Genomic DNA, 69,699 nt, shown 5'->3' with positions numbered 1-69,699 from the left:
TTAAATTACCACAGAGAATAAATATGCAAAAACCTATGATAAATAATATTTTTAAATAAAAATAAAAACACATTACTTCAATATACCAACATATCTTGCAATATCAAGGATATTAAATTCAAGGTTATTTTAATACGTGTGAAGATTGATGCCAGAAACTGTTGCATTGTGGGTAGTCAAATGCTACAAAATACAAATTTCTGTGCAATAAACCAAAGTGTGGTTGAAATTTAGCTTATGATATTTGTCAGAACCAAAATTAACTCTGGTCTACACTGATCACCTTGTGAAGTCAGAGCAAGCACTAACACGGCAGGAATTAAAAAACTTTTATTCCTGAGCTTTTTTTAGGTGTAATGACAATTGGCATGCTAAATTTGTTTTCGTTTACTGAACCTACCACATCGGCTTTGCTTTTTGTCGGTTTTCTTTCTGCATGATTGTTATTGTATCGTTTGTTTTTATGCATTCCGAAAAGGAAAATAAATTTCATTGAGGTAGCCTATATTTTGGATCTCAAAATATGTGGTTACGAGGTTACTTTTACAAGTTTTTTTTTTTAATTGATAAGTAGCCTGTGGCGATCTAGCTACTAACAGAAGTGCGACTGAAGCAATTTCATTCATTTTTATTTTTCCTTTCTGGCGCGAATATGTAGAAAACGACAATATGAACGCATGAATTTGGCACAAACAAAAGAAAAGTTGGCAGAAGGTTTAAAATGTGTAGGCTATCAGTAAAACAGTGTTTAAAAATTAGGCTAATATCGGCATATCGCTAAACGGTCAACGTCTGCAGACGTTGAAGCAATGTAAAAATGACGGACTGTGCTGTCTAGTTCAGGCCCATGGGTGGGGGACTGCCTGGTGTCATCGTCAATGGAGACTAAGCTTTCCATGCCATGAGGTGGTCTGTTGGTCTGTACAGCGGGAAATCCTTGATTGTGTGTGCTGCCGTCTGCATTTCTTCACACCACAGACAACACTCTCTGCCTGGTCCCAACGCAACATGTCTACAGCACCATATCACTCAGTGAGCAAACGGCTACGCCTTGATGAGACAAGTAGGCAGAGATGTGGGACCAATGACCATTGACCATAGGCTCGATTTCGCCACCCTGTAGGCGTTTTGCTCATTTATTTGTTGTTTTAGTGTCGAGATTTCTTCTTTGTCAAGCACATGCGTTTTGGTCAACTCAGACTTGCTAGTTTGATTTTAAGAGGCAGAAGTTGTTTTTAGAGAATAAAAATAAGATTTGTCGGTGGCATTCATTTTTTGTTTTCGAATAGGAAGAAACCATTTTTAAATACTTTTTTTTAGTTTAGGCTATGCACCATGGATTGGGTAGGCTAGTAGGCTACGGTAATAGAACTGCATTGGTTTCAGGTTAAAATTCGGAACCAGTTTTTTAACCATTGCATGAATGCCAAGAAGGAAAAGATGTGGGACCTTTGACCCATGCTTGCCATCAGGTGGGTCAAAGGTCCCCCAATGTTATTTTATTTGTTTTTAGCTTCAATATGCCTATGGTAGCCTACTTTTAAGCTGTGCAAAAATAAATACTCCTTGTTGACACAAAAAAGTTGAACAATTCTTTGCAGGAAGTATTAGAACATAATGTCAGTTTAAGAAAGACTGCCAAAGAAAACAATATTGATAGAAACACTTTGTGCAGTTAGTCAGAAAAGTGTTACCTCATGACACGACGACTTCGCCAAAACAGAGTGATGACTGATGAAGCTGGTTGCTATGCGCTTGTGAAAGTGTATTCCAGTGAAGGAAGATGTAAGAGATTTGCTGGCCTGTTGCTGAATGGTCCTGATGAGGATGGAGATTTTGAGATTTCTTTTTTGAAGAAGAGTGTAAAAATTAAAAATGCTTTTGTGTTTCCGGATATTGAGGACCTTGCGTCTGTAAATTAAGCGCTCAGAAATTGTATGCATTTTTGACAAACCTACACAGGTAGCAGCTACCAAAAGGCTTTCTGGAGTTATGCGGTTTAACGAAGATTTATCCCGCCATGACATTTAATGATGCATTGTGACTTTGTTTTGACAGTGCATAAATGAACACTTTTCTGATGTTAAACTTGAAATTTTACTTTTCTTATTTTGATTGTATTTTTGTGCAAAATCAAAAACAACATTTAAAACCTGAAAGTATTGTGTAGTTTTCGACTCGATTGTAAGGGTGGGTCAAAGGTCCCACAATGAAATCATTGAGTAAAGCCATGATGATAAGCAAGAAAATTAAAAAAAATTAAATACCGGTATCAAGATCAATAAGAAGATTTTTACACCCAAATCCTCCCCTTGCGTACATCACTGGCAGCCCGTACAAATGGCTTTCTTGATTTTAACTTTTGCTTGCATTGGCCTAGGTCGTTTTTGACAGCCACTGTGCGTAAGTTCGTTTCAGGAAACTTGGGTAATTCCCAACTCGCTAGTTGGCGCTAAAGATTTATGTAACTTTGCACTTGCAGGGTCTTCGGTTTTATTTTTGAGAAATATTTGATAGACGGCTGAATGGATGATTGATCTTGATAACAACGGACTGCTGCTGAGCGTGACTGAGCGTGACGTGACGTCATTTGATTACTTCAATGACGGGAGGCTTATAAATCTCAATTACTTTTATTTTCGTGAGTTTGGGACTCGGGTTGTTGATAGATGATAAACGAACAGAAGAACGTGACCCTTGAAGACACAGACTTAAGATTCAGAAGTCAAACGAGACAGAAGTCAAAATGGCCAATGGTGTGACCAGGGGCGCCGGAAGCGGGGGGCAGGGGGGCGGATGCCCCCCTGCCCCCCCTGCCCTCAATGTTTCTGTGGATGGGGGGCAGGAGGGCAATGATGCCCTTTTAAGGTTATGTAAGCTACTGCACATTTTGCAATACGATATAACAATTTCAGCTATTCGCTTTCAGTCTAATTATAATCTTTCATTTCTGCCTTAAAATAATATTCACGACAAAAAATTCTGTATCACAGTAGGTAATTAGTAGGGCCATTTAAAGTCATTAAAGTCATATTTTTTTCTATGCATCAGTAAGTCGTGAAATCAATTTTAACGCAAAAACCGCATCCCTATGAGGTATATTAAGAAAGTTATAAAGTCATATAAAGTCATATTTTCCTGGTTAGGTCATAAATCAGCTTTTTAAGTTATATAGTCATATTTTTGAGTTATAAAGTCATACCGTTGTATACTTTAAATAAAAAATACCAATTTAAGCGGTGAAGCAATTAAGCACTAAGAAAGTAAGGCAATTTCTGATTGAAGGAAGGCAAACTGTAGGATTAGCCTGCATAACACTTACAGTCACAGGCCTATATTTTATGAGGTCACACATTGAGGTCAGCTTAATACTCAAAATGGAAAGTTGTACCTACACCATCAAAGAGGCCCATGCTGATCTAAATGCCCTTGATTTCGGAAAAGATCCGCTTGCGCTCAAAAATTACATTAAGAAGCGATTGGACAAAAATGATGTGAAACAAATTATGGAGCTACAATGACAAGACATTTCACCAGCGCTTTATGCAAAACTGTCAACCCACATCAGCGTCTGTGGAGCGCTCATTTTCCTTACTAAAGTCATTTTTACGTCCAAATCGTAACTTAAAAGACTCTAACATTCCACACTACGTGAAACTGTACTACAACAGTGGTTTAAAATAAAAATGGATGTGTATTACTGTTATGTTGCGTATGTTTTACTCTTTAGTTCCGTGAGTGACGTTGTTCGTATGTAAAAATAAACGGTTTTCACATAAAGTCATATAAAGTCATATTTTCCAAAAAATAAAGTCATATTATTGATTTTTTTAGGTCATATAAAAATGGCCCTAGTAATTAGCCTACATCATCATAACATAACATGATGTCCTCCGTGGCATTGTTCTTTGTATACCGAACACTTGTATCATTACTCGATGATGAGCTGATGGATGAGCATTATTGCTATATCTTATCTTAAAACTTTTAAAAAATTGGCCTTTCAGCAACAAAAGTGCCCTTTTTTCATAATCCTGCCCCCCAGTCAAAAACCGTTCCGGCGCCTCTGGATGTGACCGAATGTCAGAACATAATCGGTGTCTGATCGGAAAGATGATCCGAATGACTGAAAGTCTGAATGCTGAATTACTTTTTATAGCCTACTTTCTTTGTGCTGTTTCTTTTGTAATTCAAATATGGGCATTCTTGTCTGAGACTGATACAAATAAATAAATAAACCAATGTAAAAAATGATAATCTGGAATGACCAACACTATGGAGTATTTATAGTACCTTCAAATTAGAAAAAGGCCATGCAGCTGTAGCAAAAAATGTGTATAGCCTACCTGGAAACTGCAGCAGAGTTCTACAGGTGGGCAAGACAACTTGTTCAAAACAAATTTAACGTGCTTCAAAAAAAAGCCAAGCGTTAGGCTATATTGATATTCACATGAATTGTAAGCTTGGTATTCACATGAATTGTAAGCTATGCATACAACAAATTGTGCAATGTGCAGTCTGATTTCATATGTAACCTTTCAAAGTTTCAACATATCTTTCTTTCAAAGTCTACTCGAAAAATTTTGCTAACTGCCCAGCCTAACTAGTTTTTTTTTTAAATGAAGCGAGCTGCGTTGAAACGACGGTGTAGGTCACCAACGTAGTATAAAAATTTTATGAGGCCTGCAAGATAGCCTGCTAGCCAGTAAATTAAGAAGTTAGGCTACTTGCAAAACTGTTGGTTGTTTTAAATGACTTGTTAATACAACTGAACATTTAGAGATTTAATGTTTAGTAGCTTCTGTTCAACAGCAGGGAAATAATTGCATCAAACAAATTAGCGGCAACAAAACGTTTTTTTAGATTGGCTTTGCTTAATTCACTTTCACCTACAGTAGCTCCGAATCTGCATCGCATGCACGTCTTAAACTTTTGTGGTTTTGCCACGTTTTACTTTTGTTAGTTTTGTTTCCGTGCACTATTTGTAACTTCATTATTGCTGTTGTTTTCCGACAAAGAAAAATAAATTGAATTTGTTTCTCGGCAGCCGATTTGTAGCAAGAATTGACAGCGATAGACACGTGTTTCGCCCATGAGGCTGGGCTCATCAGTATCTCACCGTATTGTGTTAAACTGTTCTATTCGCATCAACAGCGCACGTGTACAAAGGATTGACACGGCGAGAGAGCACAAACAAACATAGCCAGGTCGAAGACTTTCAGAAACCGGCCTGCCACACCCGCGGCGGCGGGGAGCGGCGTGATTTAGGGGTGACGATGCACCCGGAGGGGTAAGTCCACCAGCTTAGGTCGCGGGGGCCAGGCTGGGGAGTCGAGGTACCTGTGGAGGGAGAGTGTGGATCGAAAACGTTACATGACCCGTCCGCAAATTTAGAATGGGGGAGCGGGCCAGGGAGACAGGCTCTTTCTGCATTGCCCAGAAAGATGGCCTGCGACGGGCCGGGCGACCCGTCGCGTGTGGACGCTGGAACAGGAAAGTTTATTCGACCACCGCTTTAGCAGTCAGTTTAACTCTTATCTTTGTCGAAAGAAAAGAGCCAACAAAACCAGCAGGCGCCAGGGCAGAGGACATTGTGAAGAAAGGGGCGTTCTTCCCGGCTATCAGCACAAGGCTGAGCACTCACTAGTACAGCGAGCAGTTGCGATTCGCTAACTTAACGGTGTAGCTTCCACGCTAGCCATTCAGACCATCCAATTTACAATATGTTTCTCGGCAGCCGATTTGTAGCAAGAATTGACAGCGATAGACACGTGTTTCGCCCATGAGGCTGGGCTCATCAGTATCGCACCGTATTCTAACCACAAATTTATTCGACCACCGCTTTACCAGATTGACATTTTTCAGTTAAAGCTTTCAGCACATTCTGAAGTATTTTTAGCTATGACGTGTTGATTCAGCAAATCGCTCCCTTTGGAAATGAGCACGTAGGTTTACACGATACTAAATTTATTTAAATTCAGCTTGCTATTATTTAAAAAGTTGATTAGTAGAACAAAACTTCAGTGCTGTACGCGCATACAAAAAATATTGACGCCGTCAGCGTAAACGCAAACGTTCGAAAAACCATACGCCGTATGCGTCAACGTAACTTGTAAAAAATGTTGGCGGCGTCAGCGTCAGCGCATACACTAGCGTAAACTAATTTTGTTTACTAGGTGCCAAACATTCACACGGTATAAACCACTCGAAACAAACAAGTTTTATTTTGAATTTCCACGAAGAAACACAAGCATCTGAAAGTGTTCATCTGACATTTTGCTGTGTTTTGGTTCCAATATGTCTTTACGCATTGAAAACATTCTTACAACTGCAGCGCTGGAAGGTATTGGCGTGTTGTAGCGAAAAAAAATACACTAAAAAGTATGCGTTGACGCTATGCGCTAAAAAACCGCGAAAAGTTTACGGCGTAGTCCTCAAGCTCAAACTACCCAAAAAAATGTGGCCGCAAGCGTTAGCGTAAACAAAAAGTCTACGCCGCAAGTCTGCGGCGTAGAATTTGCGGCGTATACGTACATCTCTGCAAAACTTGAAAATTACGAGTACAAGGTAGCACATAGCAGGTCGAAAACTTGCAGCTTCGAATTATGTGCAACCTTCTACTCGCAACTTGATATTATTGTAGCCTAATTGCTAATTTCCAATTTTTGTTTTCAGTTGTTCTTTTGGTCAGGAAGCAAAATCAGGGAACAAAATCCGTCATTTTTACATAGGCTAAAAGAAAATCAACGTGAAGTCTATAAAGGACTGATTTTGATAACTGGAATCTTTCTTGGGGAGATTCATACCAACAGCTACAATGCTCTTTTAGCAACAATTTCTTGGAAACAATGTATAGGCCTAGGTGATATTTGGAGCTATTCAAGGAAAAACTTAAACAAACTGAAATTAGCCATTTGGAACCAAAATTTCTTGTTTTCTTTTTTGTTTTTTTATTGAGAAAACCTCTTTGAGAGCTTAATCCTGGCAGTTGCGCATACTTGTAGAGGCTTTGAATCACTGTCGCAAAACTGGCCACCGAGTTTGACAGAGTGAAGTTTCCGTTTATTGAAGTGTTGTTATCTGTGAGTTATTCCATCGACTAGGTGCCGTTGAATGGAGAGTTGTCCCAGATATGCGTTGTTACAAACCATGCGACAATTTTGTTTCGCTTCGTATTAAGCACAGAACAAAAATAAAATGCACGAAACATGAAAATAGCGTAATATTTAAGATGCGCGTGGCGTTGTGTTTTTCCTATTTAATTAATTTATTTATATGAATTATTTTATTTTTATATTTTTTTTATGCATTGTTCAATGTTTCATTATATTTTATTGTTTCTTTATCTATTATATATATTATATTTATTTATTATAATAAACCAAAGAAGACCAGCGCAAAGGTTCGATCCTTCACAGAGAACAGCCCGGAAGAACTGCGACAGTTGGCTGGAAATCGCCAATTATGGAGATTGTTCATTAACGATATTTTGCACTCAACTGGTAGGAAATAAATTATTATTATTATTATGATAATTAGCAGTGAATCGACATTATAGCCAAAAATAATTCAAAACAAAAAATAATTCAAAACAAACTAAAGTTTTACTTCGTAATTTGTTCAAAAAACAACTCACAATGAGTTGCACGTACAATCGTACATTTATAGGCTAGGCTAGATTCTTCTTCTTCATCGTATGAGATTCATTAGCTGTTGTTTCACAAGCTTCGTTTCGCATACGATGATTTGCTGCAAGAAGGCACCACGTCCAATACAAAACTGGAAAGCAACTGATCGCTCTCTTTGGTTAAAGTGTCCGAATCAATAAAACATATTCAAAAAAAGTGAAGCACACAAATAAAAAATAAGCACGTTTTCCAGAAATAATCACAAGTCTTAAAAATATGCACAAAATGGCAAGCCTGCCATTATGATACTAACAGAAACAATATCATCCTCTCTTCTGTGTGGGCCTTACATTTAACATAATTTTTTTCTGACATAAATCTTGACATACATGTACATCGCGTGCTGTTACGGTCCATTATAGCGATGTAAAAAGGTCGCCAGATTACAGTCATTTCAAGAAAAGATCCCAAGCTTTGAAAACAGCACAGTGAAGAAACTATAAATTGGAACACACGCTGCCATGGCTACCATTCTTGGTAGTATCATCAAATACATTGTCATCAGAGTCTGACTTGATCATTGTTGCTACCGATGACACCGAAATCTGCATATAGTTGCTGATTAGTTGTCGATCAGCTATAGTTGATGTCCGCTAATCTTAGTATAGTCAAAATTTTTTCAAGTCTGTAAGACATTTAAACATGGAGGTTTATTTCAATTGGTCTGGATTTAAGTTTTATAAATTAACATTATTTGGTTATTTCCAGTTCAATGACGCATTTTTATTATGATAATGTGATTGTTTTTTTCAGAATTTTGGATAAAAAAAAAAGACTTTTCTAAAACGCGAATATGCAAAACTACAAAATGTTTACAATATTTGAATATTTTTAATTGTACAAAATGCAAAAAAATTAGTTCTTTTGCGAACAATTTTCATAAAACAGCATTTTAACTTTTGTTTATTTGAAATATTTGCTTCACTTTGACCTATAAAACCTGTTCATAAGAGTTCTAAATTGGTGAAACGAGCCCCGGATAATTTTCACTCTGTTAACTTCAGCGGACCTAATCAGTCTCATCTGGGTTATTAGGTTGCACTTTGTTAGTCTATTTTGCCAGCATTCAATTCAAAACAAAGCTCTAAAAACTCAAAACAAAGATACTACCAGTACAGCAAATATTAATGATTTTTGACAAGTAGCCTATGAAGAGTTTTTAAGTGACGTTGGTTTAAATTCAATCGCGTAAATTGCCAAAAATTGAAAAATCCATATCAAGCAATTCGGATAATTGTAGTAGTTTAAAAATAAACATCCTACTATTCTCAATGCTTTCTCTGGCTGAACGACAACGCAGCCTTTCTCCGACCGTCTGAACATGAACCACACCAAAATGGAGACAAGGAAGATCTCCGACACAAGCAAATGCATGTGAAGAACTGAAAAGATGGAAAAGATTTGTTTTGAGTAGGTAAACATGCCGGTTTAGCTTTGTAGGAATCTTTATTTCGCATTAATTCACACTTGCCTACTTAGAATAAATATTGCGTTGGCTTAATAATGTGGTCTCATTGTCAATAGGCTATAGGCTATGGTCTTTTCTAAAGATGGAATCGAGTGAAAAATTTCATGCTTGAAGTGGAAAAGAAATTATTTCGTTCTTACCTTCAAACTTATTTCTAAAATCGTTTATATAAATTGCCTTTGTATCAGGCCTATAGTGTTATGCAAAAATTAGGCCGAACTCCACTTACGAAACTAAAATTTGTTGTGCAGCAGTAGGCTATTATGGCAGGGCTACTCAACTGGCGGACCGCGGTCCGAATCCGGACCTTCTGGATGTTGAAGGTGGACCTCGGGCTTCTGGAAGAATAACCTCATGGCCACATTTTAGGGCCTCTTTAAATAGATTTCCATTAGAAATTTTTGTGATTATCCAAGGTGCTGGGGGCTTTGCCCCCAGACCCCCCAGCGCTTTGCTGTTTTCTCTGATGTGCGATCCACACAGCTACACTACAAAGAAACACAATACATTTTTTTCCTTTTTTATTTCTTTGTTTGCGTCAAGTGTTTCGGTGCTCATAGGCTACTGGTTGTTTAATTTTCGTGGTTGCATATGAAATATTCACCGGACCGCAAAAATATTCAACTTGTCAAAACGGACCTTTGCTAACATTAGTTGAGTAGCCCTGCTATATGGGATGATATGTCTTGTCGTCTAACTCTGTAGCAGCCTACCAGTCACTAAATTACTGATTTCTTAGTAGCCTACCAAATATTTCAATGTTGGGTTTTAAAGCGGTTTCAGATTGCTTGCTTGTTGGGCCAGTTTTGTGGACTAATTATACCTTAAAATAATTCAAACCCCCTTGAAAACACTTTATTTTAGCGAGTAACAAATAAATAATTTTGTAACCATTATCACGTACAGCGGCCACGCCTAGTAAACCCTATTATTGTCATTATACAGTTCACGTTTGAAAGGATAGGCTTATAAGAAAAAATTATAGAAAATGAAACAAACTACTTCTATCGTGTATACTGGAATGAAATATTTAACAAGGTAAAAAAAAGTAAAGGTAAAGGTGGTCCAATACTCGATTCAAGTATCGGGTATGAAAACATACGGTTCTCATTGTACTAAGCCTTCGGCACTACACTGCCTTTTGCCCTTTTGCCCACTATCTTTTCCATCACAGACTGGGCCTCCAAAGCTACATACGACATCACCATCCAAAACCAAATTCAATTTGAAGACGAAACCAATGCTCGGACACGAGCTGGAGCCGACGACGACGAAGCCTTCGGCACTAAGGAGAGTAGAGTGGCCAGTTCCTTTCTCTCGGCCGCCTTTCCTGCAGCAATTATGCCCACCCAATTTATTACACCCTAGGTAGAGGTGAGCGGTGTTTTCAACAACCAGCTGAAGCCGGGAGTCGAACCAGGTTTGCATAATTGGAAAGCCAACGTCTTATCCGTTGCGTCATCCCACCGCATAACAAGGCAAGGATTATAAAAATGTTTCCTTTCATCTATCTATTCCACAAAATGTCTGTTAAATTTTAAATGCTAATGCTAACACGTTCCGAAAAGTAGTTAAACATGCTAAAGTTTAAACGTAAATTTTTTATGTTGCAAAATCGACATTTTATTACCGAAACTGCGAGAACGATTTGGATAAGGAAATCCACATGGGATGACATTCAGCGCATCCAATAGATCCAAGAAGACATCTTGTAGAGTGAGGATAGCAATCAATAGTTGAAAGCATACGTACTTTCCTGCAGAATCATTATAACTACTGGTGAAAGTTATTTAAAATAACTTTAAAAAAAACACTTTCAAACTTTAGAGATTAAACTACAGAACTATTCTAGTTCAATGCTAAAATTTAATGGTAAACATGTCGCCTAATTAGTATGGAAGATAGGTGGCCTACTGTTTAGTTTCTGCAGCGTTTACTGGGGAATGAGATTGTTTTCTAATTTGGGATTTCAGAGTATAGGCTGGTTGTTTTACTCGGGTCAAAGGAACGTTTGAGCCATGTTTGCATGTATATCTATTGTCTTATTTCCATTCATACTTATTGTAGCCCTACCTCTTATGTTGAACTGCTGCAGAGGTTCAAAAGACGCCTTTCCTAGCACAACATATCCGTACATGCAAGTTAGGCTTGAAGTTGCAACGATGCACTCGAAGGTTAAGAAGAGAACCCCCTGAATTAAAAATTAATACAAAGATAAATAAAAAGATACTTTTACAATGACAAAAATTGTCTGATTCAATTTTCAGTTTGGTCAATCCCTGATCATCACAAAGATCAGAGTGGTGCATTTTATCAACAAAAAATTCTATTTAATATCCGGATATAATTTTGGCTGTTAAAGAATAATGAAAACGTTGTTAATAAACAAGCCAAACTTCTTTAGCCGAAACAGAATGATTTACAAATATATTTCGAAACTAAATCAAGAGAAAAGAATTTTGGACTTGTTTGAGAAATACGTTTACCGTATTTTCTTCCTTTGCTGGCATGTAGTTTGTTAGCATCGCTTTGCTGATCAAAACAAATTGAATAGAATGTTAATTGTCTGCAGGTTCTAAGTTAATTAGCGACTTTTCCTGAACAATGGCACTTTTCTTGCAGCGAGTAATGAAGCACAGTTGCTTTAAATTTTAAGTGAGGGGTAATCATGCATAAAACCAGTTTGTTGTTGAGTAGCCTATAGGCTAAAAAAATGTTGTTATTACCAATTCCAATTGAGTGAGGAACCTCTCGGAAAGCAGGAGAGTTTGGATGAAGTACGAGACTGGATAGATGAATATTACTTGGTAGGTGGTTGCTTGCAGAATGTGAATGCGACGCCTAATAAGTGATTTGTACATACAAATTCACACGGCTTGTTTTCAGGTTTATCGATTTGCGATACAAAAAGATTTGATTATCTCTTCATAATTGTTACATCACCACCAGCTTATTGATTTATATATTTAATATAAACATACCGATTGGCTGAAACGATTATTTGCTATAAAACGTGCTTGAAATTTCTCGACCCGAAACTTGCTGTTGCAAACTGTAGGCTACCAATAAACTTTCAAAATTAGCCTACTTATGTGTTGGTGCTGAGCATAGTTATGTAGTATGCAGTCTATGATCGCAACAATAACATTGTTTGCAAATAAAAAGAAACAAACGACAAATCACTTTATTTTGTTTGAAAAAACTTATTTACGCAGTTGTTCACTTTTTCACATTAGAATGTTTTTGTTGTATCTAGCTTACATGGTCATTTTAGAATTGCGGCAACAACAGCAAATAAAGCAGCAAGGAAAAGGATTTGCAGAAATTCTTCCCTGATCCATCAAAACTTTTTCCATTTCAGCTTTGCCACCGTAGTAAAGCAGTATCAGCTCGAAGAACTTTTTCATGGCAATAGCAAAAATGCTGAAAAATTAACAGGATAAAAAGGATGAAGAAATACAAATTTCTACTAAAGATATCAAAGAGTTAACCCACGACGACGAATAAAGCTAGTAGGCCTATTATGTAGATATAATTATAGTGCTGACTGCCCATGCTGAAAATGTTGGTAAAAATTAAAAAGCGGTGATCTGACAATGAAATTTTCTACGGTTCGAGAAAAAGTTTTCTCTGCCTATAAAACGTTGAATGGTAGTTTAACTAATGATTTCTGAAAGTTCCTTGGTTTCATGTTATCTGAATTTTCTCAACTAGCTACTCTCCAAGGCGTATATGATCAATCAGAGTTGACTCTGTCAAGGAAACAAGCAAAGATGGTCCTGTAACCGGTGGTAAAATCTTTCTAAAATGACTGAGACTTTTGATAAATTCTTATTTCTGTTCGAATTAACGTGTACTTTAGAAGGTCGTCGCTAATTAATTGGATACGCTACTGTATTACATTGTATTATAATCACTGAAATCATATTGAATTGATATTAATAACAATACCGTCTATTAATTTTCAGTGCTTATTTAAGTACTGTAAATTAGTATACTTCGGTAGATGTTCATTGTGATGGCTTTTTTGCTTTGAACATTAAGTTTGTTTTAACAAAAAAAACCTTAAGCGAGTAATGTCGGTCTGGAATTGCATGCGGGAAGTGATTTTCTGATGTCTCTGGATTTATTAATATTCAATTGAACACTGAGAATATGTCCTTATAATGTTTGTAATGTATTGTATTGAGTTTAAATTTAACCGTTGTTATTGCGTTCATAAACGTAGTTGCACTGATGAGAATTTAATATTCGAAAACGCGTTCTGCAACACTGTTTTTTGCACTCTGCAATGCCTGATGCAGATTTATCTGTAGATTTCCATCACGCATTGAAGCGGTGATCTGACAATGAAATTTTCTACGGTTCGAGAAAAAGTTTTCTCTGCCTATAAAACGTTGAATGGTAGTTTAACTAAATTAAAACTGTTTCATTAAATTATTATTTTCGGTCAACTGAAGACATGTTTAGGCTAAACTTTAAACTTGTCGTGCAAATTATTTTGCCATGTAATTTAAATCTATTGAGAATTAAACATGTTGCCGTCCCTTCTAGCTTAAAGTTTCATAGTGGAGCAGGCTTTCACACACACTGAAAGTTTTCAAAGCAAAAAAAAAAATTTTTTTTGGAATACTTTTCGTGACTTTTTGATCACTGACCAACAGTGAATGATGCAAACATTGCAAAAGCAATTCCAACAGTTAAGTGGAACTTACAAGGTTAAAGAAAATTTGATGATTCTTGCGCTTCTCGGCATGAACAGACCCATTACAGCTAGGGTGCACAACGTCTGCAATGAAAATAGGTGCAGCTTCGTAGATTATTCTTGTATATATTTTCATTTTTACAGTTTCAAGGTTAATTAACGCTTGCGTCACGTGGTAAACTCATATCAAGATATAGAGCAATGTAAATACTAAGAAACATTTAGACTAACACCCATGAGATCACTTGAATTACTGACCGGAAAACCTGGTTAGCCTAAATTAGGATAAATTAAAATTTATGGGGCAGTTTTGGGAGTTTATGTTGTAGACCTAAGTTTGGAAAGCATATAGGGGAGATCCTCCAACAGTGCCCAGTGTCCTACAGTGCTCAACCTCCGTTTTTGGCGGCAATGCATTCTGATTTAACACTTTAACGAGTTTGAGGTATTGCCACGTGACCAATGATATCCCAGTCACAACTTGAAGGCTTAGCTAAAGACAGGCAGCTAGCTGCAAAAGGATGTCAAATTTGAAGGAAACTATTATTATTTTACATAAAAAGGAAAACCGTGCTCATCAAATCATCATTAACTATATCAGATATTTAGCAATGCCATTGTGAATAGGTAGCCTATAGTCTTATATGTTACGTTTTGGCAAGACATAACTGCAGCAATTAGGAAGTTACAGCTTGTTTTGTTCAAAATGGTGTCGATGCCAACAGTGACCACCAACGATAGTTCCAACAGTGCTCAGGGTGGGCACTGTTGGAACCTTGCAGAATAAAATTGTCAGCTGACAACTCGGTAGAATAGATGGTCTGTAGGCTATTAGCTTGACCAAAACTACATTAACAAACGTTTTACGGTTCTCCATTTTCAGTTTTCTCCCTTGACTAGGCCTACATATGTGTATAGTATACGTATAACTTAATTGCCTATTGTAGCAGAGTGATCTAGAAAAATGGCTAAGAAAATGATCAAACATTCTCCGGAAATCATGAAAAGAGCTTGCAAAGAAGTCCTTACCGATAGAAAGTCTATCAATTCTGGTTCCAAAGAATTCGGCATTCCTCGCAGGACATTGAGGCGTTATTTAGAAACGTGCACCAACAATGAGAAGCTTTAGCACTGAAAAACGTTCAACCGAACTAGGCCTATACTGCAGAATATTCTCCAACGAAGAAGAGAGGAAGCTTTGTGAATATCTTCAAGACGCGCAAAGCATCACTTTGGCTACAGGACCAAGACAGCTAGAATAGGCTACTGGCATTCGAATTTGCTGTAAAATACATTAAAAAAATGCCGAAATGTTGCTGGAACGAAAATAAAACTTCTGGAAAGAAATAGTTCCGGTTTTTCATGCTAGTTAGTAGACTGCTCACAAAAAGAAAGATCGGTTTCGACAATATTGGAATTGCTATTGATGTGTTCTTCAATGTGTTTACAGAAAGTGGGCACTGTGGGAACCCTACCTGGGCAGTGTTAGGCATTCGTGTCCTACAGTGCCCACTTTTTTTAAGCATCTTTATATTGCCATTATGCAAATACTGCTTATCGTAGAATTTAAACTAGACTATCAATAAATAGCATAAAGATAGTACTAAGACATAGCGTAGAAAAATGAATATTATTGACAAGCTTTTGAGGAAAATTTTCAAATATTCAGAAAAACTGGGCACTGTTGGGCTATCTCCCCTACTTCAAAGTAAACATTTTCGGAAACACGTTTTATCCAGACAGCGCTTACAATCCTTTTGGATGTGTAAGGCTGTCAGAGTATAGCCTACTGGATGGTGTAGCTACAAGCTATTCAACTCTGTTAGGTTTTTCAACAGCGCATCTCTGTGAGGAAGATTTTTCGTCTTTATCTCACTTAAAATCGAAATATCGTTTACTTTAGATCCTGAAGATAATATTTACCTTTCTCAAACAAAGATCTTAGTTTTTTGATAGGTTTGAACACAATAAAGTATTGCAGTTATTGGCATGAAGCTTCAACGAAATCAACCATTATTCTGAGAAAACAAGATTGTAGATTGTAATGATTCGGCATATTGTTTATTGAACTATGAAGCTGCTTTCTGTTATTTTTATTGATATTGTCGAGTGAGTTTGGACAATTATCGCTCTTCTTATACGTCTTACTGCTTTATTCGTCTACTGTAGCTGCAACCTCCGCCAAGCAAACAAAATAATGTGACAACTTCCATTCAAGTTCCTGTGGTTTAGTTGCTCAATTTGGTTAGATTATGATTTAAATTTAACAGTTCTTATATTCTTCCTTTTATTCATTGTTACCAATTTCTTCATCAGATGCAAGTTATGGAGAAAATAACAGCTAGTTTTAATCTTACCGGAAAAGCTACCACTAGCCATAACATGCAAGCTGTTCTGCGAAGATGAACGACGTTTTTAAACATAAAAATAACTTCATCGATGGCAAGTAGTAACACAACAATGTACAGAGCTATTGGTACGAACATCGTGGCTTCCATAGCAGTTCCACTTTCTGAAAAACAACATGAAAATAGCGAAAAGTTTGAGTGAATCCACACAGAAGTCAAATGATGATGTTGCACGTTCAGCTATGTACATACTGTAAGTTTAACTGCAGGTAGTGGCACACCGCTTCCGCCTAAATTGCCGCAGTGCAGTTGGTACGCTGGGTAGGTAATGACCACGAGGCTATAACCCCGCGTGGCGATTGTTCATTTAATTTTTTAACCGCTATAGTGATGAGCAGATTTACTTTATAAAAAAGATCACAAATTAAAGAATAACGAGTGACGAAATAGTTTTTACCATAAATTTTCTCCAACAACTGAGCCGCGCTTAAAACATCTCCATTGCAAGTCCAAGCGTCGATAACATCCGTGGGTGTATTATTGACAGTTGATAAGGTTGTGGCTAAATCCATTTCCGTATGCGGTCACGTCAGCAGTTTCACTTAGTCTGAATTTTGTATTGAAAATAATAGATCTCTTGGCCTGTTGGTGGAAATTTCCAATCAATACAATTTAACTAAGTATTTTGCTATACAAAAATGTTTATGCAAATAACATAATTTTTCACTGCATAAACTTTAAGTAAGAATTTACATTTTTTACAGACTAGGCCTACTATTTTTGCATGTGATTTCAACATGAGGTTTTAATCAGCTGTGGTTGCATAATTTTACAACACTAACAAGGGAAATACGATGGCTAAAAAAGTATTTTTATATTTTTATGAAATCTCTGCACAACCTCAGGTAACGCAAACATTTAAAAACATTTGTCAGTGAGTCAATGTAAGCTTACAATGCAAGCGATAAATTTACACATAATTTTGAAACTGTGAGATTCTGCAGCTCGGCAAGCGATTGGAGATTGTTCTTGCCGTATTGAACTCGCTAATTTGGCTTTAAATTACAGTAGTTTACCGCAAACTTTCTTAAAGTGTTACTTTTTTAACAGTTTGTTAGGGCAGGCTAAAACACATGATAGTCTTTAAAATTTTTGTTGCTCTAGCTAAATTATTTATGCAATTCAAAAAGCGAAAGCTGAATTGTTGCGTACTTATGCCGCCTGATAAGAGTTAAAACCCACTTTCAATCTTTCCACTAACACGTAACAAGGATGTTAGACTCAACAAATTTGCAATGATTCAAATTGACGAATTTATGTCCTTTATAAAGCCAGTGTTTTTGTGCAAACTTGTCTATATTTATGAGCTTATTGTTTGTAGAGCTGATTTTAAGAAGTTTTTAGTTTTTATCTACCTATTGTCGCAACAAAAATGTTGTCTTTGACAACACCTATTAAGTTTGGTCGGATGGGCGAACAAAAACGCTTTTGAAAATATCTCAACTGTTAAAATCATCATCAAACTTTATGAGTGAAGGCAACAAATGCAGTGACGTTGTACGATGCAAACAACCCAGTTGAAGACCAGTTTGCTTGCTGGAATCAAGTGATTATTGTCTTGTGTACACTTGACATCAAACAAGGAAAGGTGAACAACATCACAATAGGGATGTAATTTTTAACAGCTGCTGAGCTATTTGAAGTGTCCTTGTTTTATGTTGTTTCAAAACGAAAGAAAGAATTTATGTGATTTCTTTGAAAACATGTTTGAAGTTATAAAACTTTGGTGTTGATTTTAACCTACATACAAAGAGAAAAAAACGTACAGTCATGAGAAATGCAGAAGCAAATATATCACGTAGGCTATGTGATCTGGTATGGTGTAACTGTGGATAAAAAAAAACAAAACGAAATAGCTTATTTGTAGCAAAGCTTTTTAGTTTTCAAGATAAAGTTTTAGCTTTCACAGAGTACAGTAACGTACTAACAGTAATATGAATGTAAAACGCTGACATCATTACTTCTGCTTCTCACTTTCACAAAAATGTTATTTCGGCTGCATGGCCTGAGTGCGAGTGAGGAACTCTCAAAAGGACGTTAGTTTGACATCTCTCTAGAGCAGCTATGTCTAGCTCAAATGCGTCTCTTGACCAAAATTTATGTTTATATTTTAAAAGGCGCATCTGTAGGCCTAGCACGTTTACAAAAATTACCATCAAAAAGAACTTAAAAGAAATTCTCAATAAACACTTTCAATATTTCTTCTTCGTATGAACTACGCCACTCCAGGGGTCGAGGGGCTCTGTTTTTTACGTTTACCACCCTTGGCGGAGACTCTGTCTAGATCAGTGATTCCCAACCGCGGCTCTTAGAGCCGCATGCGGCTCCAAGCTAGCCTTCTTGCGGCTCTCATTGACCCCTGAAAATCCCACAAAAAAAATAAAAAATCTAATAATAATAATTAGGGTTCAAGGTTAGTAATGAATCTGAAGATAAATCTGAAGGAAAACGCAGCTTGCAGGTGGTGTTACAACACATTTCCCAACGCTATCTGACCATCGAACCAATGAATCATTTGAAGCATACAGCAGATTTATCAGTAACTTGATTGATGAATTCAACTGCCGCATTAACGGAATGAATTTATTTTTGCCAATGATGAACATGTTTGCAAATCCTATTGCAGTTAGTTAATGTGGCCACAGCTCCTGATAATTTTCAATTGGAGTTGCTAGACATGCAGTCAGATATCGAGCTCAAACAATTATTTCAAAGTGAAGACCTAGTTGAATTTTGTAGTCGAGTTCCAGAGGGAAAGTATCAGAACTTGAAAACCAATGCCCAGAAAAATGCCTCTGTATTTGGATCAACTTACGTAGGCTATGTGAAGCACTTTTCATCAAAATGATCAGAATCAAAAATAAATATCGCAATCGGTTGACCGATGACCACCTCAAGCAGCTACTGCATACTGCATCCTCTGCAATTGCGCCTCGCTTTGACAAACTTGGTTCAAAGCCAATGCCAAGTTGGACATTAAATTGATTTGTGTTATTTTTCTTGTTAGTGTTGCTATTCGTTGGTAGCCTACATGCTTTAAAATTTTCGTTATAATTACTTGAGTGTTTTCATGCGGCTCCATACGCACTCTGAAGTTTGAAATTCGGCCCCGACACCAAAAAAGGTTGGGAACCACTGGTCTAGATGTTTGGGCAGAGGTCGAGCAGTTTTATGATGTCATTCTTATAGTGCCAAAGTAATGAATTTATTTCACGCGATGCATAGCAACACTGGGTTAGCCTATCTTCACTAACTTTTCGATCACCTGCTCCAAACGCTGTAATCTTAGCCCGCAATCCGTAATTTGTGGAAGTGATTGAGAGTGACAATGAATTGTGATTTTGCGCAATCTAATTGTGTTTGTTGAGTTGTATTGCTGGGTGGACTAAGCCGACATTATCGTTCGTCGGATTTATATTGAAATATTTTTAAGATTTTATGTTTTTTACTATGTATTTAAATATCCGTCAATTAAAACTTAATAGTTTTTTGAATGCTTTTAAAACGCTTAAGCCTTGTTTGAGATTTTTTATAGCCTCTGTTGACACACGCAATACAAGTAAATTTGATTTTCTGCACAAGTTTTGTACAGCACATTGAATTTGAATTTGCTCATGTTGGCCTATCATAGCTTTTTACAAGTTTAATAAACATTATTTATTTCTACAATGCTGTAGCCTACCTGTATGTAAACACCTTATTTATGTCAAAATTTAGGCAGCAAATCATCGAAATTCCATCGGCTGAAAAAAATTAAAGTATGCAAGTAGAAAAGTTAGTTGATTTTGAGCTTACAACGACATGTAATTAAAGATCTGAATATAACAACTTTATGTCACTTTAAGTTAGATTTTTGCTATATTGAGCTTATGCTGAAGTTGCCACATTTAATGGTCAAAGCCAGTGCCGGATTAACCAAGTGCGGGGCCTGTAGCAGATTGATTTGATGTACAGATAATGACTGGGAAGTAATTGAATATTTTATAGATTTAACATTTTGTGATTATACTGTAGTGTAGCCGCTCTTGCCCCATCGTGTTTCGCAGATAGGCTAGTTTTTAATTAACTTCAATTTTGAAAATGATCTCTCTCCAGTACAATTAGTTACCATCATACATAGATAAATGCGTAACAAATTGTCAATGTTAGGAAACGTGGTGTCAATATTGTCTTCTTTAATCGAAGTGAAATAGTTGAGTTCTGGAGAGGAGCAATCATTAATCAATAGCTTTACGAATTGGTGTATGCCTTGCGACGGTACTCCAGCGCAGATTGTAGGCTGTCCAATACTGCAAGAAAAACTTCCACCGGGAATATGTCTTCAGTTGACAGTGGCGGCTCGTGCCATGGGGCTGCAGGGCTGCAGCCCCACCTAAAAGAAAGAGAAGAGGAAAAATATGTTTTCCTCTGTATTTGTCCGACCCGGTTACTTTTATCACTTAAAAATTGCGGATCGAAAATTAAAATGTTAAAAGTTTCGTTCGGCAACACGGACTTTGGGCGAACTGCTCTGCAGCCCGAGATTCTGGATTTCAAGCGCTCTGATTGGCTAAAAATTATCCTTGAAGCTCCACCTCTTTTGGTATTTTACAGCAATTTTTGAATCTGTTGGGGCTGCATGGAAAACAGCCCCAACTAACCGAATAACTTTACAGACTTTTTAAAGTTAGTTTTTATTTCGCAGAGTAGCGATGAGCCATGAATGTAGAAGTGTTAGCTGTAGAGTTAGGGTATTCAACAGGTTATAGGAAGTGCTAGATAGGGCAGGGGTGGGCAACCTTTTTAACACGAGGGCCAGTTAGGAAAATGTAATGCTTACAGGAGGGCCGCACATCAAATAAACACTAATTCATATTTTCAGCAATGGAGTTTATCTTATTACAATTTTGTACAAGAATGTCATCCTCCTGCAGTGAATTCAATTCAAGCTTCTACAGGCACAAAACTTATTTCACAGGTAGCCTACAGGGGAGTGAAAAGATGGTCGTATCACTTCTTAAGCTTCGAAATTGTGTAAATCGACAAAAAAAAATAGTCTTAATTTAAATAACCTTAGCCTATTTGAGGAAAAATAGCTGGAAGAAGATGAAGGGCTGCACAAAAAATGGAAAAGGGCGCACGTTGCCCACCCCTGTGTTAGGGCATCTCAAAATCACTTGAACCTTGTATGCAACGGCTTGGCTAGTCAAGACTAAGCTCAATACTAGTAAAGTTTGTCTCCAAAGCAATAGGCTACCGGTAGGCTACTGTTAGTTTTTTTAAATACAGCTTAGGAATACATCAACTATTCAACAAAGTTTGAATGCATTTTTTCAAAATTTGGGGTGAAAACATGCTCAGAACTCACCAAATTTAGTGCAATTTTTCAAATTTTTTTGAGAGAGACCCCCCGCGAATTGTTTGCAGCCCCACTTCTCACAGACACCACCAGCCGCCACTGTTAGTTGATATCCATTGCATCTCAAACTTAACGGCCACTGCCTACATTCTCATCGTGCGTTCGATTTTAGACAATTCTTCTTGTGCTTGTTGGTCGGTAATCCTGCACTTGAGTCAGCTTCAGCGCCTCTGACTCAAACTTAGCGAATTGTTCTCTGAAAGTCTGTAGGGATCCTGCCAAAGAGGCACACAACGCTGAAGCAATGTTGAGATTTTGCCGCTTTGTTTGAAGAGAGGCTTGACTTTCCTGGAAGGGATCGGGTAAGCTATTTCAAAAAAGCTACTAAGATTCCAATTTCGAGCAACTCCATTTTCTCGAGGAGTCCATTTGCCTGCTGTCGACATTCTGCCTTTTGCACTTGGTCATTTGCAAGTTTCTCCAGTGCCTCCTTTTTGAAAAGAAAACGTTCTTTAATTACGTTAATGGCATCAGCTCTTCCGGACCATCGTGTTTCAGAGAGCTTCTTTAGCACTCCACCACCTGAACACTCCAGAACGGACCACCGGTGTGTTGAAGCAGCAAAGAATAGCCTACACAACTTAGATATTTTCAACGAAGTCAAAGAACTGAACTGTTTTTGGACACGATTGTGCAGCGCATACACCAACTAAATTCAATGAATGAGCATAGCATGGAACATATTCTGCAATAGCACCATTTTATTGACAAGTAGGCTACCTGTAGGCATACTCCTTTACAGTGACGATCGGTGAGGGAAAGCAAGGAAAGCAGTGCTTACCTGAGCGAAAACTATGCAAAGTAGGTTATAATGACTGAATTCTAGGTTTAACTTCTTATTATTTTTATCATGTCTATTTTAACTTGAAAATTACTGTATTCGTGACTAGAATTACTCGTAACGCTTGTGAGTAGTCTAAATCCTCACCAAACCGCATGTCTTGCCTATAAATGCCAATTAACGCAAACGCTTCTGTCAGAAACAATCACTGAGGCTCTAGGTAAGCAACTATCAAAGTTGCTTAACCAGATTCAAAAATGTCAAAAAACGCCTTCGTTTTATCCAATCATCACTCGTTTTGCAAAACGTCACCAGCTGCTTAGCCAATCAGATGTGTTATGGTGAGACCAGGTGAGTCTTGCTTTCCCAGTGACGTCAATGCATACATTCGCTAGAGCGGCTAGACTAACTCGTCAGAATGGTGCTCGTCACGGTACACAGCACAAGCATCATAATGCCGAAATAATTGTTGCTGTTTTTTGATGTCTCCTCGCCATGTACTGTACTTTAGCCTACTAACTTTCATAGTCATGCCTTTGCCCTTTTTACAGCGTTGATATAACGTTACTTCGCCAATGAACGTTCAGGTGCGGCTGCAATATTTAGTTTGTTAAGCTTCTATACTCAGGAGGCAAACTTATCCAGCTTTTTGTACAAATTGCTTGCGGTTGTAATGTTTAGACCTAAGTGTTAGTTTTTGTAGTGTAGGCCTAACTGAATATCTGAGAATGAATGAACATTCATGACGAATTAAATATTTAGACAACTATTATTCCATGTTTAACACTGGATTTTGGTCCTGCAACGTTAAAATTAAGATTGTTCATGACTTCTAAACATTAAATGGATGTATGATCACGACATAGGCGAAGCACAATTTGACAGATTTTTATGTTTGATTTGTTTTAAAAATGCTCTCAGAGCGCACCAAATTGGAAGTGTTTTTCAAAAATTTCTGGGGGAGGCCCCCCAGACCCCCCGCTGGAAGTGTTGCCTTCGGCAACACGCCTTCGGGCTTCGCCCGACGGTTACGCCCTTCGTGCCTAGGCCTACTACCTTGCTGCAGCATATTTACAAGTTGCTTTCCCAACGGTTTAAGCCACCGAACGTCACTGCTCCTTTATATTTCCCGCTCATGTTGGACGCGTTGTAGTAACTCTGTCCAAGGCAATCGGCAAGATTGATACTCTTCTTGTTGATGACGTCATATCATTGCGCAACGCAGTATCTGTCTTGAGATCAGTCACTTCGCCTTTTTCTATTCTACGACCACTTGAGCTAATCCGTTACCGCCATTTTGTGACACGCATTCATTCTGTTACTGAAGTGCTTCGTACCAACAACGTTCGCAATAAAGCTCGAGACATAATAAACACTTCTCACTGGTGTACAGTACAGTAAAATAATCTTTCAAACAACTTGTATCGTGGGCTCGTGGCACTCGATCAGGCAGTTGCCTCCAGCGGAAATTATCGGTTTTTAAAGTTTACAATAATTAGGAAGGGATAAGACGTTGGAACTAAGTAATTTAATCCTACAACTATAATATTCTCCCATGTCATTCCAGTTTGCAAGCCAAAAATTACTTACCAACTATGTTCAACAATTTTTGCAAAAAAAAAATGTTTTGCTCACCAAGCGCGGGGCCTTGTGAAGCGTGGGGCCCGTAGCAGCTGCTACATCTGCTACTATAGTTAATCCGGCACTGGTCAAAGCATCTTACAGTGTGAAAGTTTATTTTGTAAACAGATTGATTTTTTTATAGGCCTAACCTGCATGCTTGCAACGTCGTTTCACACTTCTTCTTCTTTGTCGTGTGAGCCTCTGGGGCCGAGGGTTTATCTTTTTACTACCCCAGATTCACGATGTTCCTGCACTACACTAAAAGACTGCCAAAAAGCAGCCAGTGTTTTGTTTCATCATTCAAGACACCCAGACCTTCCACTCCGTTAAGTGAGTAAAAGATGGTACAATCGTTGATGATGTGCCAATGTGGTCCATTCCTCGGTAGCCTACCACATTCACAAGAGAAAGGGCGATCCTCCATTGGTGCATGGTTGAGCGGAAAAGTGCTACGCCCGTAGCCTACTTTCAATATACGTCATTGTTTGATATTGTTTCTCAAAGCTTTAATCTTGTTTTTTTCTTAAAAACCCACACTTGTAAGACCAAAGTAAAACTTTCTTCGATTTGCTTTGTAATATGAATAGCCTATGAGCTACCTATGAGCAGTCGTCTGTAGACAAATGCCTTACTTTAAAGACGTGATTTTATCTTCGCCAAAAATGCTGGAGGGAATCTAGTGATGGCATTGGAACACACGTTTTCATGTATGTTAATGTGATATGCAAATACGACAACATCAATAAATTAAATTCTTTGCAATAGATAAATTCTTTGCACTAACCGGACCAATTAAAATCATGCTAAGCAACGCAGCTAAGCAAGTCATCATAAATTATGAAAACAAAACACTTTGACGGCATTAGCCATTAAAACGATCTGCCATAAGGCCCGATTAAGCATCATAACCAAAATAGTTGTTTCATCTACTCTGGATAGCGTTTCCCCAACGGTTTTATATTTTTGAAACGTGATTTTAGCAATAGCCTTCATGCCTGCACTCGCCTTAACAAAGCTGTGCGTGTTGGGATTCTATTGCGCAGTGACTCCAAGTGTTGACGGAAAGTGAGCGACTCGTCCAGAACCACAACCATACGACGACCATACACTTGCACAGCCGAAGAAGAAGGACAGGGCCTCTCCATCGGCGGCGATCCTGGGCCCACGCCTTGCACCTCGGCTGTGCAAGTGGAGGGCTGTCGTCACTGTCTTGGCTTCGCTGAACCCCAATTTCTATCTCTGGAGGTAGGCTATGCCGAAAGTGTCTACATCTCCAGTTTTAGAGTCCCCTCTAATGTTAAACTACGTAAACCTAAAACCATTTGGTAGTCCATCAGCCTGCAAAAAAGAAATTGTCCGACAACAAGTTTGGAGGTAGTAGGCTATAGGTAAATAATGAACCATTTTATCAAAGATTTAAATTGAAGATTGATCTTGATAATCGCGTCCAGGTGACATTTGCTGCTGCGTAGCCGCGTGGTGAGAACGTCTTTGCAACGTTCGAAAAGACATGGGTTCGACACCGCTCCAGAGCACGCGACTGTGTCTCGGCAAAGACACTAAATGGCAAGCCAAAATAAAGGGAAGAGCTGACTTGAAAATTATATGTCACTTCGCTTCTTCCTGTCGTCTGTTGTATCGCATCTGTGATGGTAGTGTATTGTATGTTATCGCAATGGGCGCAATAAATACACGATTAATATTATTATGCTGTTTTGCCAGTCGTACGAATTTAATTTTTAAATGTGGCAGCTCTGGTTTCTGTCGCTAGATGTCTGTGTCGCTATCCAATCATGCACGTTTAATTTTCGTGCTTGAATGATTGCAATGTTGCATGCAGAAGCAGAACAGTTCACTCATCACTGTGTTCACAGAATAACAGAATGTTACAGAACAGCAGAATACATGCAGCAGAGATGTACGGTTTTTAGAATTCGAAATCTACTTTCTGGTTGAAATCCAGATTATGAGCATTGTCAAATCTGACAATAAACCAACATTTAGGCTTATTAGATTTAGAAGTCACGGTTCTTGTAGTCTGAGCTCGATTGAAAATAATCTATTGCGGGTGCAACCTAATTTGTACCCTGAAAAGATGAATTAGGTTGCATCCATCTATTGCAATTGATTTTAATCAAACTTTAAAGTGTAATCTGGAAAGAAACAAACTGTTATGATATGTATAAATGTGAAAAAGTGATCAAGAGTCAAGACTTACGTACGGTAAGTCACCAAAGCTACTATCCAAATTTCAAATCAACTTTCACTGCGCTGACGAACTCCCTAAGAACGAACTCAGTTAGCTTAGATCTGCAGTTCATAATCCCTTGTGGGCATTTTCTTTAAAAAATAATACATAAGGAGTTTTAAAGTCATGTTATTTTCACTTTGTGTGGAGCGACATGTGTTTAAGAGGTTGCAGATGTTTTGCTTTTTTCAACAGGTTCTACCCTATAGCCTATACAAAAAAAGTATACATACTGTACCGGTAGTTCAATTTTCAAGTGATACTGTACATGTTTTTTTAAGCTTCATGAGTGTGAACTTTGTTTTAGTTGGTTAAAATGCAAAAATAAAACCTTTGGCAATTTTTGACTGTTTTTGGAAAAACGTATTTTATTTGTAAGGAGTACATATGCTATTTTTCAAAAAAGAGATTTTGTAACTTGTAATGACTGACATTTTTGATCATTTTAAGATAGGTATGTGTCAAGTGTTGAAACAGTGTGTTACAAGTGCACATTCAAATGACATTTAGCTTGTGGTTTGAGTTATATGACAGCAATGGCCTTAACCCACAATGAAATTCCAAACAAGACAATTTCTGCCGTTACGTTCACCTGCTACAGTGGCGATGAAATAAGGTAGGCTATGCATTCACAAAGACTTGAACTATTTCTAACTTCCTGAAGGTATATACTTTTAATTAAGATTTAGAATAGAAAAAGGTCTGATTTTTAGGAGATTTATTTTATGCTTAAAAACTTACCAAAACTTCATAAACACTGTTGTATATAGAACTTCAAATAAACTTTTCTCTGTTATACACTGACAATTTAGATCAGTATTATGGTACGGTCTTAGTGCAAGTGCAGCATTTATATGCATGTGACTTTTGTTTTTGTGCAGAACACTCAGTGAAAAGAAAGCTACAAACCCGCACAGCCTTGACTCTTTACAACATCCAACTAGTGGAGGATTGTATGATGCGGCTTATGGACCAGTATCATTCAATGATGTCTGTGCCACTTGTGGTCTAGCGGCTCGTGGTTGTCCAGGGCACTTAGGACACATTGAATTACCTCTCCCTGTATACCATCCATTATTTTTTAAGGTAACTAGGTTGTGGTTTCATATTGTTTCAATTTGTGAAGAAGGGAGCATTCTTCGTGGGTATCAGCTGGAAACAAATTCATGGTGTTATGTTTTTTTTAATTCTTATTGATTGTATCAGCAGATATGGTTTAAAAAAGCAACCGGCCTACCCAAGCTGTGTTATTGATTGTCACTAAATGCAAACACACTATTTTTTCTTACCAAACTGCTTGTTATTATGTTGAGAAAATAATGCTATTTTCTATAACTTGTTGTAGTTCTAGTCATAACTATGGCACATAAAAAGCTTGTTCTACTCTTGCAAAAGCAGTTTGCGGAATTGGTGCCGGTGCATGGTTTCTAAAAAATACCTTAAACTTGTCACAAACCTTACCTATCGTGTTTGTCAAATGTAATCTAGTGATGAAGTTTTGAAGTGAAGATTTAAATTGGATAAAGCCTTTTTTGTGTACTTTTCACTTGTTTTGTTTTTTTATTTGTGTTTTGAAAATTAGTTAATGCCATTTTTGTTACTTGTGCCTGCAAATTAATTCTTTAGTTAGAGCTACACTTTGGATTGAAGTTACATCATCTGCAAAGCGTTATATTACTTTTCAGAGCTTATACAACCTTGTCCGCGGTTCATGTCTGCAGTGCAAGCAGTTACTCATAAACAGAGAAGTGCTTCTTCTACTTTCTGTGCAGCTGGAAGCTTTGGAGAAGGGCTTAGTGCAAACAGTGTACCATTTGAAAAATGCCATGAATGAAGTGAGCATTCATACTTTTCGTAGGCATACCTCAACACACATCAGGACACCTATGCAGTATGCAGCTAAAATTAATCTTCGATGGAATTCGGCCACCGATGGAAATCGGCCACCCCCACTAGTGGGGAACAAACCGACGATGGATTATGATGATGATGGAGTAATGTTTCAACAGTTCGTAAACTCAAATGAATACTTCCACAAATGATTTCATTGCTGGTGATTCTGGTATATTTTACACTGCAAAGACATTTACGGAATAATAATACTTCTTAAAAAAAACAAAAAAACTTTTCTGTATTTTGTACTAGCGTCTTTCAGAAGCAACACAACTTCATGCTGATAGTACTAAGCATTTGATGTGTTAAATTTAAGGCAAAAGATTACCTAGCTCATGACAAAAGTGATGAAATCGTGATACTTGAGAAGATATGCAGTCGTTTGCATGACATATTGAAAGAAGATGCCATTGCAATGGAAGTCTCTCTTGGTGTTGCTGAAAGTAAACAAAGTTTATTACTTTTTATTAGTTATTACATAATTATGATGTGATTATTTTTGTATTGCATTAACTGCATTGCTGAAGTACACCGTTTTTTTTTTTAAGATTAGCATGATGTTAATATGGTTATTATATTATTTTAAGATTTGTGTAATGGAAAGCCAAGGAAAGACTGGTCAAAGCATGCTGCTGATCTTCATGATGACATCTTGTCTGAGTTCAGACACTTGCTCACAAAGTCTGTGTCAAAATGCCCTCATTGCAAGTATGTTCATCTTATCATGTTTTTTTTTTGTTTTTTTTAGAGAAACTGCATGAATGGTAACAACATCTTTGTGCATCATACTGACTGAACCTATTTTAATTAAAAATAGACAACCCAGCTGCTCTGACTTTATAAAATAATGATTTACTTTACTGTAACTATAACAATGTAACACGCATAGGACTTAGTGTTGAAATCAGGGTTGTCTGTATTTTACGCAACCCAAAAAAACTCGGGTGGTTTTTTTTTAAAAAACCCACTTAAAAAAACCCATAAAAAACCCAGAGCATCATATTTGTCCAATTTTTATAAGAAAATTGAAAAAATGAAGCAAAGTGCTACAAGGTACTTAAAACAAACTTCAAATTAGGACTTAAGGATGTGATTGTGAAGTAAATTTCCAAAGATAAATTGAAAATACAGTGGATATTTCTGTACACAAAAATCAAGTACTGCCACTTTGTAATACACTAAAACTCATTGATGCAAAAAGGCCTCATAGTTAAACAGCCCTAGTGCATTATTTTATTGAGTTATGCCAGCATGTACTGTGAGGGAGAGGCACTTCATTGGTAAAAAGTAGTATTTGAGGTGAAATAAGCATGAATCTACCTTTTTTGCATCTTTTTTAAATAAAACCCCAAAAAAAACGGGTTTTTTATAAAAAACCCAAGCGGGTTGGGGTTTTTTAAAAAAACCTGGGTTTTTCTCAACCCTGGTTGAAATTGTCATTTTTATTTAACTAATAAAAATCACGTAATTTTTAGTGTAAGTAGGATTTCAATGTTTTATGGCTTTACACTTCTAAAACAGTAGTTTTATTGTACTCCTATTGCTTTTGGTGTTTTTGGGTTCCTTTGAGCTCTGATATACACAATTGAAGTTGCAACCATAAAAATGAAATTATCAACTTGGTTTTGCTCGTGAAACTTGGTATAGGCTAACTTATGAATTGTTTTAGAGCAACAGTGCCAACTGTTCGGGAAGAACACAAAAGCAAAATCTTTTACATCAAAAAGGAGGCAAATGGAGGTTGGTATGGTGAATAATTCTTTTTCAGCCTAAATCAACAAATTGCACCAGATGAAGCCATATAAACGTACTCCTAAACCAAACCCTGTGCTGCTTTTATTAAGAATTTTTCTGCAATTTTACCGTATCATAAGCTATTGCATAAAGTTATATCATTATTTTGTTACTATCATTTCATTTCCGTTTGGTCAAAGTTACAGGTGGTCAATACTTGCCATCACCTTTATACCATTTCGTTTTTGTAGCTGCTTCTTTAAAAAAAAAACTGCCAAAACATGTGATCAATTGTGTGGTTGACTGCTGTTTTGAGTTTAAAAACCACTCATTGTCTGTGGATTAGACGTAACTAAATTTTTGATGTTTTATTGTTCAGAGCGGTCGCCAAAGTACATGACACCAACTGAAGTGCGCAATCACATTGCTGAGCTGTGGCAGAAAGAGAGTCGCATCCTATCCAAGGTGTTGGTGGCCATGACAGATGCAGAGAGACACAGCGGCACTTGCAACCAAGTTGACGGTTCAAGTAGGAAATCTTTCTTTTGTCCTGGGTTAATTTGTGTATTTTTCTTGATGTAATTGAATTCCAATTTTATTGTAAAACCATATCATTATCTACCTCACATAGACAAGAATGATCACTATTCGATTGCAGTAATATTAACATTTTGTTTTGGAATTAATGCTTTTGAGTATGTTTTCTGTTTTGATTTTGCTTTCAAACATCACAATGGTACGTTATGTGATTGTATGAAGCCTGTGTTATAAGTTTGTGACTTTTCGATGACCGGTATCAATTTGTTAAGTTTGAAAACATGCTCATGCAGATAAATCAAGAGCAGTCGATGTGTTCTTCTTGGATGTCCTTTCTGTTCCACCATCCAGGTAAGTTTTCTTGTGCAAAAAAGAAAAGTCCTTTTTACATTGATTCAACGTCGGCGAACGTGAAAAAGTTAAAATCATTAACCCGACCAACTTGTCGCAAGCAATTTTCCACCAGACAGTTTGACGTTAGTTACTATGTGGACTTATTGACTCATAGTATTAACGTGTGACTCGGTTACTGGATGCATAGTAGTTACTTCCAAACCGTTTTGTTTTCAGATTTCGTCCGATGAATGTTGTCAAAGATCAGCAATACGAGAGCACCCAAACAACCACATATGCCAAGGTTTGTGGTAGTCTAATGTTATGCGCTATCGAATCAACATTATTTTGTTCATTCGTCGATTTGTTCGGTTTTATTTGGTCATTGCCACTTGTACTTTCTCATGTTTGCCATGAATAACTTCTCTTTCAGAATCCTTAAACGAAATTAAAGCCAGCACGTTTGACATGAAACAAAATTGTTAAATTCTTTTATGAGAGTTATAAGATCTCTTTGCGTCTAATCAACGCTTGCTTGTCTGCAGATCATCGTGGATTGTTCTATCATTCGCTGCATTATGAAGAAGATAAGCGAGATGGATACTGAAGGGAATGACGAAGACGGGAGCATTACCTTATCTGTGAGTCTCTACCACCTTAATCGAGTTAAAAGCTGGCTCGCTGATTATTCGCCAAGAAAATACTAATTATTTCTTTAGTTGGTTGGCGGATGAATATATTACTATCATTTCCAAACCTGGGAATTCGTACAAAATCTTGTCCATGCTAGCAAGCATGAAAAATTTCATTTTCTCACAAAGGATTAATTCCTTCATAAAACAATTGGAGTTCTTATTTTTGACTAATACAATGTAACTTCAGCGATATTACCATTTATCACTACGCAATAATGTTACTTACCACAGTCGCTTATTGCTATTATTTTTTGAATACACTCTAATTCATTAAACTTCACAGTTACCAACTTACCAGCTATCCCACATAAAGTTTTATTGCAACCAAAACATCTTTAAGTTATTTTTTCTGAAACAATCATTAAAAGCAGCGTCTATTAGCTAGAGATGCAAAAAATAACTGTTTGAAAAAATTTACTTCGCCTTTTCAATTTTCAGCTCAAAAACCGACCACCCACTTAACAATCTCCATTTCGTGTAAAATATGACACATTTTTGCTCTTTTAAGCGACCTCGAAAGTAATGCTTTTGTTGTCATATTTGTTGTCAACAGACTCCCATATCTCATGGCAGCATGGATCTTGTAGCAAGCATGCCTGGAGCCACGCTGCCTGAGAAGCTGATGAACGCTTGGCACCGGCTGCAACAGCACGTCAGTGGTTTGTTCGACGGTGACTTGGATAGGTTGACTTCAAACAAGGAACACCGGCCCCCGGGTTTTAAGCAATTGCTGGAGAAGAAAGGGGGTAATTGTGAAATAGAAATTTTCGTGCTTTTTTGTTGTATCCATATTTACGCATTCTCCGTGCAATTGTTACTGGCCCTGATTTTGAAGATTTTGATTTTGAAACAAAAAGACTACAGATACAGTCAATGCCGTTGCATCTTTGCAGTGATGTGTGCGTTGTACTTGCTCTATCTTCATCAGGAAGTCTTGTTGGTTTTTCCAACATAAACAGACAGCGACTGATGTTCCTTTTTTTTCTTCAATGACTGGATGGGAACTTCTTTATTTTCTTCAAGTAATTACTAACTTAATCACCTCAAGACACCCAATCACACAGAAAAGGATTTCATTGCAGTAATTATCCCATCCTTGCACGTTGCTATTGCATTTGTTTGATCTTTAATTTCCGTTATTTCAGGCCTTTTCCGTCAAAACATGATGGGAAAGAGAGTGAATTACGCGGCACGTTCCGTCATATCACCCGACCCCTACATAGCGACCAACGAAATTGGGGTTCCGTTGGTATTCGCCAGCAAGCTCACCTACCCCACGCCTGTGACGCCTTGGAATGTATCGAAATTGCGCAAGGCTGTCATTAACGGGCCTTTGGTAAGTCGATCATTGCGTTGGTTGCGATAGCATAGATCTTTTTTGTATCTCAATGTGTTAGATGCTTCCAATCTGGGGTTCTTTTGGAGGTTCACAGAGGTTTTTATTTCAGGAAAAAGTACTAGCTTAGTATATTTAAGCGTAATTTTGTAAAAATTCACTTAGGCACTCTTAGAAGTTTATGCGTACTTGATGGTGTTTGAAATCGTTGCGTGTAATAAGCAAACGCGTTACTTTACGACCAAGAAGTATGAACACTAACGCCTAGTCTTAGCATTTGTAGTTATGTTGCACACTTTTGAAACAACTCATTGTTCATTTGACAAAAAAAAAATGGTAAACATAAAAAAGACGTTGCGCAACTACAATTCAGCGTCAAGCAATAACTTCACGCCACCATCTTTAGAAACCAGTTCCTCAACGCTACAAGCTTCTGGGCATTTCATAAGTGCCCAAATACTGAGCTTCAACGCGAGGTTTTTCGTTTCAGACGATAAAATGATTCAACTTGTCTTTGACCTAGGTCCACCCCGGGGCCACCCACGTCATATCGGATGGGCGGACCATTCGACTGAGCCCCACCGACGAAGCACAAAGACACGCGGTGGCCAAGCAACTTATTGCTTCCGATGACGCAGAACCCAGAAACAACAGCACTCTTCCTCTTCCTAAGCAAGTCCTGCGTCATATTCAGGTACTTGTGACTCAGTAATCTCATGCAAACACGCGTGGTTGTATAATGTATATTGCCGTTTTGTCGCTGAGTTTGCCTTTGAAGTTTGCCAATTATTCCGTTGCATCCTAATAGTTAAAGACTGGTTTTGGCACATCAAACATCACCTTTCGCTTCAATGAGACCCACTGCTCTGTACGGCATTATTACATGCTCAGTAGTGACCAAACCTACTCATTCTTAACAGCACGGTCGAAATTCCACCTTATGATAATACTGTAATTCAAGCATTTTAATAATCTACCTTGGTTTTGCTTTTTTAAATATAAACTGCTTTCTTCATTCAACAAAACATAAATTTATTTTGATTTGGCTTGTTTGTACAGACAACTTCTATGATACTTTTAAAATAGTTGAATTGCAAATACAATCTTGCTTACACCAACTCATGTTCCACAGACAGGTGACGTCATGCTCTTGAACCGTCAACCGACTCTTCACAAAGGCTCGATCATGGCTCACAAAGTACGTGTACTGCCTGGGGAGAAGACCTTGCGGCTTCACTATGCAAACTGCAAGTCTTACAACGCCGACTTTGACGGTTAGTGTGTGCTACCAGGAATATGTGTTGAAGTTTATCATAATTCTTTTATGGGAAATGATATCCCTTACAGCAAATCAACCGTTTTTACATTGTCTGCAGACGTTGAATCAATGTTAAAAACAGGTAATTTGCTCTCTGGAATGCTTCTGTTAAAGGTATTAAATTCGTTGCTTGGTAGTGACAAATATTTAGCGAAAACAACTTCTTCTGCATCGTTTGTTCTTGCAACGAGTTTCGTGCCATTACAAACTTTCTGCAAAGTGTTTCATCTTTGAGTGCTCATTGTCACCGATATTTGCAATTTCTGACTCGACGTCCCTTGTGGCATTTCACGTTTTCGGTTTCCAGCAGCGACCTTAACTTTACTCCAATGTTTGAATTGTGCCTACCCAAGGAACAAGTCAGTTTTTCATCTAAAGATGTTGAATTTCCAGATGGATTGCCGGCCTCCCTCGTCATGGGGTTTTATTTTTGTAGTATCGTGTTTGATTGACAGGTTGACGAAGTCGATTCAATTTCACTTGCAGGAGATGAAATGAACGCCCACTTTCCTCAAACTGAACTCGCCAGAGCGGAAGCCATGCACTTAATGCTAACTGATGAGCAGTACCTGAGTGCGAAGGATGGAAAACCTCTGAGCTCTCTCATACAAGATCACATGGTAGCTGGAGTCAATATGTGTCTTCGTGGGAGGTGAGAGTTAAAAATTATTTTTTTTTTCTTATGCAAAATTACTTCTTTATGGACAAGATATACTTTAGTCAACGTATGCAATTGTTGAAAACAAAATTCGACTTGCTGTTGCCATCTCGCCTCATCATCCAACTTCGGTATTATTTGCACCAGAGGAGTGGGCTATTCTTTCCTTGCAGAAATTGCCTTCACTCCGTTTCTCCATCTCATTCTGTCCAGTGTCCATCGCACCTTCCTCTGTCAGTGCGACCTTGTGTGCGTCTTCCTTAACCTGTTCTTTTCATGGTTTTTTGACACCCCCGTTTTCTCTTCACATTCACTTTCAAAACTACTACTACCTTTCGGGAAACACTTCTTCCCCCGCCCTCTTGTGCAGGTTTCATCTGGATTAAAGTAGTTTATTTGGCACAATTGTCAATTAGTTACCACACTTTAGATTTTTCCGCCGAGAAGAATACCACCTTCTACTATACAACGCACTGACGCAATTGCCTCGTAAGATCAAGCTGTTGCCGCCAACGATCATGAAACCAGTAATGCTGTGGTCTGGAAAACAGGTACGTTTTGATTATATGAACTCATCATTTAGTGGATGACATGGTCTGTGATCTGTTCAGTAGCACCACACTCGCGTTCTGATGAAGGAGCCAGGCCCCACTTGTACATGTCCGAACGAAAGCGGCCGACACCAGTTCGCAGGCGGTTAAGCCTGACCCAAGCAAGCCTAGCCGGGGACATCCCCGGTGGACGGGGATCGGCGTCGGGTATGAAGTTACAGAGCGTGGAGGTGCGGTTTTGCCTAACCCATCGGCCTCCAAACGGTGCGCATGGTCTGAGGGTTTTGGACGACGGGACTACTGAGTGGCTGATGATTGCCTGCCCTCCATTCTAGCCTGGAAAGATCTGCTCATACCCCGATGATGATCATTTAGTGGTCAGGTCAATTTAGCTGCTGCTAAGTAGCCTGCTTGCTATGAAATTGCGGTTTTAAACGTGTGTCGAAGAGATACAGCCCTTTGCCACCACAGTTTTGTTTCGGATTACTTTGGTTTCAATAAGGAATTCAACAATTAATTGACGGTTGCGTAACTGAGTGGTGAAAGCCCCACACCACGCTCGAAATAACAAGGTTCCTTGTGTGATTTTGTTTAAAGTTTATTTTCTAAGGTTTAGACTCACCATGGCAACCACATGTCAAAGAAATCAAGTTTTAGCACTTGACAAGCTAAAAAATAACTTTCGCAGCTCATGGCGCCCCCAGACAGCAAAACCCGTCATTTTTACATTGATCCATCGTCTACAAACGTGTTACTGTCTGGATCGTGTAACTTGCTCCACATGCCCTGCCAATGCAGTGAGGAGCGCTTGCAACCTCCGTCATCAGCTGTCACGCTGAGCACATTGACGGCGACTGGTTCTTTTCAGGTGATCAGCACTCTTCTGATAAACGCCATTCCCGACGGCCTTCCTTTGATCAACTTAACCGGAAAGTCTAAAATTGGTGCCAAGCACTGGCAAACCCATGTCGGCAAGCCCCCAGCCACCGCCTCAATAGAACCAGGAGATATGTGTGAATCACAGGTATTGATGATATTTTGGTTTATTCGCGGTCGGTCAACGATTTCTTTTTAAACTGTGACTTTTACGACCTATTTGTGAGTAGGCATTGTATTCTGGAATTGTACCGTACAAACAAGTAAAAAAAAGGTAAAATCACAAGGTTGCTCACAAATCATCCCTTCTTCAGTAGATGGGATCTGGCGTTTGACCCCTGCTAGCGGGGACAACGCCACGAATTCTTGTTTTTCTGCAGTGCTTTGATTTTACAGAATGCAGCAAATTTGTTAGTTTTCAAACTTTCTCCAAGAATTTGATCTAACATCAAAATAGTAGTAATTAATGAAAATGCTATTTGTTTGTGCCAATGTTTCTAGTCAGCTTTGACGTCAAATGTAGTCTACAGTAAGTACGGATCACCGTTTACCAGTTTAGCATCTGAAGCGGCTACACAATTGGTTCGTTTCAACAAATATCTGTGAAGGTCACAGATATTTGAATATATAATAAACGATCAGGCACAGTTTCTTTATCTCTTCAACAAAATAAAGCAGCTATCAAAAACGTCACATCTCACCTATGAACCAACCTTTCCAGCTGATGACAATGTGTTTGAACAGGTTGTCATCCGTCAAGGAGAGTTGTTATGCGGCATACTGGACAAGGCTCACTATGGAGCGACCGAGTTTGGCTTGGTGCACGCCACATTCGAGTTGTACGGCGGTGAGATAAGCGGCCGTCTGCTCTCCTGCCTTGCACGACTCTTCACCTTTTTTCTTCAGATCTACAAAGGGTTTACTTTAGGTACGTTGCAATTTAAACACAAGTGCTTGGAATCTTACTTTGCGCTTGTTACGGAAACACAAACGTTTATCATCAATAGTATACATGGAATACTCTGCCTTGATTTTGCTATTGCAGTAAAGGGTGTGCATTTTGTGCAATGCATGGTGGCCATTTTAAAGTTACCCACCTGATGAAACTGGTACTTTTGTAAAATTAGTAGCGTCTGGTGACGTTGAATCAATTTAAAGATGATCGATTTTGCTAGCTGGGTAGAAACACTTATGTATCGCATAGTGCATTATAAGAAATTCGACTAAACAATAAGTCGCTCAGATGTAAACCATAAGCTGCCTAAACAAAATCGTATGAAAAATCTATTGGAGTTGTACTTATATTTTAGATTTAAAAGGTAGATTTTTAATCTTATATCATCAAACTATAATATTATTCAGTCACTGCGACGATCACTTGCACCCTTGATTCAAATCAAATGTCACAAACGAGGTGTTTTTGTTTTACATCTGTGTTTTGCTATCTGACGTTACACAAACGTATTCCAGGCGTTGAAGACATCCTGGTCACCCCAGGCGCAGATGAACAACGGAGTGAAATCATTCAAGAAAACTTGGACGGGATGACGACAGTTGCGAAAACTTTAAACGTGAAGCGCAAGAACAATCCAGAAGGTGCGGCCAGTAGAGGTTTGGGCTACGGAAAAACGTAACTAACTGGAGCCAACGTTTCACTTTTAGCCTGTTCGAAGGCGTTGTGTGCCAGTTGGGACTTGTCATAAATGCTGCAGAAAAGTTGCTTAATGTTTTCTGGGTAATTTTTTTCGCAGCTTTAAAGGATGTCCAAACCGTAGAGCAACATCGCTTGCATAAATTCTCTCTTCAACAGACGTCGTTGATGCATTGTGGGATGCCCACGTCGCCACGAAGCTACCAACCAATCAGAGCGAAGATAAGCTGGCCGCAGTCGACCATGCCATGAAGAAGATCAGCAATTCAGTCAACGACCAGGTTGCGAACCACTGCACAGGAGACGGCTTGCTGAAGCCTTTCCCCGACAACAATCTACAATTAATGGTTATATGTGAGTTGAAGCAATGTTCAGTAAAAGACTTTGATATAAAGAAATTTTTTACGTTGATATTTTTTGATGTGAAGACGGCTAACTCTATCGTACTTGATGTTTTTTGCTGCTTTCTGTCAGATGTCATTTCTGGCCTTGTCTCTTCTGTTACTATTCAGCATGCTTCAGTTACTGCTTCTTAAGGCTTTAACCTGTATTTTCTTGTTTTTTGCTTTGTTGTTGACTTTTAAAAGAATGAAAGATATCTTGATTTCCATTTTTTCAACTTTTGCTTTTCTCTAGAAACAACATATGCCCATTAGTTCTGACGCTATGTGTTGCCATTGCTTGCTTACGACTTCAAACAAAGTCTATGAAATATGTGTGAGAATAGCCGAGGTTCTGCCAGAGCTTGGAAAGTGAAGTTGTCTACCCTTTTAAATTCTTTCCACAGTCAAACACTAGCATATACGGCACGTTCATGAAATCTTTGTGAGAAGTGGATAAATCTTAAATACTCACTTGCTGTTCTGTTTGTTCTAAAATATATTTTCCTTTTCTTCAAATTAAGTAAAGAAAAACATCATCAATCGTTCCAAATTGTGCATTGCTATTACAGCTGGAGCGAAAGGAGGTATGGTAAACTGCATGCAGATCTCCTGTCTTCTTGGCCAGATTGAATTGGAAGGTAGGCGACCACCTTTGATGCCATCAGGTCGCTCTGTGCCCAGTTTCAAACCGTATTGCACCTCTCTTCGATCGGGTGGCTTCATCTCGCAGAGGTCAGTGAAACGCATCTTGTTCTTGATTTATGTGTTTCATCAAAAAGACGTCGGCTGCATTGCCGAGTTGTGAGAGCCCTAGAACGACACTCGAAACCGCTTAAAAGCATGCGGCTGTGTCTTTAACAAGACACTTAAAGGCAAGCCTGAAGGTGGACACAAACATTGGCTTCCTTGCCTTCCCGTCCACTTAATCTAAATCTTCAATCACCGGGCGTAAGCCTGAATACGAAAAACAAATCTAAGAGACAAAGCGTCTTTTTCAACAAAAAATGACCTGTTTCCTCGAGTGTCAGAAGCTTCATTCATCACGCATGGCCGACCAGCGTGATTGAAAATAAACTAAAGCTTTTGTTTATAGTTGAAGAAAGACTTCACAAATCAGTTTTGTACACTCACCAGGTTCCGTACAGCAAATGCACAAAGTCATTTTGTACCCATGTATTTTTAGCATTTGTTGTACTCAAAGTTAGTTGTAATTTTATAAGGCAGTTTTTTGCAAAATAGCTTTAAGTTTGTATCTCTTCCATCTCTTCCCATACAATAGTCCAAAACTATCCGTACTAGTCGTTGTTCACTGTTCCATACCGACTCGATAATTTGCAACCAAATTCTCATCCAACCCTAATTATCTCAGGTTTCTGACCGGCATCCGACCCCAGGAATACTTCCACCATTGCATGGCTGGGAGGGAAGGCCTGGTTGACACCGCGGTGAAGACCAGTAGGTCGGGATACTTGCAGAGGTGCGTCTCATTGCTGTTTTCATATTCTACGATTTAGTTGGTTTAATGTTCCACGATGTGAATCGATACGTTGTCTATCCCAGACAGCAAAATTCGTCATTGTTACACTGATTCAACGTCTGTAGACGTCTCAAAGCTTGTTTTGGTAGTGCTTCAACATCAATCACAAATGTACGATCCATTTTGCTAGTTGGCTAGCAACTGGTTGATTGGTCGTACTCGTATGTGCACAGTGCAGACCAGTGGCACACTCGATTTCGCTTCTCCCCACACTTAACCGGATTGTTTTCGGTTTTCCAAAATCCAATCTAATTTAATGTAAAATTCCCGCTTTAAATCACCATCTGCTCATTCGGACCAGCTTGGTTTCAGCTCATTACACTCAGACAGGTTTTAAGAGACACTCCATTTCACAGGTCTTTGATAAAGCACCTCGAAGGACTTCTCCTATCCTACGATATGACGGTGCGTGACAGCGACGGTGGGGTGCTGCAGTTCATGTACGGCGAGGATGGCATTGACGTCACGAAGTCTGCTTACCTCCAGCAGAAACAATGCAAGTTTGCCGTCGACAACTTTGAAGTAAGTTGTTCTATCTGTTCTGCTTCGAAAAGCGGCAGACCAATTGTTATGTCGTCACGAAAGGGACAAAGCTTTTCTGCAGCAAACTACCCAGACTGTCTGGGTAGAAGCCTGTTGAGTGTTGATACCTTGAAGTAGTAGGGACTTGTGCTGTGTTACTTGAGGCATTTATGTGTCGTTTCTTACACTGATCGCTGGATTTTACGGCGTAAAGTAAAAAATAATGATTGATAAATTAAGGTTGATGATCTATTTAACCCTTTGCTTTTCAACGTTTTTTTGGAAGTTAACTGCTCAAGGGGGGGCCGTTTTTGGATCAAATTCAATCAGCTGTTACGTGTTATCCGCTGATGCTATTTCAACAGAAGTTGCACTGGTGTGAAAGCAAATCATTTGTCTATAAGTTTGAAAACTCATTATTTTAAAATTTTATATGTTAAACTTGATATTTCAATTTTTGCAAAGGTACCCAAAAACGACAATTTTGATTTAACTTGCCGCCTTTAATTAACCGTGCTAATCCGATTTCATGCAAACTTCTAAATAACAAAGAGCTCGATCGAACGCACGAAGTGTGTGTGCGGTGTGCCGAATCATTGCATTGATTAGAATTTACGACTTGCGAGCAAATCTTATTGTAAGCTACTCACTGATTCTAAAATAGTTACAATCAGAGTAATAGTGTTACACGAATTTGAAAAAAACAAAACTGCGTTTGTTGTCTTACATTTTTATCCTAAACTAATGCATTCCGAAACTCATGGCTAGCTTCTAGTTTTATGGAACCAAATTTCTCATAAGTAACACCTTAGCCTGCTTGAATAGCTGTTTACATCTTCGTTTGTGTATTTTAGGTCTACAATTGTGTTTGTAGTATGAATATTTTTAGTAGAGAGAAGACAATTGAACAAGTTGTTGAAATAATCTGGAATTTCTAAGTTCAAATTAGGTGCTTTTGAAATTGTGGATTTGTGTCAAGTCGCATCACAAATATCATGCAGGCCACATCATAAGTCATTTCGCTTACGGGTGTTTATAAACATGACTCATAAATTACATCCACAAAAAATACAGCATTTACATCAACAAAGCTAAGTTCGAAGCTCACTTTTTATTGAAGATTGTGTCAATCAATTTGAAAATACATTTTTAGTCAGCCAGTGTCGAAATAATGCAACAGCGAATTGAGGAACATGCGTAAACAAAGGAAATGTGAAATAACCCACAGTCAGCAAATCTACATAAATTTAACGTTTACAAATGTTGAATCAATGTAAAAGGACTGGATTGCTGACTGGGTCCTTATTGTTTGAAGCACTAAAAATACGCGTAAAAGCGACAACGTCAGCAAGGCAGTGATTATGTTTCTGGCCAAAAAAAAAATAACGTTTGACTTCAAAGAGAAAAATGATTATAACGAAGCTTCAAAGTTTGTCGTAAAACATTTTACTGAGATACAATAAACATAATCATTCTGTGCCAGATTGTGAGAAGACTTCCTAGATTATTTCCAACCATTTGCATGATTGCAAATTATTTTCTATAACTTTACATTGCTAAAAAATGGATTCTTTGTTGAAACAACGTGGCTACAATTCTATAAAAACTTTTTAGGCCTACTACATTGAAGTAATGAAATTTTTTTTGTGATTTTGCTGATGACGTTTTACAATATCCGAGAAGTAAAAAATAATAATAATGAACTATTTTACAAAACCGTGGTTTGCAAGTGCTTCACAAAAAATTGTTGGGGGAAAATTTACTATTAGACGTAAAACGTTTGTAAAAGAAAATTGTCGGTTTACGTATTTATAATGTTTATTGCGCTGTTATCGAATTATAAACTGCCTGTAGGCTATTGTCTACCTTTGTGGTTGCCGGCCAGCTTAGAGCAGCATGCAAACTAAGCGTTTATGGTATTTGCATCGTGTTATGATTCTCGAAAATTTCCCACAAGGTCTTTATTTTTATCGTGATATTTTGTGCCTCTTCTGTCCTAAACTTGAAGTTATTGTGCAGCACTATCCACATCGATTTTTAGACTCAGTCTTCATTGAAAATCTTTTGTGTGGTGCATCATTTCAAGTAGTGTCTTCCCCTAAACTGTTCCACAAATCGCCCAGAACCAGGTTGTTTATTATGTATCTTACAGCAGTTGAGAGCCCGTTATTGTATGTGTGGAATTATTACTGTAGATGTCTGACTAAATTCATGCCAAAGTCGAGCAAATTCTGCTTTCGGGATCCTTGCCGTTATTTACTGTATTTTGTGTTGATAAGTTTAGGCAGCATTTTTCCAAGATAAATGAAGACATCGGTATTGTTCGTCACTTAGATTTAGTTTTCTCAGCATTATTTATTCATTCTTTGATCCACTAGTTTGTCCCACTTTTGGTATAATCGGATCGTTTATAAATGGCGGGTCTTCACAATAGCCGGCCTCTTATACATTGGCGCAACGTATTCAGATGTTGAATCAATGATGAAGAAAGCTGATTTGTTGTTTGTCTTATGTGACGCCTAAATTTATGCCTCGTTTACAGTACAAAATATTTTGTAATGTACATTGTGTACATTGTACATTTTGTTTGTAGGCCTACATTACAAAATATTTTGTAATGTAGATGAGGCATTTTCATCTTTATTTTGCGCTCTTTGGAACAAAACACAGTGCACTGTGAAACAAAAATACAGGACATAACAACAAGTAGGCGACATAAAGCAGTGAAGGGACGCCATCGAGTTAGCTGCTACGTGTAAATGGAGCCTATCTCATAATTTTGAGTGTATCTCACAATTACTGTTTGCAAAAACGCTATTTCTCCGGCTTCTCCCAAAAGCATTTGCAGTGATACATTTCCTCAATTGCAAGTTTTGTCAATGAGAGCATTTCCATAGAACGTTTATTTCGAAACCAGGTTTTCGTGTCTTTATCCAAGAGAAGATTTCTTATTGTAACGTTTTTTATTCGTCAATGAATATTATCTGCTTGAAACAACTGTTTTGAATAGTTTGTGGCCTCCATAGCCTACTATTTTGATCGTGGATTGCTATTCTTCTTTGTAGAGCTGATAACGCAAAAAAGCTTGCTATTATTGTTTCTAATTAACAGCTTTGCGATCACTGGCTTTTCTTTGTAGCATAAGAAATAACGCGCTTTGTATTATTGAGGTCAAACCAAACAAAAGAAAGCAAGAGGACGTTTCTCTCTGCTCGCGCATATCGATGCACGAAGCAATTATGAGCTTATGGCTTGTCATCGCAATGTAATCCATTTCACGCTTTCCTGGAAGTTAGCTAGAAACAGCAAAAATTCACCAAAATCTTGAATTTACAAGAAAACTACACAACTTTTAGCATCAAATTTAATATCATCAGATCCGCCTGGCAATTTTAGGAAAAGTCAAGAAAAACCAAGTGCATGGCGTTACTGTGCTTCAAATAATTAAAGGAAATATGAGGGGGGGGCCAAATCTGGCCTCCCTTTGAGGAGCAAAGTGTTAAAAAAAATTATCTATTTAAGAGCAAGGACTGGAACTCACCCCTTGATCTAGTGTTTATGGGTTCGATACCTTATTAAACCACATCAAAGACTTACAAATGAGGCCAGCTGTTTTCGTGCTTGTACCTGGTTTAACTTTACAGCGGTGGAAGCATCACGTGACTATAATCTCTCCTCCCAGGCCATCAAGAGACAACTTCCTTCCATGGATACCGTGGAGTCCGTGTTCGATACTTCGTCGGCGCGACGCAAGTGGAAAAAGTACAATAAACTGAAGAAGAAACGAGACCGCTACATCCGAAGGGGCGGAGCTGACAGACCCAGGAATTCCGCCTTTCTCGAGTTTGAAAAGTCTTCCGATGACAACGAAACATCGCAGGTAGGCTTCTTTTAAGTTGGGTGTGATCACGAGTTGTGCCTTCATCTTTGTCAAATAGTTCCATAGCCTACCAAATGAGGGTAACAACTTGTGGTCTAATCCCATTCTTTCAAGTCGATCTTGTCTAGCACTCGCTTCCTTACTTTTTTCTACGTCCAATTATTCAAATCAACTACGCTTTTAATGCAGAGTGACGTTTTTTTTTGTTAGATTATTGACGAATGGAGAAAGTTGTCGAAAGAAGAACAGGCTGAGTATTCAGCGAAGGTTCGAAAATATTATTTGCCCGATCCAGTCATTTCTCATCTTCGACCCGACTTGTACTTCGGCTCGACATCGGAGCATTTTCACGACGAAATGCGGCAATATCTTCATCGAAACCCCGCGAAATTAAGCGCCGACGACGATGTCACGATCAAAGGTTTACCATCGCTGAAAGGGTGAGAAATGCAATGACGATGTCTGCTTTTCAATTTCTGGGTCGCAAATATTAAAATTTTAAATCGATAAAATGTTAAGATCGCGTTGTGCGCTTTTCAATTTTTTCTGATGCACTTTCTACAAACATTTGTATTCCCTATAACATGTCGTTACTTTGTTTTCACTTCAGGTTAGAAGACTTGCTTTCTTTGCGCTACCAGAAAGCGTTGTGTCAACCCGGAGAAGGGGTGGGCCTTCTAGCCGCGCAGAGCATCGGTGAGCCATCCACCCAGATGACACTCAACACATTCCATTTTGCCGGGAGGGGAGAAATGAACGTGACGCTTGGTATCCCCAGGTATGGCTCGGGAATCGTGTTGTTCAGTATCAACACAAACTAAGTCAACACGTCTACAGACGTTGAATCAGTGTAAAAAAAACGATTGATTTGCTGTCTGGGTATGGATATTTTTAACTCGAAAAAATTGCCATATTTTCTTGACTATAAAAGACAACTTTTGTTGTCTGGGTAGTTGCGATGTCCCACACAATCAATCTTCTCTTCCACTCTTCAGATTGCGCGAGATTCTGATGGTTGCGAGCAAACAGATCAAGACTCCTCAGGTGACTGTTCCTGTACTTGACGGGATGATCAAGAGGGCGAGGCGGCTATGCAAGGAACTGACAAAGGTTCTACTAAGTCAGGTAGCTATTTTTTCATCCGTTTACATTCAATCGACTTCATCTTTTGATACTTCTTGTCGCATTTCTTCATGTTTGCGCTTTCGTCTTGTGAAGGCAAACGCATCTTTGTGTTTGTTGGATGAGTAATTTAACTAATTTCTTATTTTAGTGTTTCTCTGACTCCATTGTGGCATTAAAGATCTATGTTTTTTTAAACTTTACTTCAAAACACAACGCGCATCAGCGCCAACCTCACTGGTGCATTTACAATGCTTGCTGTTTCGTCGTGTAGCCGTCTGCATCTGTACTGCTTCACAACCATCCAAAACAACTACAACATGAAAATGTTACTCCCCTTAATAGTCAGACGTTAGCACTGCACGGTGCTCTTCCTACTCAAGGCAGACTCATCGTTGGCCAATCAGCATTGCCGTTCACCACACAAAGCCATCAAGACTACCCATGATAAATATACGCATAATAAAATATGGACACATTTTGGCAGTAGACTGTGAAAAATAAAGTGACACATAACTCCAGTAAGCAAGTCAATCATAATTTACATTGATTCAACGTTTTCAGACGGTAAATCAATATAAATAAGGGCTGGTTTGCTGGCTGTATCGGCCTCTGGGCCTCATCAGGACCGCCCCTAGTTTGACTACGTCGTTGTTAACCGTTGCTTTTAGCAGTTAATTTATGTTTTTTTTAAAGAAAACACAGAAACTATGGTGGATAGTAACGGAGTCCGTGTAAGCTGAAACAGCTTCTGTTATTGCATCTGCATCATATGTACGTATCCCTCCAACTAGGTCCTCCACAAGTTCACCCTGGAGGAGACTTTGGTCGTGGAGCAACAGAGCAGGCATCGACGATGTGTCCTCAGCATTTCCATCCTCCCGGAGCAACAATTTCAAAAGGACATGGCGCTCTCTCGCGCCGATGTGTTACGTCACATTGAAAGAAGGTAAGGAGAAAATCAACCAACTTTAAATCTTGTAATTGGCAACGTTCAAAACATAATGCACAAACCGACAAGCATGCTGTGATTGAACCTTCACTGACGTTTGTTAGCGATACACCGCGCTGGTGATTCTTCAAACACTTTTTGTTTTCTGTTTTCCCCAGTGTATTCAACTGAATGCAATTGTAAATTTCATTTTTTATAAACTTTTATTAATTGTTTTTTAGGTTCAAGCATTTTCCTCATATGTTGTTAAACTTCAATTGAGTACACCCCTATAGAACTTAATTGTACTTTTCTTTCTCTCAGAAGCCTGAGAAGAACTGATTTTGTGTTGTTTGATAAGCCGGACTGATGAGTCCCACACTTGGACTGCGCAAGTTACGGAGAAGTTCTTAGCAGAGTTTTAACTTTGTTTTCTCTCTATTAGGTTCATCAGCCAACTCATCAAGTCGATTGCTGGGAAGTTGAAGAAACGAGAGACTGACGTTTTGATTCAAGGGGAGAAAAAAGATACAAAGAAAAGAGAAACCAAAGAGAAAGACGTGTCCGAAGAAAATGAAGCATCTCTCGAAGTGGTAAGTGTGAGCCCACAATAAAACGAGCAAATATTTATTTTACATCGTTTCAACATCACCAAACAGCTTCGTACCCCCGCACCCTCTTCCGATAATGAAAAAAAAATACCCCAGGCTCCTTGGCTCAAATCTTGCCATGACCAGTTGAGCTCAGCAATGAGAGTTGCAGGTAGATTTCGACGCTAAACTACATGTTGGACTTCGAACGTTGTTGGAAGTGACAAGAAACTGATTTTATTAGCTCAGACGTGCCCATCTTATTGATGATGCTGTTTACTCCAGGAGATGAATTATGAAGAAGAGGAGGAAGAAGTTCGAGTCCAGGAAGATGCTGAGGAGGAGAAGGATGATGATGATGACGAGATGGAATATGAAGGCAATGAAGAAGGTGGGATCAATATTGAGATTTTGAAGCCGTCACTTCCCAGTTGGAAAATCAGTCCCTTTTACATTGATCTGACTTATGCAGACGTTGAATCAATGCAAAAAGAGATTGTTTTTTGGCTTTGTAGGTTGAAACAAATGATAAAATTCCCGCTAGTTTGCAGTTTAGGAGCTTGCAATGAACAAACAAGTAAACTGAAACATTTTGGCCACATAAATCGCAATAATTCTATTCAAAGACAGTTACTAGAAGGAAAAATGAATGAAAAACGAAATAGGGGCAGAGCATCAAGAAAATTTGAACTAATGATATCAAAGACTGGTCAGGACTTGATTACAAAACTACAAAGCAGTAGAAAAATCTCACAACAGAGAAATTTGGCTCCTCATTGCCTCCAACCCTCGACGAGAGGAAGGAACTTAATGATGATGATGAACTGGCAATGATCACGTTTCAATCGTCGTTGCTTCGTCAGTATCTTCATCCACCAAGCTCAAAGCTCATACCTCCCAAATCCGCATTTTAGCAGTCTGACGATAGCCATTGCGCTAGCTTATCTCTCAGTTGCAATCGAAATTCAAAATTCAGATTGTTGTCGGAAAGCAATGTCTTCGAATACAGCCACTTTTCTGGCTTTGTCAGCCGAGTTGCAATCGCTTATCAAAAAATTGACTTTATTTTATACAAAACTGGACTGTTTTGGTTATTTGTAAAAAAAATAAAGCTGTAACAACACGATCTATTTCTATTCGAAATGTCGCTGTTTTTGAGATGAAATTGCGTCAAAATGACAGAAAATAATTAGAAACTCACGCAACAACGAACACCGCAACCTGCACGTGCCATATAGTTCGTATATTTGCTTAACCAAGCACGAGTCTAAAGTTAGCCCGGCACCGAAGTAACGATTCTACCGCACGCAGACGTCAACGACGATGCAGAAATGGTTGAAGAAAATTCACAGGCCGTGATGGAAGAAGATGACAACGGTATGACGTTGTGTCTGTGATTTTCGTGTTGCTGTATTGTAAGTAATTACTTTCATATACCTAGAGGGCAAAAATGACGGATTTCTCTGTTTGAGACATGTTCTCAGCCGCAAGGCATTGAATCTTTGAGATAAAGCAGGGCTGTGGAGTATGGCGACAAATGTATCAACTCCGACTTCGGACACGCCAGAATTCCTCCAGAATGATATTTCCGTATCTTTCCGTTTTGCTAACGGTGCTGCACTCTTTAAATTTTGTGTGTAAAGTTACAATTTCATTATTTTGCATCGTTTCAATGTACTAGCAGGCTTTTCTCTTTCGTACACGCGTGCCTGCTTCTGCAAATTATTATTAAAACTTTGAAATTTATGATTTATTTTGAAAGAGAAGGTTTTGTTTTTACGTTTAATTAACGTTAGACTACGGCAAGTCGTTAAATCAGTTTTTCCATGAGCTTGTTTCAATTTCCCGACGTCCTTCTTCAGACAACTCCCAAGAAATGGTAAACAATGTTCCATACCCCGACGAAGTGAAGCCCCGCTTGCTGGCAGTACAGAGCCTTCGCTCAGGTGACGTCTTTGTTGAAGACTACAAGTTTGACGTCACAGCGAATGGATGGTGCAAGGCAAGTTGGATCAATTGTGTAGCGATAATACCAAGACATCAAAATCCGTCGTTTTTACATTGATTCAACGTCTGCGGTTGTTGAATCAATGTAAAAATGATAGATTTTGCTATCTGGTATATACCGAAGCCTTGAATGCCTTGACTTCACCCAGCTCATAAAAGTGGTTATGTTCACATCCTTCCAACGTATTTTTACGTTTGAAGACGTTGAAACGATGTGAAAATATTAACTTTAGCTTAATGTGTAGTAGATGCGTTGCTTTTGATACTCACCTGGAAGCTTGCAAAGCTACAGCGTGTTTAACCCTTGTGCTACGTCACGCATACAACCACAGGTTAAAACAGTTTCAATGACGTTTTACAACTAATCAAGAATACTCTCCCATTTCTGCTAGTGCGGGTTTTTTTGCCCAAACAACGATGCCTTGACTTGTACGTGACAGCTCTAAAGTTTCCAGGCTAATTTCTAAAAACCTTATTTAAAAAAAGATAGCGCTACAATCATAACTTTTTCTTATCTTGATTAGATAACTTTGCTGATGCCGCTCTTATCCGTTAACATCGATCTTGCGTCACTCGTGCGTGAGTGTGCGTCAGTTAGCGCCGTACGCAAAGTTCCAGGTCTTGTGCGTAGCATACTGGTACCAGCGCAAGGCGAACAAGGGGTCATGAATCTGGTCACGGAAGGAATTAACTTTTATAAAATGTTTGAAAACGAAGACGTAAGTACTAATGCCTACAGCAGACTGTTGGTTTTCAAGACATTCCTTTTTGATTTCTTACCATAAGAAAACTGTACTTTGAAAAGTAACCTACTTATGTCAATTGTTTGTACATTCCCACTATTGTGTGAAGTCAAACTTGACAATCTAATCTAAATTAAGCATTATGCTGAATAAGCAAATCAAAAGTTGCATAACTGCTTGGCGACACTAAATGATCTAAATACGGAGTAAGCAAAATCTCCATAGAAGGCAAAGTCAACGGAAATAGAAAACGTGGCAGACAACATCCAGGCATGAACCGAACTTAACTTGACACTACTAAGCGAGCGTGTTCGAAACTGTGGCTCATGGAAACAGATGACTCAGGTTGATGCGCAATCTGCTGCAAGCGAAGAAGACGACTGATGATGAAGCATCGTCTTACCATCACGTGATCATTCTACCATCACGTGATCGTCTTACCATCACGTGATTCATGTATCATTTCTTCCCACATCTTGTGCAATACTTGATGTTGCTTCACAGCATCGTTGACTTGCTGATGATCTCAGTTCACAATATTGCGCCTTGTTTCTAACAGAGCCTGGATGTGAACCGGCTGTACTGCAACTGCGTCCACTCTGTGGCGCGGATGTACGGCATTGAAGCAGCGAGATGTGTGGTGGTCAAGGAGATTGCCAACGTCTTTGCCGTGTACGGTGAGTGGAACAGTTTATCACTGATTCATTTCACGTGTTTTAATGAAGAAACTAGGTTATAGCTTTGCCATTTAAAGATTTTTTTCCAATATATTACTTTCAAATCTTAATTAAAACGTCACATAAAGCAAAGAAGCATTTTTAGCATTTTTTTAAGTTCTTTGGTACCATCAACAACTTTGTCAAGTTTTAATCGTATGGCTTTAATTTTAATTATATAATCAACAATTAAACCGTTTCCACCGAGCAAAAGTTGCTCTTTTTACATCGTTTCAACGCTGTCAAAAGGCAATGATTGTCAGCTGGATATCTCTTGGCAATTAAACTGAAATCCTGACCATTCAAAAGGCATTCAAGTCGATCGGCGCCACTTGACAATGATAGCCGACTACATGTGCTACGAAGGCACGTACAAGCCTTTCAACAGGGCTGCCATCCGTTCCTGTGTGTCACCGCTTCAACAGATGACATTCGAAACTACTGTCCAATTTTTGAATCACGCAGCGCTGCATGGTGAGTTAGTGCATGGACTCCATTTTTTTATTGGCCCGGTGCGCTGTGCTTGATCTGATCGTTTATTTGCGTTTTACTTATAATTTGTTTATACGTTTTCGAAAATTGGGTGACTCTCTTGTACCATCAGCAAACGAAAGCCAACAATAATGCTGCGTTTATCACGTCACTTGAAAAAAACTCAAACGAAAAACTGTTTCATGTTGCACCAAATCAAGCATTGCTTGAGAATACATTACGTAGCAATACTAATAAAGGCACTTCACGTGATGATAGAACATCTGTGTTCATGCCACATACAGTAGATAAGAGTGCGAGATAATGTGTAGCCGAAAACGTTCGCCATGTTTTAATTTTATTTTTCTTTTGGGACACGACAAATGCCAAATTGCAAAAATGTATAGGTTAAATACAGCAATGCATCTTGCACCTACCGCTGCTTTAAAGTTGCAGCTTTCTGGTTTCGGTCTTTAGTTCAACCTACAGCGATTGCAAGGTTTAGAAAGCTCTTTGTGTATGTTAATTTTATTAAAACCAACTCAGTTTTGTGAATTAATGTAACTAAAACAATATTGTCTTAAAAGCAGATGGAAAGATGTGTGTTGTAAGCCAAAACATTGGCTCTCATATCTTCAATCTATACTTTTAACTTCTGTTGTTACATATTAATAGTTACTGCTGCTGTAATACTTCTAGCGGACATTATGGAGCCCTGGGATTGACCATGATCTATTTATTCAGGACTTCCAGATGATTTGAAGTCCCCATCATCGCGCATCGTCACTGGGCAAGTTGTCAATTGTGGCACTGGGAACTTCTCCTTGGTCTTTCCAGTTGCCGATTTCGCATAAACTGCCAGTCCAGTCTTTTTGGAATTCGTCCGATTGCTGTCGCCCGTTGAAGATTCAAAATGAAATCTGGCGACATTTTGAAATGTGGAAATTCCCAAACAACCAAAATCCGTCATTGTTTACATTGATGCAACGTCTGCAGACGTTGAATCAATGTAAAAATGACGAATCTTGTTGTCTGGGTTGTCTCACGAGTTGTTATGGTGCTACTTCCAGATAAGAAAACTGTTGCTGCTTTTTAGTTACCTTTTTCCAACAAAGGTTGACACGGTAGGCTAATGCCTCCTTATACGGCATGCAAAAAATCACCTGTTTACATCGTCTCCACGTCTGGCAACGTTAAGACGATGTAAAAAAGGGCAATGTTTGCTAGCTTGGTATTGACTTGGGTCGCTGCTTTTTTAGCTGTTTTTCTACTTTAAGTATGTTGTTTTTACGTTGTCAGATGCTGCAATGTTGCCATTTAGAACGAGATCATAAAACATCAGTTAAAGATTTCATGTCATTGAAATCATGCCAACAATCATAAGCCGGTTACATCGAATTCGCAAACTGATAAGCAAACTGCCTCTTTTGTGCGCAGCAATCTTGTTCTTAGCGATTTTTTCAATTAAACTTCGCTCGAAATAAAAGACGCGTAAAGCAGCACCAGAAAGCTTTCATCAGGTTGGAAGTTTGTCGCTCTGTCCGAAGGTTGGGCGTTCAGTCTAACTCGATAGCCAAATTGATTAAACCCCAGATAGCACAATCCAACATTTTTACATTAATTCAATGTCTGCAAACGTTGAATTTTGCTCTCTAGGCCGCCCGAATTTGTGCAGAAAAATCAAGCTGGTTCTACTCTCCGGGTGTGCGCTTGAGCAACGCATTTGAAGGACTGCGCTCCATTCAGCGGCACCTAATGGATGGAATAACCCTGACGACAGAAATTCGTGTTGGTCTGTGATAAGCCACAAGCCCGCCAACCAATGGAGTTAATTATTTATGACGCTCAACGTTCAGAGGTTTGCATTGGTTCTATGTTGAAGGCAATAGCCAACACGCGTCGTTTCACGGTTGTTGAAGAATTGAGAAACCAACAAAAATTGTGCTGTGAGATTTTGACCGTCAAATTACATGTTTAAGCTACCCATTCAATCAGGGCCGTGGGGCACAATTTAGGCCCTGTACAGGAAAACCTCTGGTCCTTCCAAACAAGAAACCTCTAAAAAAAACAATAGAACTCCAGATCACGTGGTTTTTTCTTCGTTGGTAAACCTCTTGAAAAAAATCCGGGCTCCTGAAATGCGCATTGATCCAAAAGTGCCTCTGATCAGCGCTACTGTATGTAATTGTAAGACACTACAACAATCGAAATGTGATAGCCCACACGTTAGGCTACAATAAAATTTTGTAACACGCCTACCTTAGTAAGTCATTGCCGTCAATTCAATAGGTAGGCTATATTTTAAATTTATTGCAGGTTGTCATACAACATAATAAAGTAATGAACATAAAAAAAACTTCGAATAAAAAGTTTTGGTTTCAAGACAACATTCCCACAATATGTTGTTTTTAAATTTTCAATACTGCAAGCTGCTTTCATCGGAGACGGAACTCATGCTTATGCTCCTAGCAGAACCTTCTCTCGAATGTGCATTTTCTTCTTCTGCTGTCTTGTTCCACGGAAAGTTTGACGTGAAGGCAGTTGCTCTTTCAAGAATTGCCCAAGGACTAAAAAAAGAATCGAAATGAAAGGAATTGTTTAAGATCAAATTAGAAGAAAAGTTTTAATAATTTGATCCATTCGGTCACGGATAGTTTAAGTACCATATGACGCCATTTCCTCGTTCTTAGCACTCCTTCACACATGACAGGAATCAGGGTATTTGTCCATATTTGAAAAGTAAGACCAAAATTTTTAATATTTTTCGACTCTGATTCACAACAAAGTTTTTCCCACTCCACTCCACAACCTTGATCATAACTGACAATACTTTTTTCCAAAATTTTTACTTTCATTGTTTTGCCTAATTTTTTTTACACGTGCTACAGCTCCCCAGCAGTAGGTCTAAGTAGCCTACCTCACCTTCTGTATACCATCCAAGTGACAAACAGGATCAGTTGAGCAGTGAACATCAGACCAAGCCCGATCATAGCCTTCGACCACAAACTTAAATTTCGGCTGCCGTCTTCGTTGGTACCCTCCACTATACAAGATTCATAAAAACAATTCTTTCATTATAGCCTAATACAGTATTTTTAGTTGTAGGTAGGCCCAGAATAAAGATAGGTTGCCCAAAACACACCAAAAACTATTTTTTTATGACAGTTGATAGGTTATTCAAACTCATTGTAGCCTACGGTAGGCCTATTATCATTATACTGTAGCCTACTGCATAAAGATAGAGGATTATAATTTGAGCAATTGCAGCATCCTAATGAGATTATACAGGGTGCACAAGCAATTAAAAATAACCAAAACTGCTTTGTGCTGCAACACATAAAAGCTACGACAATCGGTAGCCTAAAAATCCCCCTGAAAAATATTCATCTGAAAAAGTTTTGCTGTGGCAGTATATTTACCAGGGTGGATTTTTTAAAGCTATCTTTTGGAAAGATATTTACCAAAGAAAATATTTTTAGAGAGGTATTTGCCAAAAACAGTATTTTTCGAGGGGGCATTCATCTAGATTGCTAAAAGCTAGAGCATCGTAAACGTGGGTAGTCGTCTTCTTTGGTCTACACTTTTCCCACAGTCACTAATCTAACTTCGTCTCTGTTCAAAAACTTAGCTACTGTAAACATATAGCCTACTTCAAAAAAAATCTTAAATATAAATCTAATTTTTGCAATAGAACGAGCATCTGTTATTCTTTGAAAACCTAAAGAATTGAAAAAGAAAATTTTCGTAGCCTGACATAACCTATGTAGCCTATAGCATCTCACGTCTGCAGTCTGGTTTTTCCTTCGTCCAGGACCCATTACGAAGGCAAGTGGCGTTCCCAGCTCCAAACATGACGTAGTTTTCCTTGCAGGAGAAAATTAAGGTGGATCCATACACAAATCTTTTATATTCCTGAAGATATGGAATCCCAGGATTTGCGCAGCCGGTTTCTAAAATGAGTAGTAGGTTAGCCTTCCGCTTAAGCTACTATCAACAGAAGCACAACCAAACTGCTCTTAAAAATGAAAGAATCATGTTTTTACCAACATCTTTGCAAAAATACAGTATTTTAACGTTTAACACAGTAACTGTATATTTAGGCTACTTACTTATCTCACACATAACGCCCTTGTAAGCCTCCATGCATTTACAGAAGAACTTTTCTCTGCTGACCAACATGCAAGTTCCGTTATACTGACACGGATTGGAAGCGCAAGGAGACTCTTTCTCTGAAAGATTTTGCAAGTATGTAATCCAACACCTTACCGAAAATCGCTATACCTAGAACGACCGCACCGGTCAATTGACCAGTAGATAAAGATAGCGCTATTTGTAATTGTTTCCGTGACAAATTATCTCGTTTGTAATTGGTAACAAAGCTAATGATAGACTTGACATCAAATGAGTTTAGTTATTCGATATTCGATACAGTAATAGCCTATCAGAAAAAAGTTAGCAAAAACTTAAAGTCCAAAACCACTGGAAACTCAATATACTTAGAAGCTAGAACGACCACATCGGTCAAATGGCCGGTAGGTAAGCAAATGAGGATAACGTTATTTGTAGATGTTTCCGAAACAGATTATTCATTGGGATGGAAAAAGCAAGCCTATGCCAGAGCTTTTGTCAAATAAGTTTGATTATTCAATACCTTCAAGAATAATTTTATCTAATATTTCCACTTACCGGTCAATTGACCGGTGGAGTAGTTCTAGGTATATTTACAAATTGTTTGGAGGTTTTTGAGTGTAAAGCGATTATTTTCGTAGAGTAGGCTGCGTAGTTTGTATTTAACTCGAAGATTAACCGTAATGTCAACCGAATACAATATGCTCATTTGTGGGAAATATCGCAAAAAACAAATGCCCTACCCTGACCAGTATGATAATTTTAGGGTTTTAAGAATTATTATCACTATCGTAACATGAAAATGAAAATATATTGTTTTCCTTAAATTTATTGTTGCCCTACGGCTGGATTCTGATACGGACGGTAAGTTGAAAAAAGCAGAAATAATAGACTTATGGGCGATGGCGTTCCAAATTCTGATCTAAAAATAGCCTGAGGGGTAGATTTGTCGAGAAAATCGGCAAAGGGCGAATTAGACTAAAAACTGCTTTATTAAGAAAGACAAAGAAGTAAATTTTTTTTGATTTTTAAGGCTTATTTTTACACTCTACTTTGGCTGAAGCTTTAAAATGTTTGTTAAGGAAATTGATAATGTTTGTTCAACTGAAAAAAGAACTGAAGTCCAAAGGCTGCAATTTTTTGGGCAAAGGCAATAGTTGCAAAACCTTTAGCAGAAATTGTGGGTCAAAATGAGATAACATTGACGGCTGAAAGTTGCAAACATTTATTAAAAGTTCCCCAAGACTTGATTGACTTACCAATTTCACAACGGTATCCCTTGAAACCCTGTGGACAAGTGCAGGTGAATTTGTTTAGCACTTCTTCCTTTTGTTCACATCTTCCTCTGTTCAAACACGGGTGGGATAAACACTCATCAATGTCTGATTCACAGTAACGCCCTGAAATTCTGAAAAAAAAAAACTATTTCTCATGGTAGCCTATGTCATTATTAGCTGAAATCTTTGATAACCTTTTCCGGCAAGTTTTGAATTTCTTACAAATAAGTAACTCTGCTTGAAAACCTTTTGTGAGGAAACTCATACCGATACAAAATGAAGTCTGGTTATAGCCATGTTTCATAATTTGCCATTTATCAACAGTTTTTTTAATCATCAAATGTTTCTTTTTTATGTACCGCCTGTACCATGTTCCAGGCTAAGGCGTTCATGCATAGTTCTTTCCCGGTCCTTTATCCCGGTATTTGAAGGTAGGCCTAGATTATTTAAAATTAAGGTTATTGAGTGGTTATCAAAGGTTATCTAATGTTTAAAAAAATTATTGAACTATTTTGTTTGTTTTTTGTTGCACTAAAAACTATTGCAGATGTTACATTTACAGCCATACACTATCGTTTCACCCTACCCAGGCGGACAAGCGCAATCTGGCAATAAGGTCTGTATGTTGAAGTGACACCGTCCAGTTTTGCAAGGGGTGGGGTCGCAGGGGTTGTATCCAATTGTTTCTGACAAAAAAAAAAGAATAAAAATTCAAGTCGGGCGGTAAGTTTTGAGTTCAAAATAGGGCAAAAAGAAAATGATTTTGAGGAGCAACATAGTTTTTCAAAGCAAACATTCGACATAAAATAAACAATGCAAAAAACAGTAGGTTAAAATAAAAGTGAGAATGATTGCGAAACGCCCTCTAAATATTGTGACCTTTTTTTGCTTTAGTTTCATTATGGCTTTTAAGAATACTTTATCCGCAAGCATGTACTTTGTTCATTCATAATTATATAGGATAGTAGCCTAGCTTATCGGCTGCTACTTTTACTATCGGATCGAAAGTATAGTAGCTAGCCTACATCAGGCTATAATTAACCTTGCTTTTTAACCGACTGCTCTTGGAAGTGATATCTTTAAACCAAGGGTCTCAATCTCAAATTACTCTGAGGGCCAAATGAACATTTGTAAATTAACCCTAGAGCCGCAATACATAATTAAGTTAAATTAACTAAATAACCCAGTAAAAACGCAATAAAAAAGTAGTAAGAACAAAGATGAAAAAACACTGTACGAACGCAAACAAAAAAGAACCCAAACGAATGGACGAACTGCAGAGTAAAAATCAAGCAATCAACTTTCAAACAGGGCGGAAAAAACTAAACCCAGGGATATCTAAAGAAGGGGATACGAAGGCTTTTATTACGTCTGACAATAGAAGGGCTTTTGTTTATCGTAAATAATCTGTGTTTATCGTAAAATGACAATTGGCACCGATAGTAGTTTAATAAATTTTGTTATGATAACTTGCATTGCGCTATTAGCATCAGGCCTGGATATTCACAGCATGCTTATGGTTGCTTGTTAATTCAACTACTTGTATACTTGCTTTACATCTAGCCTACTGCAAAGGCTTTGTTCAAAAAACCAGCTTACTGGTAACTTTTCAACTGTCTTTGTAAGCAAGTATTCTTTAAATATGCTCTACGTAACATTTGCTAACTGTCTCCTGTAGCTCACTGTACCAGCTGCACTACAAAACTTTCTACGATTTTAAAAAGAACCACATGTTTAAAGCACCACAAACTACCGCCCTGGTAGTGTCACGAGAATAAGGCAATCGCTGCGAGCCTTCATATCCCCTTCTCTAGATATCCCTGACTAAACCCTTGAAAAACTGACCTCAGCTGATATCAAGGTTACCATTGGGACAGCCACACAATAAGTGAATAAGCAATGTGATTGTCATATAGCAATACAAGTTTTTTGCACACAATAAAATGGCGCGACAGTAGTGCTTTAAAGTCATGTGAAGCTTGATGGGCATTTTCAGATTTTTTGAGCAATTTTAGAGCGAATTTTACGTTTTTAAACCCATAAAAATTATTTAGGCCACTGTAATTGTTAATTATTTCAAAGTTTAAAAATGCATCACAGGCCGCACCAAAAGTCCTTGCAGAAATGCTTGCTTTAAACTAAATCCACTTACGTTGAAATGTTGCCTGAAATCCTCTGTAATTTACACGGTCATCGCTATGAAATCGAACTTTGAGACTGCCCATGCCTTGGAACGCATCCTCTGGCTTGAAGGTTCTAAACAAGAGGAAACCATGTGAAACTTTTAAGGCACAGCAATAGTGTATAACTGCGTGAAACAAGCAGAGATGTACGTATACGCCGCAAATTCTACGCCGTAGACTTGCGGCGTAGACTTTTTGTTTACGCTAACGCTTGCGGCCACATTTTATTGGATAGTTGTCGCTTGAGGCTACGTCGTAAAGTTTTTGCGGTTTTTTAGCGCATAACGTTAGCGCATACTTTTTAATGTCTTAGCTGTTGTTTGCATTATTTTTTATCAAACTTTCCAAATTTTGAATAAGTTGAAAGAATGTTTTCAATGGGCAAAGACATATTGAAACCAAAACGCAGCAAAATGTCAGATGAACACTTTCAGATGCTTGTGTTTCTTCGTGGAAATTCAAAATAAAACTTGTTTGTTTCGAGTGGTTTATACCGTGTGAATGTTTGGCACTTAGCAAACAAAATGAGTTTACGCTAATGTATGCGCTGACGCTGACGCCGCCAACTTTTTTTACAAGTTACGTTGACGCATACGGCGTATGTTTTTTCGAACGTTTGCGTTTACGCTGACGGCGTCAATATTTTTTGTATGCGCGTACATCACTGGAATTTCTGGAAACAAGCTATTTGTTCTTCTGGCAAATATAGGCCTACTGTAGGCTACAGAGAGTAAATGGTAAACTAGCCTAAGTGAGTATGGGATTCGTGAAGTTTACTGCTGCAAAAAAGCATTTAACAATAAAATTAAGACGTCGCCACCTGAAAGTTCAGTTGGTAAAGAATCAAATCTGCACAAAGAAGCAGCAAGATCAAGGGCCCTGCTTCGGTTTTTGGGGTGTTCGCTTAAGCAACGCAGTTTCAAGGACTGCTCTCCATTCAGCGGGACCAAGTGGATGGAATAATTCACAAACAACAACACTTCAAACAACTATGAAAACTTCACTCTGACAATCTCGGAAACTGGCCCTGCGTGACTGCCTCAGCGGTTCAAAGTCTCTGTAAGTAGGCCATGCGAAACCGCCAATAACCTACCAAAGGCTTTCACAGTCGGATAATAAAGATTCACAACAAGGACAAGCCAACCAACGACTACGCATAACATAACTACAGTATATACAAAGTTACAAACTAACCAATTTCAAGAATAGGCTATTGTGACAAGTAGGTCTAATGCATTAACACAGATAATAATTTCACTTCAACAATGCATTACATTATTTAAACAAATTTCAACAATACATTGACACAAGTTAACAGTATACAATATCTATACAATACAATACACAGGCTACATACATTACATAACATACACAATATTCAATAGAATACATTGACAAACTTGCAAAGGCAAATGGAGTATGATGGAATGGGCTTGTGTTAAGTAAGGAGGAAGATAGTTTTCTTTAAAAGCTATTGACTTTGAAGGTAGATGGAAAGAGGAAACGGAAATGTAGCCTACAAAAAGAATGTGAAAAGAACAGGTGAAGAATGAGACAAAGTCGGACTGAAGAAAGATGCGACGGACAAAATGGGATGGAGAATAGAAATGAAGTTATCGCTACAAGGGAAGAATTGACCACCCCCACTAGTGCGAATAAAACGAATTTGGATAATAATGAGTAGCCTATGATGAGTGATTTTGATGACACAAGACAATACACTGACACAGTATAGACAGCAACGGCAAACTGCAAAGTGACTGACCATCCTATGCCTTTCAGTAACTTTCAGACACAAAATGCATAAACTTTATAAACATGATTTGTGATAGCCAAATCTTCTAAGCTATAAATTTATGTTTCTACCACAACGATGTAAAGGTCGATATGGTTTGTACGATCTATTAAAAGATTATAAAGAAGACTTTCTGTTTTTTTCCAAATGTTTACACCAGTATGCCTACAGAACATTATAGTTTGGTGATTTTGTACCGTGGGATGTTGCAGAAAATAAAGATCTAAACAGTTAAGTTTCCAGTTTCATTCGATTTTATAAATAAATAAGTAGGTTTAATGCTTTTTTTGTAGTCACCAGGCTTATGCCCAGTGGTTAAAGATCTAGATTTAATGTTTGAGAAGACAGGAAAGCCAATCTTCATTCCCACCTTCAGATATGCCCTTAAGTGTCCTGCTAAAGACACGACTACATGCTCTTGAGCGATGTCGATCCGGCGCCCTTTCGAGTGTGGAACCAGCAGTGTTCACTCTTATAACCTGAGGTGGACAACTGTGCAATTGCGCAGTAACATTGGGTCATTTGCGCAGTGAAATTTTGTTCTTGCGCACTTGCAACGCTAAACTTTTGTTAAGGTTTTCCACAAATATCTCGTTCTAAACGTATTGCACAATATTTCCTACAAAACGTTATCAAGAGGGCTTCAAGCAAACTTCTCTAAAAGGTGTGAGTCAATTGCACTTGTTTTCAAAAATCAGCTTTATCCTATTGGTTAACTGCTCGTCAAACTGGCTTGACAAGGGGTAACCGTGAGAATGTATATAAACATACGGTTTGAGCAACTTTTCACTTAGGTTTGCTACTTGAGGTTTCATCAAGGGGCATGCTTAAGAATCATCCACTTTTTCATCCATGCTCGATCACCAGTAGTCGTGACGTAAGCACTACGTTTTCATTGTACTCAGACATTGCACTTGACAACCGATTGAAACAGTTGCAGTCTTGACGTTGGCAACTTCGAGTACTTTTTCAAGAGGTGAGACTTGAAAATAAAGTTTTTTATGTGACTTTACCCAACCTTGTTTCGAATTTTCTTTTTGAAAATATTTGCAGCTGCGCGAAACTTTATTAAATTTCTACAGTGATTTTTAGGCTTTGTATGGCTCGACTGGTGTGGAACAGAGGTTCACAATTCGACCACAAGGCAACTTGTGGAGCACCACAAGAGCTGGATTTCAGCCGGAACGGTCCGGAGCGCCGCTCCGGAAGCTCGATCAAAAAGTTGATTTGTCCGGAACGGCGTTCCGGAAGCTCAAATATTTGATGCTCTTATTATGCTTTGCCCTGTTCAGTAAAAGTATATCCATAATTCTTGATAAATCGACCACGTTAAATCGCGTATCCACTCTGATAATTTATCTTTGTACCAGTCTTGACGGAAGCGAACCTGTGAATGTATTTTGTAGATCTTGCTGAGCTCGCTATAGCCTTACGGCGAATGGCATCTTTGATTTCCTGAGGAGCTGCCTAAAATCATATGGCATGTCTACAATATTTTTATCTTCTTGTTTAATTGGTGTTGGATGTGATGGCGCGGCTGTGATGTTAGGTCGCAAAAATGCTGTGGCAAAATTGCTTCGTGATGAATTTCCAGACATTGTGGTGTGGTATTGTGCAAACCATAGATTGAAACTATCGGTTCGTGATGTTGTAAAATCAGTCAATAATGTGAATCGATTTCGATCTTTTATGGACAAGCCTTTACTATAGCCTTCTATAGCCTTTACCACGCTTCTCCTAAAAATAGCAGGGAATTGGGTGAATGTGCAGCGGCTGTTGAAGTGCAGTTGTTGAAAATCGGAAGGGTAATGGACACACGTTGTCGTTGGGTAGCTTCGAGTTTCCGCACAATTAATGCCATCTGGAATGATTTTCCAGCACTTGTCGAACATTTCAAAAAGGGAGCTAGTAGCGACACAATAGATTCTCGGGAAATATCAAGGACTCTTGTCGAAGATAACATCCACAGATTTCTTGTTGGACTTGGCCTTGATCTACGAATCCTCGCAAGAATTATCCGAAGTGGCCTAAGCCTCGAACTGCAAAACAGAGCATGTGGGCTATACTGTTTGGGATGCAGATAACAAAATTAATAATCTTGCAAAATTATTTGAAACACGTGGGAACGAACCCGGGCGACATTATCGCATTGCCAAGGATGCTGAAGAAAACTTAGAGTTCAAAGGTGTGGAATTGCATGTAAACAATTGCAGAAATAGCCCGCTAATCAATCTCCGCACCTTCTATCATCACTTAGGAAATTCCATCCAAGATCGCTTGTTGAATTCAACAGACTTGTCATTTAGTAACAGCTGCAAAATACTTGATTCAACTACTTGACCAGAGGACACAGTAATGGAGAAAACAAAATCATTGAAGTGACAAAGAGATTGCGACTAGATGATCACGAAGCTGTGAGAAGACTTTATGAATATATAACTACGAAAAGAAGATCCCAGAGTCTTCAAAATTTGATAACTTCATTGAAATCCCTTCCAATTTCATCGAGCGAGTGTGAACGCGGATTTTCACAAATGAACCTCATACTGACATCTGACCGTGCTTCTCTACACACTGTAATTGTTTCAAGTCTACTCTTAATACAAATGGTCGGTCCTCCAGCCCTCCACTGAAAAAGTTTTCACCAACGGAGTATGTTGAATCCTGGTTGCGCCAGAAACGTAACTCGGCAATTGAGACCCGAAGTCGCCAGAGGGTTTATGGTTTTGAATAAGATCAATGTCTTGAAAAATTGTAGGCTATAACTTGTTGTAATTTTTTGTGCTATTGTTTCACTAAATAAAATACGAATATTTGCATTGAACAACGCCATATCATCTATAGACCATGATACTTACTTTAGCCACGTTTGCGTACCACGTGTGTTGTTTCAAAGTCTTATAAGGGCATATTTCTGAATCTCTTCTACGGCACCTAGCGCATTTGGAAAGTAAAAAACTAACGTTCCGGAAGCTCTGGAAATCCACCACTGATCACCACTACAGTATATGATGGATGTCATGCACTTGCCTAAGATGACTTTAGGACAATAGCCTTTTGTAAAATCAACTTATAAAGCGCCAAAGCAATGAATTTATTTCAAGCTCAATATTAGCAATACGTCCACCTGATATCGGAATGATATGCATAGAAGTACAATAACATACATTACATACCCACAATATTTCTTTGTTCCAGCCGAGTCAATTTGAACGAAGAGGTAGTCATAGTCACAGGTTATGTTTGAACCACCTTTACCAGGTTGAACTGATAGGCCCCAAAGTTTAAACTAATAAAAAATACACAAAAAATATGAGATCATTAATCATCAATAGCATGTCATCTTGTAAGATGCGATTTTTCGCCATTATGAAGAAAACTGTTTTTTAAACGATTGTTATCATGAGCTTCGTTTTTGCATTTTGCAATCTATATTTTTTATTCGTATCAAACAAGCATTCCAACAAGCATTCCAACATTCCGCACTTGCTGTTGTTTCTCGAAATTTAAGTCATAAGTAGAGTAGACAACCGGAAACAGACATTGCCGTCGGCTGCAGCGTGGGTCAGGTGTACGTCGGAAGGCGTACACCGATGCATAGCGCTCAAGTCCGCTTTCCCGCAATGCAGGATAAAGATATGACAAACAAACAAACAAACAAAACAAAACCATTTTGCTTCGAAGTTCAAAATACATAGAATACATTCAAAGATTAGGGAATATTTTAAATCATTCACCTGAACAAGTGTAGTTCTGGCCCCTGACAAGTACCAGTCACAATCAAGACTGGGTGGGTAAGTTCCATCTCGGTTTGTTTTTGTGGGGTAATTGGGGGTCGTCAGAATACCGTAGGTCGCGTCTGTAGTTATTTCTAAGTTTATATTTTTCCCGCACTCCTGAAATATTTGTGGACTTTGACCTGTTGGTTAAAAAATGAGTTGTTCTCCTCTGACAACAAAATTTGTCATTTTTACATTGATCAACGTTGAATCAATGTAAAAATGACTAATTTCGTTGTTTGAGTGGTTAAAAAATGAATTAACAAGGATATATTTTAAGGGAATAATAAAAAAAAATGTAACTAAATGCCTAACACTGAAACTTTTTCACAGCTCTGCATTATTGTTGCAATGATGAAGTAACAAATTATATTTTCTGATGCAATTCGGTGATAAAAAAGTACAACCATAAAAGCATTTATTGCATAGTATATACGTAGTGCTGGATTTACGTTACTTTTCAACTTAGCAGTATTTTTCTAATGACTTGGCCTAAAACTTGAAGTTTACATAAGTTATTTTTCTAAAATTATTTACTGTAGTAGTAAGTTACTGTTTTCACGAACGTATAAGGGCATTTGCACATGGTATATTTTCGAATAGTTATTTTTACTAACTTAGTTAGTGGTTAGCTATCGTAAATTTACCTTGAACGAAAGTTTCTGCAACAAAAAAACTGAGAAAAATAACTTCTAAAGTATCGGACGCGGATTTCATCATGCAAGTAAAGACTGAACATTCAGTGCCATTTGCTGCATTTTAATCACATATGATTTTGCTCTATGATCATGATAAGTCGTAGAAGCCTGTAAACAACAACAGTCGTAGCTAATGAGCTGTCAAAAATTTATCAACGCTGATTCAAGATGTTTATAAAAAGAATGACTACAAAATTTATTGGTAGTTTCATTGCAACTGCCACGAAGATATTCATAAAACAGTACAACTTGAAAAATTTCAGTTTTATTACTCTGACATGTATGGAAACTTTACAATCTTTCCTTGTTCACCTGTGACTATTGGGGACATTTATTAACCATGATATTACGTTGGCACCACACAACGTAGCCTACGATATTATACTAACAAAACTGCTCTCTTCGAGTCATATAGGATACTTCGAATCATTCCTGACTTTTTCTGTGATGGCTTGCTTACACAAAAACCGTTTTCAGTACAACATGCGTTCTTTCTGACGATTTTTAATCCTTATCATAATTTTTCAACTTTATGTGTCTAAAAAAATGCTTTTTCATTTTTTTTGGAGACGCTATAAATAGTTGAACTTGTGTTGCAGAGGTAGGCAAATCTAGAATTGTTCTACTGCAATTTAAATGCTATCAGTTGTTTAATTCCATTTTTAGTCTACTGGTTTTGTTTCCGAAAAGCAGCAATCATATCTGATCGAATTATATTGTTCAACAACTTTGTAAATCATGAAACAAAACCTAAATTTCAGTTTGTACATTATTAGAGCTCATTCGCGGTCATGCCACACAAACATTGCTTTGAAGGTTTCAAGGAGCTGATGCTTATCTAGAAAATAATTCCTGGCTTCATTTTTTTTTCTAAATTCATTGTATCAGTTTATTAACATTGTTGGAACGAAGATTAAACTTTGCGTGTGAGGAACAGGTCATTACGTTTCATTCGAGACACTCTGAAAACTAAACTTTCCAAACAATGCCTCGAACTTGAAGTTCTTACAGCGTAATTGAGAAATAATGAAGTCTCCTTGCTCGCGTGGAGCTCCCCTTGAGTGCGCCATTCACGTCACGACCGGTTGGGTAGAGTGGATTTTTTAAGATTTATCATTTTGTAGCCACTCAGGCTCAATCAGTGAAGGCATTAATTAGGGACTATACTTGAGATTGAAGCTAACGACCAAGTCATTAACCACTTTGTTAGTGAGCAACCAAAATATTTCTTTTCTTTAATTGATAATGACCGAAATGAAATGGTTGCCAAAGTATAATAGAAACTCCATATAGATCTACTGTAAACAAGGGGTGTGTATTGATCTTGTGTAAGACAATGCTATGTTTTTTTGTATATATAATCTACATTCAATATGAAACTTGCAAGAAGATCTTGCATTTTTTCTTGCTGGTGTGCGATTCGATTGCATTTCTATGAGTAAATTTGCCAATCAATGTATTGCATCACTTTCACAAAGTTCATGGCTGTATTCAATGGCGTACGCAAGATTTTCTCAAAGGGGGGCCATTGAAAATGCTTTTGAATCGAAACCAGAAAAATTAAAAAACGCCCATCTGCTAATAATAGGCGATAGGTTACTGGCATAGGTACTCAGCTTGCATTGACGATAATGTTTTAATTTGCAACGGCTAGTTTACTCATTTGGATAGATGTTGTATTGAAAACAAACGATACGATATAACATTCTTAACGTCGCATTTAGCCTAATGCCTTACGTAGACGACGTAGTTGGCTTACTAAACCATGTACTTCTAAGAAGTACATGACTAAACCCAATGAACTACGCGTATTGAGGGTACGTTCGGTAGCGTACGCAGAATTTTGTTCTGTGGGGAGGGGGCATTCGATATAATTTGACTTTTTTTTTTATCAAGAGTTGCCTTAGCCTATGCTACTCTATAGTCTGACCAAGGTTTAAGGTAGCTTACCTGTTGGTGAAATATAGACTCTCACGGTCTTTGCGTATGTCACTGTACAGACACCGATTCTGAATATGAAAAGCATAATAGTAGGCCTAAACGGAGAAGTAAAAACCATATTAGTTCGATCATGATAGGCAACGTCATTACCTTAATTAAAGCATAAATCGAACTACTCTGTGAAAGTTTAAATATCGAATGCAATTTTAACTTTCTCAAAAATTACCGCACTCTGAGCTACAGAACGAAAAAGAAGGCCTACCCTAAACCATCCTCAAGCAATAACATATTTACATTACACAATTACAATAACGCTGAAAAAACACGCTCAGTAAGAGACTAAGAGTATGTAAAGCTAATGAACCATTCAATGGACAATTGAAAACTTTGATTAAGATTCTCAAGAAATGTTGCTTTCAACTCTGGTTTCTCTCCAAGCGTAGCCTACCGGTACCCATGAAATTTCATATATCATTAGCCTATTTCAAGCTTTGATACATCTAAATTTCGATAAATGTAATACGTTTTTATCATGCGAGATTATATTGATTAGATTACCTATAAAAGTTATTTTAGATATTTATGGTGGCCCATCAACCTACGCCAGACAATAAACAAAATTGAATTACAATAGACCCAAAATGGTTTGCATGAGATCTTACGTAGGGCGATAAAATGACGAAAGAGACAATAGTGTTTTTAATTATCGTCCAGCAATAATGGTGAGAGCAAAATAATGATAAGCCGGAGTGCTAGGACTAAATTCACCTGATTAGAAACGAAAACCCGGAATCTAGGCTGTTGCGTTTGCACCAAGGTGATAAACGCAACGTACACAATCAAATAAGTAATTTTAGACAAAGTCCAATCGTCGATTGTTCTTGCTAAACTCTGTTATTACGTCTTCATAGTTTAGCTCTAACTCCCGATGAATGTACAATAATGCCAGTCCGTTGAGACGTTCTTCTCCCATTGTAGATCTCAAATAATTCTTTATGTACTTTAAAGTACTGAAAGATCTCTCATTCGTAGCTGTTGTTACTGGTATAGTTGCAAATATCTGTAGCAACGTTGCGATGTTGGGGAAAGTTTTTAGGTCCACTGCGGCTTTGAAAGCATCAATAACGTTATCAGGTATACATGAACTGTTTCGCCAATGGATTTGCCATCTCAAATATTCTATTTTGACCGAATCTTTTCCACATGAAAAGAGCTGCACGTACTAACGTTTTTTTCAATGGCTTCAAATGGCCGACTTGAACAATATTTCGGTAGCAGAGATTGAAGTGAAAATGCAATAGTTGTTTGAGAGCTGTATCGTTCTCGCAATTGCAGAAGACAAGCGTCTAAGAAAGGATAGAATACGCTTCTGCGGTAGTATTCAGAGGGAGTGTCAGCTGGTACATTACTTCTCTGTTTTTGAAAGCGAGCTAATCTCGGTATAGTAATGGCTTCACCGCAGGCTATAGTTCCTCAAATCAGGAAAAAAATAAAAACAACATCATCTATAAAACAACATTGTTAATTGCTTTGACAGAGCAATCCAAAACATATTAAATGCCTTAATCTACGTCGTTAACTACTAAAACATCTTTAGGGTGGGGCATGGCCCAATGCCCCCCTCCTACGTACGTTAGTGGCTGTATTCTTCTCCACAGATTAATAGAATAAATTAAAAACAATGAAAACTATTAATACTACAAAAAGTGCTCAATGCTAAGCAAAAAGGCAAAGCTGAGCGAATTAAATCAAATATAGTTATTACTATATCTGAAGCCTTTACAAATTGTTTCACCTAACGGATCATCAGAAGGTCTTATTCAAATATAATAAATTATATGCTTTTGTCGTTTAGTGTTTCCTAACACATCATGAAACTTAACAGTGTGGGTGAAGTTCCAGTTCTATAAGTATAAACTGATTGTTCGTCTATACTACTTTTTCTTGATGGTTCACAAAGATGTCCGGCTGCCATTGTCACTTAGTTTCTATTTCATTTTATTTGTCTGCAAAAAATACAACAAGGTTAAAAGAACTGCTCTATGCCAAAACCTAAAACATTGGTCCACAACATGGACAAGTTGGGTCCAGAAGTCACCTAACGCTTGATTGAGGTGAAGAAGAAAAATGTAGAGGCTTTGGCTTGATCGCTAAGTCAAATAAATGTTTACAAAAACAGAATAAGTTACCACTTGGCTAACTCACTTTCGAAATATAAAATCAGTGAGCAATAAATGCCAAGGGCAGCATCTAGGGGTTGAAAATACTATTTTGTCATGTCAGAAACGGTTTATAGCCTATTCATAACAGAGAGCAGTCTGCCATGCAACCTAAGTTTGAACAAAATATTTAAAAAGCAACAGCAGTGGGTTTAAATTCACCAGAGCACCTGTTCAATATGGTGCCATTACACGCTTCAAATAGTGTTTATAAAAGAGATTGTATTGTAGTTTAGCAGCCAGATGATGAAACATCAAAGACGCGACCAAATCGTCTTCTTTATATTAGTTTATTCACGGCCTATACTAGAACACGGCCAAATATGTTGCTATTTGGGAAAATTGCTAAGAGTCTTAATTGTTACAATCATAGCCATGACAAACCTGGCATTTTCCCACTTACAGAAGTATGTAAAATAAGCAATATTTGCATCTAGACACATTTTTGGCTTGTTTTGCCAGAGATTAGATATGTATGTTAAGCACAATTTATGCAATAAAAATGTAAAATATGTAAGACTTTCCAACTGCATCCTGGAGGTGGTCTCATCATACAGTCGTTAGGCTTTTTGTATAGCAGGATCTTTCGCCAAAAGACATATTTTACTTGCAAAATTAAACTTGGAGAAAAACAAAACAAACTAAAATTTATATTGGCACATCAAATGAACAGCTTACAACATAGAATCCACAAAAAATTCTTGATATTTTAAATGGAACATGCAATTGCACCAAACGATACTACATCCAGGGTGCAGTTGAAAAGTCTTACATATTACATTATTATTGTGTAAACTGTGCTCAACCTAGATACCGTACCTAATCTCCGGTTAAACAAGCCAAACATATGTCTAGGTGCAAATATTGCTTATTTTA

The 69,699-nt window shown here is 38.1% G+C and overlaps 3 protein-coding genes across 3 annotated transcripts; 1 reads left to right on the top strand and 2 right to left on the bottom strand.

The window, feature by feature from the left end:
• Positions 1 to 7,122: 7,122 nt before the first annotated feature.
• LOC145785760 (organic solute transporter subunit alpha-like) lies at positions 7,123 to 16,804 on the bottom strand. Its single transcript, XM_082597468.1, has 9 exons — positions 16,667 to 16,804; positions 16,219 to 16,373; positions 13,872 to 13,945; positions 12,418 to 12,579; positions 11,883 to 11,997; positions 11,230 to 11,347; positions 10,787 to 10,912; positions 8,952 to 9,070; positions 7,123 to 8,233 (listed from the first exon to the last, which is right to left on the bottom strand). The coding sequence occupies exons 1-9, from the start codon at positions 16,779 to 16,781 to the stop codon at positions 8,126 to 8,128; spliced, it is 1,092 nt and encodes a 363-aa protein (XP_082453594.1). The 5' UTR covers positions 16,782 to 16,804; the 3' UTR covers positions 7,123 to 8,125.
• A 9,989-nt stretch (positions 16,805 to 26,793) lies between these two features.
• LOC145785070 (DNA-directed RNA polymerase I subunit RPA1-like) lies at positions 26,794 to 52,289 on the top strand. Its single transcript, XM_082596774.1, has 36 exons — positions 26,794 to 26,935; positions 27,201 to 27,405; positions 28,005 to 28,154; positions 28,529 to 28,655; positions 28,800 to 28,920; positions 29,882 to 29,952; positions 30,326 to 30,475; positions 30,777 to 30,834; positions 31,054 to 31,120; positions 31,362 to 31,457; positions 32,065 to 32,257; positions 32,657 to 32,847; positions 33,371 to 33,541; positions 33,980 to 34,121; positions 34,652 to 34,817; positions 35,254 to 35,374; positions 36,243 to 36,398; positions 36,995 to 37,178; positions 37,721 to 37,846; positions 38,061 to 38,255; positions 38,854 to 39,016; positions 39,654 to 39,761; positions 40,178 to 40,343; positions 44,026 to 44,223; positions 44,434 to 44,663; positions 44,834 to 45,001; positions 45,219 to 45,348; positions 46,140 to 46,294; positions 46,722 to 46,869; positions 47,152 to 47,257; positions 48,178 to 48,243; positions 48,729 to 48,868; positions 49,398 to 49,592; positions 50,176 to 50,293; positions 50,642 to 50,806; positions 51,548 to 52,289. The coding sequence occupies exons 1-36, from the start codon at positions 26,847 to 26,849 to the stop codon at positions 51,655 to 51,657; spliced, it is 5,145 nt and encodes a 1,714-aa protein (XP_082452900.1). The 5' UTR covers positions 26,794 to 26,846; the 3' UTR covers positions 51,658 to 52,289.
• An 810-nt stretch (positions 52,290 to 53,099) lies between these two features.
• LOC145785988 (uncharacterized) lies at positions 53,100 to 64,764 on the bottom strand. The gene is made up of 10 exons (XM_082597681.1): positions 64,613 to 64,764; positions 63,924 to 64,105; positions 63,363 to 63,475; positions 58,361 to 58,464; positions 56,795 to 56,894; positions 56,191 to 56,339; positions 54,913 to 55,032; positions 54,586 to 54,753; positions 53,726 to 53,846; positions 53,100 to 53,370 (listed from the first exon to the last, which is right to left on the bottom strand). Exons 1-10 carry the CDS (start codon positions 64,683 to 64,685, stop codon positions 53,220 to 53,222), a joined length of 1,281 nt encoding a protein of 426 aa, XP_082453807.1. The 5' UTR covers positions 64,686 to 64,764; the 3' UTR covers positions 53,100 to 53,219.
• Between the last annotated feature and the right edge of the window lie 4,935 nt (positions 64,765 to 69,699).

Source organism: Aplidium turbinatum, chromosome 16 (assembly GCF_918807975.1).
Source record: "Aplidium turbinatum chromosome 16, kaAplTurb1.1, whole genome shotgun sequence".
Lineage (NCBI taxonomy): Eukaryota > Metazoa > Chordata > Ascidiacea > Aplousobranchia > Polyclinidae > Aplidium > Aplidium turbinatum.
This window is presented reverse-complemented; position numbering and strand designations above follow the sequence as displayed.

Coding starts and splice junctions, on each gene's coding strand:
- LOC145785760 (XM_082597468.1), bottom strand. CDS start 16,781: ATGGATTTAGCCACAACCTTATCAACTGTCAATAATACACCCACGGAT. Junction 9,071..10,786: donor AAATCGTTCTCGCAGTTTCG/GTAATAAAATGT, acceptor CCATCTTTTCAG/TTCTTCACATGCATTTGCTT. Junction 8,234..8,951: donor CAGAGAAAGCATTGAGAATA/GTAGGATGTTTA, acceptor AACTATATGCAG/ATTTCGGTGTCATCGGTAGC.
- LOC145785070 (XM_082596774.1), top strand. CDS start 26,847: ATGACAGCAATGGCCTTAACCCACAATGAAATTCCAAACAAGACAATT. Junction 37,179..37,720: donor CTACAAAGGGTTTACTTTAG/GTACGTTGCAAT, acceptor AACGTATTCCAG/GCGTTGAAGACATCCTGGTC. Junction 37,847..38,060: donor GCGCAAGAACAATCCAGAAG/GTGCGGCCAGTA, acceptor TCTCTTCAACAG/ACGTCGTTGATGCATTGTGG.
- LOC145785988 (XM_082597681.1), bottom strand. CDS start 64,685: ATGATGAAATCCGCGTCCGATACTTTAGAAGTTATTTTTCTCAGTTTT. Junction 63,476..63,923: donor CCAGAACTACACTTGTTCAG/GTGAATGATTTA, acceptor ATTTTTTATTAG/TTTAAACTTTGGGGCCTATC. Junction 56,340..56,794: donor GATTGCGCTTGTCCGCCTGG/GTAGGGTGAAAC, acceptor TTTTTTTTTCAG/AATTTCAGGGCGTTACTGTG.